General features: G+C 42.7%; 3 protein-coding genes, 1 long non-coding RNA gene and 1 pseudogene across 5 annotated transcripts; 1 reads left to right on the top strand and 4 right to left on the bottom strand.

Annotated features, from left to right (window-relative positions):
• Positions 1-7,863: 7,863 nt before the first annotated feature.
• LOC127343719 (exocyst complex component EXO70E2) lies at positions 7,864-11,155 on the bottom strand. Its single transcript, XM_051369908.2, has 2 exons — positions 11,019-11,155; positions 7,864-9,974 (listed from the first exon to the last, which is right to left on the bottom strand). The coding sequence occupies exon 2, from the start codon at positions 9,919-9,921 to the stop codon at positions 8,095-8,097; it is 1,827 nt and encodes a 608-aa protein (XP_051225868.1). The 5' UTR covers positions 9,922-9,974; positions 11,019-11,155; the 3' UTR covers positions 7,864-8,094.
• A 6,593-nt stretch (positions 11,156-17,748) lies between these two features.
• On the bottom strand, positions 17,749-29,133 carry LOC127343721 (glycerophosphodiester phosphodiesterase GDPD6-like; annotated as a pseudogene).
• Positions 29,134-29,921: 788 nt separating this feature from the next.
• Positions 29,922-36,394, bottom strand: LOC127343720 (glycerophosphodiester phosphodiesterase GDPD6). The gene is made up of 8 exons (XM_051369909.2): positions 36,260-36,394; positions 34,146-34,324; positions 33,748-33,931; positions 33,231-33,305; positions 31,885-31,994; positions 31,559-31,777; positions 31,153-31,308; positions 29,922-30,593 (listed from the first exon to the last, which is right to left on the bottom strand). Exons 1-8 carry the CDS (start codon positions 36,273-36,275, stop codon positions 30,357-30,359), a joined length of 1,176 nt encoding a protein of 391 aa, XP_051225869.1. The 5' UTR covers positions 36,276-36,394; the 3' UTR covers positions 29,922-30,356.
• A 10,920-nt stretch (positions 36,395-47,314) lies between these two features.
• LOC127339873 (uncharacterized) lies at positions 47,315-60,754 on the bottom strand. 2 transcript variants are annotated; one of them, XR_011754208.1, is made up of 4 exons: positions 60,411-60,754; positions 59,769-59,828; positions 59,198-59,310; positions 47,315-48,034 (listed from the first exon to the last, which is right to left on the bottom strand). It is a non-coding gene; the product is annotated as an uncharacterized lncRNA (long non-coding RNA). The 2 variants fall into 2 exon arrangements; XR_011754207.1 differs by having other exon boundaries at positions 59,769-59,807; positions 60,411-60,753.
• A 4,609-nt stretch (positions 60,755-65,363) lies between these two features.
• On the top strand, positions 65,364-65,861 carry LOC127338589 (uncharacterized). Its single transcript, XM_071827469.1, has one exon. It carries the CDS (start codon positions 65,364-65,366, stop codon positions 65,859-65,861), a length of 498 nt encoding a protein of 165 aa, XP_071683570.1.
• The last annotated feature ends 6,228 nt before the right edge of the window (positions 65,862-72,089 follow it).

Consider the following 72,089-nt stretch of genomic DNA (forward strand, 5'->3'; position numbering starts at 1 on the left):
AACACTTTGCTCCTTCTTTGGCAGTCTTTTTTTAAGAACACAAATCATATATAACAGTTAAAACCTGAGAAGATAAATCCATTGTTGGAACCTACAAAGCAACAAATTATGAAAAAAATGTGACAATGTCAGGTCACTTAATCAAGACATTCCTATAAGTGTGCATACGGAAATCCTTTGCAGAGTTTTGATTTGGGTATACATGAACGATGCATTAATCTCCATGCATTGTCTATGTCTGTATTTTCTTTGCACTAAACCGAAGGATAATTTCTTTGTAATGTCCAGGTCTCCATTTCCAGTGCACTAACCCGAAGGAATTATAACATGAGTAAACAAATTGGTGAAAGGCCTTTGGAAGTCAGTATTAATAACTGAGCCTGCAAAAAAATTATAATAGTAAGCAACTGTCAAAAACACAAATTGCAGGACAGTGATGTCCAAAGTTAAAAACTAAAGCAAAAAAAAAGATAGAAGCGGTAATGCATAATTACATAGTTTTATCAACCGAGCATGCAATTCATTTTCTTATCTGCAACTACACAGTACGCACTTTTTCTCTTGCACCCCGCTGAAATAGAAAGGATTGGTGAAATCAGAGGTTCAGAACACGGTCTTACAGTGGTTACAGAAAAATAAGAGAAAGATATTGCATCAAGAGAAAACTGACCAAATATTAAGCAGCAGATAGGAATTAGCCCTCCAACTGAATCCGTGAGATGATGAGTAGTAGAGTGACACTTCAATGTTTCATAAATATGTGACAATCCAGGCGAGACGACAGCTTATCTGGTGGAGAAGGCCGGTTGTGAAGCTCCGAATGGATAGCTTTGTGAATCTAGCTAAAACTGAATGGATCAAGAGATTGCAATTCAGACATATAGAGACATATAGCAGATGCATCAATTAGAGCAAACAGTGTGCTATAACGTTTATCCATAGGGCAGTATTGATGAAAATTTTGATCGCGTTCTGCAAGCTTAGACGATGAAAAATATTAAAACAAAAATTCTGTACAAAAAAAAAGTTAACCTAGAGACTGAGAGTGTGGATGAATCAAATTGCAGAAGGGTGGATGGACTCGACTTGCTACTCTCTGAGCCTTCCTGACGTCAGACGGAGCTTAATCACCACTCCCGGCCGGCCGGCCATCTTCCTCATCAGAATGTACTCCACCCAGAACCCGAGCACGACCGCCCCCTTGTGTTTCTATGCCAACCTTGTCCCCGTCGATGTGATAGAGAAGGTGTGGAAGAGAGATAGAAGATGAGATGTAGTGGTGCGGAGGTCCAACTCTGTGCAGGACGATGAGAATAGAGCCTACGAAGAACAACTGAGCAAGAGAGGAAGAGGTTCTCATAGGAACGGATCATCAAGTAGAAATCAAGACTGGAACAGGATGGGAGGAGCCGTGCATTGAGTTTTTTTGTGTTTGTATATTTGCCGGTTATTGCGCAAGAGAGGAAGAGGTTCTCATAGGAACGGATCATCAAGTAGAAATCAAGACTGGAACAGGATGGGAGGAGCCGTGCATTGATGATAATAAATTTCAAGATAAATGGGAAGGGGAGATGTGTGGCCGCGCGGCTGAATGCTATTTGTCTTTATTAGTTTTTCTTTTCTTTAGGTGGCAGATATGCTTAGGTGGCAAGCTAGAATTGATTAGGGGCTTGGTGAGGTGGATACCTTGCATGTTAAGAGAAATAGGTAGTGGGGTGCTTCTATTTAGAGATAAAAGATATATGTATATTTCCTTCAGATGAGCAGATACACATTAAAAATTACAGGGGATTGATGTTTTGGCACATGGGAGCATATGCTCCCTTTATTTTGAAATACATGTTAGACATATTTTGAAATGTTAAAAAAATTGAAACAAAAATTTCGCACGTACATCTTCATGTGCTACGCTCTTACAGAGTCGTTTCATGAAAAATTGACTTGTTGTGTGGCGTGTGTAAAAAAGACAAAACTCGGTGCTAAAACAAAGACATGTCACAAGATAAATTTTCTCTTTTTCACGTCGACTACAAAAAATATCATTTTTTCGTCAAACTTGACGAACACACATATATTATGGAGATGTACATGTAAATTTTTTTTATGAAAAGTTTTTAACACTTGGAAATATGTTTTTATGTTAGAGGGATCATACGCACCCGGGAGCCGAATTGAGTTTCTGTTACAGTCTGTTCTATTCATCGTTTGCATATTCTACTCTAATGGATTGTAATATATATTTACTTGAGTATGCATTAGTGATGATTAATGACTTTTATGTTCTTAGGATTTTGGCTTCATGAAACTCTGGTATTTATTTAACTGGTCATATAAATGTATACATACATGTATGTTTCCTTCTCTTGAGCAGATACACAGTAAAAAAAATCAGTTTGTTCTATTCATGTTTTCCATATTCTCTTCTCATGAATTGGTGTATATATAACTTGTGAGAAACATATTTACATGACTACATATCAGACATGATTATTATTGACTTGTATGTTCTCAGATTTTTGGCTTCATAAATTTCGTGTGGTTATGTAATTGGTCACATAACATATACATACATGTATTTTCCTTCTCCTGAGTAGATATGCAGTAACAAACAAATCAGTTTAGTCCGTATATTTTCTTTCATATTCTCTTTTCATGAACTATATTATACACAACTTGTAAAAACACATGTGTGTGAGTATATAACAATTCGCTGGTACCACTATTAGTTTGTCTTGATCGATTATGACTTTGTTTTAGATGATGTGTTCATTTGGCTAGGTGTACATATATCTTATAACATCTTGATCGATCCATATAATTATAGTAAAATTTGGTTGAGATCTTGTTGCAGAAATATTATCCAAAGTTCAGAATTTTATGTTGAGAATGAATGATATTGTGAGCACATTAAATCTACAACATACTGTGTAATATGGGTTTGAATCTCACAACAGAAGGATTTTAATTGAAGTAAGGAAGATAAAACTTTCATTTATTATTTCACCATAGCAAGTAGATATAGGGAACTATGATCTTAGATTTGCACCGCTAATTTTACAAGTGATAATTTCATCACCCCGGCTCCTCTGAATTGAAAAATTATTATAATGCTAGAACTAGGAGACAAGTCTCAATATGCCTTGGTAGTATTAAAACCTGTTGTCGTAAAACTTGTATTCACTATGTCATAATTGTTCTCTATTTTTATATATATCTTATTGTTGTTATCTGTTTTCTAAATGCCTTCGAAAACACCTATGTGATACTTTTGTGCAATGCAAGAGATAAGTTAGATGTTAACGTTTCAGTGCACTGATTTGGCGATTCTATACTTTTAACTTCATACATATATCCCTACATCGAGGCATATTAGTTTTACGCTCATATTATAAGATATTTTGACTGTCCGCCATCTCATATATTTTCAAGAGGATGCTCAATTACCGATTAATATATTAGAAGTTGATACAAGTTCAAATTTCATGTTTTGTGTCTATATTTACCGAATTTCTATCATCAAAATGGATGAGCGCGGCAACGCGCGCTATTATGGTCTAGTATATCATAAAAGAAAATTCAAAAGAAATATTTATATAAACAAGTGGACTATTGAACCACCCTGACATGTTGAGCTGATTCGTCACTGCCTCTCTGTGAGCAATATCCTCCTTCGTACCACATTGCACATGACAAAAGCGATATCATAGATGAAGTGCATGGAACAACCCTACCAAGGCACCAAACGTGACTTTTAAACAGGATTTAGTCGACACGCGTTTTGTGACATGACATGTCCTTTAACGGTCGTGCATGATTTTGTGATTTTGTTTTATCTTCTTCTAGTCTTTCTTATCCGTTGTGTACATCTTACATATATAGGGGCAGAGGACTGTTTGCTAGTATCATATTTGATGCAAACATGAGTTTATAATCAAATCACCAATTGTTCAAACAAATAGTTTTTTCTCTTTTTATGATAAATCATGACAGTACATATGACTGGCTACGAGGGTGGAGCCATGAGAGGTTGCTTCTGAAAAATAAAATACAAAAGAGCTAGAAACAGAAATTTTAGTACTCTCCAAGAAGAAGTACATTGTCTAACACCAATCCAAACTTCGATATTACAACTTTTGTGAGGATAGGAGAAGAACATAGAACATAATATCAGTGATACCAGTCTTTAATAATACCACTGGTACAAACTTCAAATAGTCAAGCAAATAAAAAATTAAAATAATTATATAGATAAGTATAAGAAATTATGCCACAAGTTTTGAGCCCAAACCGAGATATACCGCAAGATAAAAATAATTATGTGAACAGTGCCTTGTATAGTCATTTTAATCTCATACTCTTGTCCTTTTGGGTCTCACGGTGTAGATTGCATTTTGACGTGACATTACCGATATACTCCATGTCGATGTTATTCATCATCGCCATCGACCCTCTCCACCACCTTCTTTTCGGGTGGCTTCAGCAGAGGGCATGTTGCAGCCCATCCGTGCAAGACCGGTGCGCTTCATGATCTCCCTATCTGCTGATGATGCTGGCATCTTAGTTGGTCTGGAGCCACATGACATGAGGGTTGTCTGCAGAATCCTTCAGGACTTCGGTGATGCCACTGGGTTGCGCACAAATCTATCCAAACCAGAATCTTTTCTAATTCAGTGCACATAGGAGCAGGTGGTAGCGGGTTTGTCGATCTTACTGGCAAGGAGGGGTGTTGTTCCCTGCACCTATATTTGCCTCGCACTACACCACTCCAGGGCTCCAGGCTCAAGGAGGTGCATTTCCAGTAGTTGATCGACATGCTTGGAGCTAGGCTTGCCATATGGTGGGGAAAGCATTTCACTAGGGTCGGCCGGGTGCTTCTGCGTAGGGCGGTGCTATCTTCCATGGTGATCTACTACTTAGCGGTTTCCAAGCTCCTGAAATGCATCCTTCGTAGAGTTTACAAGATCAAGTGGAGGATGAAGCCGAGCGCTGCGCCCGGAGCTAGGCCACACTCTCTTGTCAACTGGAGTTTTGTGTGCAGGCCGAAGGAGTTGGGCGGCCTTGGAATCTTTGACATTGAGAAATTTGGAAGGGCAAGGAGACTGAGATGGTTGTGGTATGCATGGACGGACCCCTCAAGGCCTTGGTTTGGCTCAGATTTTTCTTGTGATGTTGCGGGCATGGCGCTCTTCAGGGCCTCCACGAACATCTCCATTGGCGATGGTGATACTTCTCTGTTTTGGCACGGCCATTGATTGCCTGGCGGGGCACCGTGGATGAAATTTCCTGAGCTATTCTCCATATCCACAAGGAAGTCTAGGACCATGCAAAAGGAGATGACCAACATGAATTGGATGCAAGCGCTTTTTCGTCTTTCTTCCCCAAGGTCAAGTATACCGGTTTGCCAAGCTATGCTCTAGGGGTGGTGCTGGAGCCGCGACCCATTGTGATCTCATGGAGATGGGCGACGTCTAGGAAGTACTCACGGCATCTGTATACCACTGCAAGTTTACAGGATTGTGTGCCGCTTTCAGGGCGGAGAATGGCTCATGCGGAGCAAAAATTCAGATTCTTTGCCTGGTTGGTGCTGCACGGGAGGATCGTCATTTCCGACAACCTCGCCTTGAAGCGTTGGCTGCACGACCTCATTTGCAAGTTGTGTGGGCTGCAGCGGGAAACTGTACAACATCTCCTTTTGGATTGCACTTTCACGGTGGCAGTTTGCGAGAAGATTTTCGAGTGGTAGGGCTTGCTTGGACTGGTGCCTCCTCACTTGGGTACGTGGCGGCATCAACGCTTGGTGGTACACGACGACCGCGGGTATTCCCAAGGAGAGAAGGTGCCATTATCTACGCCATGTGGAAAACTTGGAAGGAGAGGAACTGGCGCATGTTTCCAAACATTGCTCTAGCGCCGGAGGTGATGGGGCACTTGGTTTAGGAGGAGATTGCTCAGAGGGCATATGCCCACACCCAGGATCCTAGAGATGTAGCCCCTGTAGTGCAGCGGCCTCTTTCGGGGAGGCTCGGTGCTTTGTAATAAGGAACTGGAACACAGACACAACATTTTGGCTCATAGGTGTAGATACTCCTATTAGGAAAAATAAATTATAACTACATTCTAAAATGTTTAAAAAAATTCTAGTGTGCATCTGGACATCCTATGTTAGCTCACAAAAGTTTTAATTTTTTGTGTGGCCTATGTAAAAAGGAGAAATAAATGTCTTTTGAAATACCATTTTGGAGCATCACAAATTGTCTTTTTTGCACATGCCACGAAAAAAAATGTGTGACACTTTGTGTGCAGTCATAGAATATGTGGAAGTACACCCTTTTTTTGAATTTTTGGACATTCTGAAATATGTTTTTTGGTAATTGGTGTCTACACTTATGAGCCAAAATGAGTTTTCGTAGGAACAGAAACTTCTGTATATAAACCTCTATTCTATGTAATTGGCCGGCGGAATCGACTGTCTTAAACCTAAAGAAAAATCATCCAAAGGCTGGTATCACTAGTGTTCTAAAAAGTTGCAACCCAAGCATGAATAAGAAGATATCTAAGGACATGTTTGGATCAAAGACTTGGGAAACGGAATTCAGCTACTGATCCTGATACCATGAGAATTATACCATGAGAATTATAACTGTAAATCAATCTCAGTTTAGGTGTTTGGTTGACAATAGACTAGTACACCTGAATCTTTTAAAAAATAATTCCAAATTCCATCTGGTCCAATATTTTCAAGAAGAATTAGCTACTCTATCCTCTGAACAGCAAGCTTGGCATCGTCATAAAATTTGGCTATCCATAGTCCAGCTAGGAATATCCAGCGAACCAAACGCTAGACTTGAGGATGGGATTATCTAGACGATTTTACCCGTGAAACTGCAAACAGTACGTACTTACATCGAGGCGCACCATAGCCAAGTAACTGACGTCGAGGAGCAGTTCAGTTTTCTTTTTTTCCGTTTTGAGAGCGAGGAGCAGCACAAATGAATATCTTAACAATATGACCCAGGAAAATAGGCAGTCCAGACGAGTGTGGATTTTTTTAGGACGAGCTACGTCTAGCACTTTTTTTTGAAATTAAAAAAATGATATCTAAAGTATCGAAAAAAAATCTGACAAAAAATCTAGATGTAGACAATGTTGAGTCTACCAATGTGCAAAATTTGAACTCAAAATACCATATATTCGAGGCTGTGGAAAAATGACAAAATCTGACAGAGATTCTAAGGTATTTTGAGTTGAAGTTTTGCATGTTGGTAGAGCACAACATTCTCGACCTTTAGATTTATTTTCAGATTTTTTTAAATTTAAAATGATATTGCTGAATTGTAAAAAAAAACGATCTAGATGTATCTCAGGCTACACTTTTGGTTTCCAGTCCAAATGATGTAAAAGAGATGTTTCTTTGACGAGAAAGCAAAGTGCCAGAAATTAACTGTCTCTCAAACAATACTCCCTTCATTTCTGACTCTTTTTTTTTCTAAAATATGCAAACCTACGCAATAAAACGCTTTTAGATACAACCAACCAAATCTAAGCAAAGGTGTGTACTTCCGTTTTGAGAACAATTGCTTTGATCCTTCACTGTCCTGTTTCTTTTCTGAACTTCATTAAATTTGCTATTAATTAATTGTTAGTGGTAGTACTCACCACCTTGGATGGTTTAAATATTCAATTCTTGGCATTGTTTGCAAACTCAGCCTATGATGCGTAGAGAGCCCGGTATATCTGAAAAGTCATCGGTGCAGGTTGGTGCATACAGCATCGACACCTGGAAGATTACCAACTTCTAAGTTCTGAAATCCATATCCTTATAGTGTCAAAGATTTCTGAATCAATAAAAGAATAAAATTCAGAAACTATACACTATTTCTCTTATAAATGTTATTCAGAAACTATGAGGCACCTTAATCACCATGACTGCCATCAAGATATTCATGCAGTTTCGCAAAAACAAGGCATCGACACATATATTCTTTTGAGCATGGACATCAATACAGTAAATAAGCAAACAATTGAGAAAAGTTGTTACAAAACTAAAACTACAACCACCATGATATCTCTTGAAGAATAAATGTGCTTCAAGCTTCAAGCTCGGCCGGAATGCTGCAATGATTTTTGAGTTCCTTCAAACAGATCCAGCAAAAGTTCCTCCAAATCCTCAGGCCTGTACTTTATATAACGATCTCTCTGCTTCGTTCCATCAAGGAAGGAAGAGTATCTTCCCAAGAATGTTCTATAAGCCTGTATAACTTTCAGTGATATGGAAATCCTGACATCTTCCCGGAGTTGGTCATCTGGGACAGACCATGCTGTCTGCACTCGATAAACGTCTTCAAAAGACAGGTTGAAATTTTTAAACTTCTCCCTAATGATTTTACGAGAAGCAGTATCTCCAGCAGCACATAAGCCATCATCACTCAGGTAAGAAAGGACATGACTCCACGATGCCCGTTCATAGTGCGTTGCTTGATGCTGAAACATTCGATTGTGCATCCGGATCCAGTCGTCACCAAGAAAGCTTTTGAGATCCGAGTTCTTCACTTTCTGGACCATGTAGCAGATATTGTTCATCATAAATATGTTCCGCAATCGACCATCTCTGTACAATCTAGACCCAGCTTCAAGATTTGCTTCCAAAACTGCAGCAATAGACTGCAGATGCAACGCAGTAGCTGTAAAATGAGGGCATGAGTTTGGCATGGACTGAATGTCAGCAGAGAAATGATGATGCCGTTGATCTGTGTCCTTGAGAAGCGAATCAAGAGTTTTGCTGTAAACTGTGACAGCCTTTATAAAATTCATAACATACTTTGTAAGAGGATGCACCGCACCAGTAGGAACTGCACTGGATGACGTGTATGATTGGATGGCATACTTGAATTCTGCAAATGTTTTCCTTGCTGATTCTCCCAGTTGGAGTAGGACTTCATTATACTCAGTTAAAACCATATCACTGCCTCCTGCCTGAAACAAGAACTCTGCTTCGGGGAGAAGATCATCTAGGACTTCATACATGTCAAGAATACGGAAAAGCTTTTCTGGTTTAGGCTCTCCAATTGCCACCGCTTCATAAAAGCTCAGGAGCTGCATGACCGAGCTGAATGAGATCTCATAGAAGCACAAGTCTACAGCTGATTCTGAAAGCTCGCCAAAGATTAGACTGCTAAGGCGCCTCTCACTTGCAAGGTAGACTCGGACAAAATACTTTATTGCACGGTTCCACCTCTTTATTGATGAGCTCAGCTTGTTCCATCTAGTGCTCAAAAGTTCTTCTATACTGTGCTTGTCGATATGAAGAGACCCAACGAACTCATCTATTGCACCTTGTCGTGCATTTATATATGCCTGGCAACACTCGTTACTGTAGTCACTCAGGAACATGAAGTTAGCAATGGACTTGACAGCAGACAGTGCACCAGGTTGAATCAAATCAGCCACAAAATATTCAGATCCTCCGCTACTACCAGTTTGTGTTGATTTCCCTTCACTTTGTTCCTCACTGAATGAGCTGCATGAAAATTCATCGGTGCTGCCATCCTCTGTAGAACGGAAGGAGAGAAGTTCCTGTTCTAATGGTTGCTTGTAGTATGTAAGAAGGTAAACAAACTCCTCTTCAAGCCTCGCCATTGCCATTTCAAAAAGGTCATCAGCATATATGGTGATTTCCTTGTGCTCTTTGGCTTCTCCGCCAGGGTCCAAATTACCTAACCTTTCAGACAGTTGCCGTAATTTGTAGAGCACTTCTAAGTACTCAAAAGAGTTCTGTGGATCATGAACATGTAAGGAGTTCTGAAAATCCAAACTAAGGATCTTCTTTCGCAGTACCTTGAGTGCAAGTCTAAAATCACATAACTCTATTTCTTCTCCCAGGCTGATGTTCGTATACTGCTCAACTAATTCAGGAGACATCATCTTGTAGATTCTTTATTCAGCGTCTTCAGAGGTGTGGGGGGCTTTTCCTTTACCTGTTTCACATGTTAATAACAAAGATCAGGTCCAACTCCAAATTTTAAAAAGCTTCAGATAAAAAACACTTCAGGTAAATATTTTCTATAAAACACCTAAGGTAGTGAGATTTGTATCATAAATAGTATCGGGAGGCATGAACAATGCTGAAGTACAGACTTGAGCTAAGTTAACAAAACAGACTCGTTAGAGTACCTCGATAGCCTGACATACAGTAATAAAACTGTAAAAGGATAAACATCATTAATACTAAAGTAGCAAAAGAATAGGGCAACCTCTAGGTTAAAGGTGATAAAGAACAGAATTGACAAAATCAATTTTCTTGTTTCTCCTATCTTGTTGTTAACCACACAATTCGGTTCATTTCGTCCTAAAATAAGTTGAAAACTTGAATGCATACTTTTTTGGGTTGGATTTGGTCAGATAATATTTGACACAAAGGCAAATAGTAGGAGCACACCTTGTGACTAGTTGCTCCCGAAACAGAAACAGCTCATCAACTTTGAGCTTTATATGATTCCTTTAGCTAATTTCTCAACCCCAAAACAGATGATTCCTCCATATTTTCAGAACACCTTATTTTTAGCATGCCCACTAGAGGCGAAGGATACTGCCAATTCGGTCATAGGTTTTTTTCCACTTTTTGCCAACAAATGATGAGGTACAAAAGGATTCGTTTTCTATAAATAGATTATAGCAGCATCTAAAATGTTCAAACATCTTCTTAGTAATTACAGAAGTTCTTCTATATTTACCACTTATCAGGCCAAAGTAGTTCTACTAGTTACCACTTGACATATATAGGATAGATTTTCCCCACCCGGAAAAGAAAATCTAACACCAACCACACAGGATACACTGAAATGACCAACTCAGATGTGTGCCGCTATCGTCCCAAAAGCAGTACAGGTTTCTAAATTGGAAGAAATTATAACGAACTAAAGCAAAAAAAAAAAAAAAAAAAAAAAAAAAAAAGCATATTAAGAAACCATGGCTGCACCAGCCCCTTACAGAGCAACAGAAGGATAAATAGGAGGACTCACCGCCGGCACTCGCGAGCCCCTGCGGTTGCTTTCCCCGGCCGCCGTGCTCCAGTCCGCCGCCGGCGCACCAAAGATTACTGAATCTGTCAGAGAGAGAGAGAGAGAGAGAGAGAGAGAGAGAGAGAGAGAGAGAGGGAGAGGGAAGACGGAGTGGCCCGGGGAGGGAGGATGCGAAGCGAGGGTGTGGTTGAAGGGAAGTCAAGTCAACCCGATGGGGAGGGGGACGGCGACGTGGAGGGCGATGGGGGCGAGACGAGACAGACTGCGGAAGAATGGTCTCCGTGGAATGGAACTGGAAACAGTATGCCGTGGCGCCGGGGTCTCTCTGTCCCTCTCGCTCGCCGGAAGGGCCAGCAATCCATGCCGCTCCGTTCTGACGCCAAAAAGGCTCCGGCTTTCTTTTTCTTTAACCCTGTGGAAACTAAACGAAAGGCGAGGAAGAAGGGGAGCTTTCGCACTGGAGTAGGACGGCTGGACTGGACTGCATTCCGCTGACCCTGACCGCCGGCTCTCTCCTATTCCGGTGCCGCTGGCATCGACAGCAATGTTTCTCGATGGCGCTGCATTTTCTACAATTTGTTTCTCCATGGCCGTCGGCTCCGTGACTGAATTTTTTGCACGCCACCCGACACCCGTGGCAAACGATTATTTAGGACTTGTTTCATGGTTCAAACAGAGCGCGGTTTCAACGAAAATTCGCGTCGCATTCCAATATTCATGGGGCACTGTCTCATGCCCTGCCTAAGGGGATTGGCAGATCGAGAAACAATCATAGGTCAATTGGGGAAAAGAAAGAAGGAAATGAGAATATTCATGGGGACTTATGTTTTGCTTGCGAGTCAAAGCCCAACACGAGTAACTATGTGCAATTTCTATTACTTTGAGAGCTATTTGTACTATTGTTGATGATTATTAATAGATCGGTGAAATTTTCGTTAAAAAAATACCTAACAACCTGGCGTAAAGCATCCACCCTCCCGAAAAGTTCGTGTCCCGTGCTCGAGATGGTTTGAACAGCTCGGAGGCAATCTAACTCTAGGGTCGATGGCCAGCCATCAATCAGGTCTTATAGTCCCGCCAAACATGCTAGCATTTCTGCCTCCTCCGCACTAGCACATGCTAGCACAAACTTCCATTCGGAGAGGACAACTTCTTCGAGTTGGTATCGGATGATAATACTTAGTCATGCTTTCTTTGATAGATCATCTCATCCAGCATCCACATTAGCATTTAGACACACTTACATCGGTGTTGTCCACCAGGGGAGCCCAAGTGAACCCTCATAATCAATATGGCCATGGGACTTTGGGTGTCTAGCTGTAAGGATCGAGTTATGCTAACTGAAGAGGAAGGTTGCAAATGCAACGATTGAAGCTTTACCATCAGCATGCACAACATTGTTTCTGTGGTGCCAAGCTCACAATAACATGAAGAGGAGTTTCGATCAAGTCTCCTTGGACGAACTGTGGAGTAGGTGTAGCAACCACTCCTTCCCCGCATATTGGAAGGCATCTTCAGGCGGGAGCTGCCATAACTTCGTAGCTTCATCACGTAGTGCACGAGCGAGGGTATAGTCGACCAGTGAATGATGACCATCTTCGATTGTACGTCCACAGATTGTGCAGATGAGATCGACTGATGGTATACAATGGTGGAGACCCGAGCGCACTGCAAGGGTGTCAGTTGCAGCCTTCCAAGAAAATACTCTCAGCTTGTGCGGCACGTCGGCTTTTCACACAAGGTTCCACATGGAGAAATCACCAGAGGGCTCCGAGCTAGACTTACCTTGGCATAAGTTGTCGAGCGTTGTTTGTACAACAAGACGGTAGGCTGATCCGATATTGAAGATATCATTGCTCTCATCACTCGTGGCTACAAAATCATCACAAAGCTCTGGCTGGCAGATTAATAGAGAGAATAGCATCCGCGTCCCTAGGGACACACCAGTCACGGGCTGTAGCTTCATCCTAGGTCCTAGTTAGGGGTAATGATTTCAGAGACCTATCTGCGCCGCCTGCCTTCCACTTGCATCGCATTCGGCTGGAGTAGCAAGTTATCACGAAAGATCTTCACTTTCATACCCCAGCCGATTCTTTAGACAACGTCTCTCTTAAAAAGGTCTAGCCCATGCATTACTCCCTGCCAGGTTTGAGATTGGTTCTAGATGAAGTCAGTGCCAAGTAAATCACTCCTGGATAGCCTAGCTTTTAGAAGCCTTGCACATAAATTGTTAGGGAATTATACGATGCACTAGGCCTGTCTAGCTAGCAGGGCTTGGTTGTAGACTCTAAGATCTTTGAAGTCAACACCACTGTGTGAATTTGGTCGTGTCATTTTATCCTTAGACATCCAATGCATCGTCCGCCAATCCTCTTCATCTTTCCACCAAAAAATGCAGATTAAATGCAGACATATCATCAATGAGACCAACTGGGAATTTGAAAACTCTCATTGTGTAGGTAGATATAAATTGTAGAATTGATTTAATAAGGATCTCTTTCGCCCCTAGGGGCATATACTTCTCAGACCAGTCACGAGCATGCTTCATGAACTTTTCCTTAGTAGGTTTAAATTTTCCCTTCTTCAGCTTACCTTCGAGCACCGAAAGCCCTAGGTATTTTTCCTCAAAACAGGTGGTTTCATATTTGAGGATGTCCTTCAGCTCAGCTTGCACTTCACGTGGGCATTGGTCAGCATGCAATATGGAGCATTTGCCTAAGCTCACCAACTGCCATGTGCTTTGCTCATATGTACCAAAGATTGATTTGAAAATTTGAGCTTGGGCGATTGATCCATCAAAAATAAGAGGTTCTCATCTACGAACAAAGGATGGGATATCCCCAATGCTCACCGGCAAATGTGGAGCTCATGTAAGGCAGTGTTCTCGATTTCTTTTCTGATAAGACAAGACAAACCATCAACAACAAATAGAAACAGGTACAGTGAAAGAGGATCAACTTGGCGGATACCATGAGATTGAGCGAAAGGGTCCAACATATGTTTGTTAAAGCGAATCGAATAACGCAAGGTGGTGACGCACGCCATCACCCACAGAATCCGTTGATTGTGAAAGCCTAGCTTCGCTAAAACCCCCTCTAGAAATCTCCAATCGGCACGATCATACGCTTTAGCCATATCCAGTTTGTACGCACATAAATTCCTACGGGCAACTGAATTTTGTATAGAGTGGATGCACTGAAGGTCATTGGTGCATTGTCAATAATGAGGCGTCGAGGAATAAATGTGCTCTATGTTGGTGGGATGATGTCTTTCGGAATGGGGTAGAGGCAGTTCACCAAGAACTTTAACACCACTTTGAAAATTACATTGCATAAGCTTATTGTCCGAAAATCCTTTAATTCTTCTTTGGAATCATAACAATGACGATGTCATTCACTTCCTCCGGCATGATCCCATCCGAGAAGAATCGTTGCACTGCTTTGATAACTTCATCACGTAGAAGTCCCCTATTCTGTTGAAAAAATCGGGCCAGGAAACCATTCGGCTCTAGAGCGTTTAGCGAGCCAATTTGAAAGAGGGAATCGCTTATCTATTTTTCAGAGAATGGAGCACACTGATAATATTAGGATTGACATTTTCGTCCTTCATGTGAAGATTCTGGGAAAACTCCCTCGCCATATTTTCCTTCTGCATCGTGTCCAATGTCCAAGTTCCATGTGGCCTTTTAGCTTTCGGATGTTGTTTTTCTTTTTCCTCCATGATGCCTTCTAGTGAAAATATTTGGTATTGCCCCCCTAGCCATGCAATATGAGAACTTCGCATCCAAATTATCTCCTCTCTATGGAGCAGTTCACCGATATCCTTTTCTAAGCCAATTTTCTCGATAGAGCGCTCATCGTTTGTTAGCTGGCTCAGGCTATTGAGTTGCTCTCTTTTCTCATCAATATTCTTTGGAATATATTTGAATGTGTGATTTCTAGCTTTAGAGGATGTACATCACCGATCTTAAGGACGAGGAGATATCTCCGAGGTCTTGGCAAGCAACATGCCGTGACGAGGCTTCCTCAACATCGGCTGGGATGGAAGGCTCCCTCTCCCAAACGACTTCGCAATGTCTAATCGAGCAGTCTAATCTATAGTTAGATGCACACTCTACCATTATAAGGATGGGGCATTGGTCTGACCGCGATGATGAAATGTGTCTCAGCCGGTGATCAAGGGAAATATACGACCATGCAAGAGAGGCAACAATGCGGTCGACCCTTACTTTCACATTAAGATATCTGTTTTGCTTGTTATCGAACGTCCATGGGGTGCCAACAAAGCCAATGTCATGGAGATCACAATGAGATAGTACCTCTCTAAAGTCTAGGATCAGCCTCTCCGATAGTGCAATGCGTGAGAAGTGTTCTTCTTGCCACATAGCTTCGTTAAAACCACCCATCGCGAGCTAGAGTTTATCCAAACTAGGTTGGATATGCCGCAGCTTTTCCCGCATCCGACGCCAATCCACTAGTTCCAGCTCGCCATATACAAAGGTGGCTCTCCACATGTGCTCATACGGACTACCACTGACATGAACATCAATGTGGCGCTTAGTGAAGGATAGAACGTGTATTGTGCATCATCGCTCCAGCACAAAACCAAGTCACCTCCTTTACCATCCCCTGACACTTGGTAGCAGTTTCTCATACCAATCTTGTATACTAAATTCTTCACTCTTTCTAAACTATGTCTTGTCTCGCAAATAAACACGAGACTCGGGTTGTAGGCCTGCACTAGACAAACAAGTTCTTGAACAGTCAGCGATTGCTCCACAGCGCGATTGTTCCACCCTAACACTGCCGATTTTTCCAAGTCATTTTCAGTGGTGATAGTTTTCCTTTGCTTCGAGCGGTCTTGATGATTTACATAGCCTAGCGGTGGAGGAGGCATCTCCGGTTCCTTATCTTCTTCAGAGCCTGAGATGTTGTTGTCCCCACTAACATCAACCGTTCCACTCAATTCAAGTTTCTTCTTTGCACCTGAATGATCATCATCCTCCTCGTCTTCCTCCATAGGAGCAGACTTCACAGGGCTTATAGCAGTCTTCAAAATCCACTACCAGAACCACCTCGGCTCGGGCCATGCAGAAAGAAGAGGCGTGGTTCCAAAGCTGGGGCATTGCTTCGACGAAGTGCCAGCATCTGGTCTCCATACTGGAGGTCATTTGCCTCCCACACTCCATCGCCACACTCTTCGTGGTCATGCCCAAGTAAGCCACAATGTTTACGTATGAAACGAATTTTTTCATACTCCACACCCAAAATTTTCCTATCCTTGCCCTGAATCGAGAGAGACATGAAACACATCAGTGACTTCCCAACATCAATTATCACCCACATGTGCACGTAATTTCCTTCAAAGAACAACTTCGGAGCCATCTGAACTTCTTTGGTTTTCTCTACTTTCCGAGCGAGGTCATCTATCACCACCTCTTTCCGATAAAGTTTCGAGATGTCGTGGATCTGAGCCCAGTCATATAGACACTAAAGGTGAACTTCTACGAATCATCCCTACCATCATAGTCCTTAATGAGCATATCCCAACCGCGGAAAGTCCACGGACCTTGGTGCACGACCTTCTTCCAATCCCCTAAGCAATGGATCTGGAAGATGAACAAGTTCTCTCCCGCTTCATGGCAGACCGGGTCCCTCAATATGTTCTAGATCGCTTTCATCTTCCCAAATAGCGCATCTGCACTAAATGATCTTGATGTATGAACTTTCCCGATCGCCATCCACCTCGCCCCTTCTGGTAATCCTCGACCTCCTCCACAACGACTACCACATCGTCCAGTTCATCATCGCGGATATCAAGATGAGTCAACATGTCATCAATCACCTGTTCCTTCTAGGTCACCAAACGCGACGAGCCAGCCGTCGTCTTTTCTACCATCATGAGTTGCCAAACCCTAGATCGCAGCGGCAATAAACAAACAAGGGCATGAAGGATTACGTGGATCACCAGAACCAAGCCAGGAGTAGATATAGCGGACATGAATTTGAGAAAGACTCGGGATCAACCCGATCTCACTGGGCGATTTGGAATCGCCACCGGGGCACTAAACCCTAGCGAGAGGGTTATTACTAATTCCATAGCACCCATATTTGTCTAAAGATACCGAACTTGGAAAACTGCTTTGGTGCTAGGTTGGCTTGTTCCATGTCAATTGCTCGCCAATAAGTTTGTGTCACAGATATAGGCCGTAGTGGCCGCAACTGGAATCTTTTTGCTTGGAGTCGGCCATTAGCATGGAAACAGACAATTGGGACAAACCATGCTTAGTAGTGAGACTGGTATTTTCACTTGCAAGTCAGCTATCAGATCCTCGAATTGATCTGTATATTCAGCTACTTGAATGATTAGGTCAGCTGTCTTGTACCCAAATGAAGCCGCCCGCGTCAAGGAAAAAAAGGAAGGAAACGAGAATGGAAAGTGTAGTCTAGGGTTTCCAGCCCGGTCTATGTTCATATTTAAAGAGATTTGCTAGCTCTCAGCTAGCCGAGAACGAAGTTCATGCTCGGTCAAGTTTTACACCGTTTGATTTGTATCGTGATTCATGTATATGAGTTATAAGTTGGGTTGTAACTGAGTTTTTTCAGTTGCAAGTGGAATTACAACTGAGATTTTTTCAGTTGCAAATAAAGTTACAACTAAGAAAAATTAATCGGATCGTCAAATTTACTTCATAATTCATGCTAATCTGAGATTTGATGATATCATCAACTGAGAAATAGTCAATGAAATATATGTATGTTATAATGTCACAGACACATTAGTTCATCAATACTACTCATAAGCTGAGCTACTAGCTCGGCTTAAATGGCAAGCGACAACACGAAGGAAAACGCGGGGAGGGTGTGAGCCGTAGATCTCCTGGTGATCATCCTAGCCGTCCATTATCTGAAGAGGTAGCTTGACGGCAAACACTGGGAGCTGAAGAAGTGATACTAGCTGACAGGCACCAAACTACAAAAGGATGATGATATATTTTGGCCAAAACTTTCGTTCTCTGGAACTAGGTAAACGTGCTGTATGGTATACGCGACGGTGCATACCCACACGCTAGCTATTCGAGCTGGACCTGGTACCACTGCACGGAGCCGACCTCGCCGTCGATCTCCAGCTCGCACACCGACCGGACGAGGTAGGCGACGGCGTCGTCGAGGTTGTCGAACCTGGCGAGGTCCGGGGGAAGCTCGCCGCCCGGCCACCTCTCCAACCACCCCACCAGCCTCTCCTCCAGCTCCTCCTTGGACACGAACTCCTCCTCCATCCCGGGCTCCAGCAGCACGTACGTGTCCGACTGGATGTCCGCCCGCCTCCGCCGTGCCGCACTCTGCCGATACAGAATTCACACACGAGAAAATAATGTCATCAGGTACTACTGTACAACGTAGAAACTTTGGGCCAGGACTGATTGATGAATTGACTGATGACTGATGACTGAATAATATACAATGCCGACGACATAGTACTCCACGATGGATGGGACTCTGACCTTTGTTCCGGGCCGTCGCTGAATCCTCGTCGTGGGCGGCGCGGTGGCGAAGGTCGCAGCTCCGGCGGGCGCCGGAGAGGCTGCGAATGCCGCTGTTGCCGAGCGCGATAGCCTCTGGCGTGACGGCCATCTTTTGCCTGCGAGGAAATTCAGCACAGCACTCTCTGACTATCGGTGGAAAATCGGGGATCATTTGACTTGACATGAAAGAGTTGCTGCCACGCATGATTGATTGTGTGATACAAGAAAGTTGCTCTCGTTCTTTCCTGTTGGAAACGCCGGCTGTCAAAGTGTCAAATTCTCTCCGTACAAAAGCAGGAAGCTTTCTCCGAGATGAGATATTATTCCCTCCTGAATGAAGACTATGTGCGCTTCCGTGATATTTCTCAGCAGAGTTGGGAGCTGCTAGTCATTGCTCAACTGAACGAAGCTAAAGTAAAGAACGGCACTGGACTTCTATAACCAAGTTGCAGGTCCTGGTCAAAAGGGTTGCGGGCGAGATTAAGACAGTACTAGTCAAACTCCACAGATACCAACCGATGAGATCGTATTGGGTATGGACTATAGTAAGAATACAGTACCCGTCCAACTCGTCCAAGCGGCGCAATTTTGTTGCTAGCGTGGATAAATTTTCTACAGATATGACCGAGGCATGCGTACCATGCCTGTTGGAGCAGCACCGGTTGGGTTAGAAGTTTGACTAAATGACTTACGCCAGATGCATATAAAAATCTCAAGTTCTTATCAGCTAACCTTGAGTCAAAGATGCAACCCACTGCTTACGCAGTCTGCTACAAAACTATAGAAATATCGTAGTTTTAACCTTGATCCATGGGTGGCCGAGTAGTACGATTTACCGTCCTATCTATCCTGGACAATTACCTGTTGAACTTTGAAACCTCAACGGCAAGGAAGACTGTGGTTTTTGCACTGTAAATTGGGATGCTACCCCAAGCTAAGGCTACAATTTTCCTACTCTTTAGCAAATGACTAGAGTGAGCACTGAAAAGAGATGGCGTTACCGGTGAGCAGTCCGCTGGCGGAGGCATACTCCGGCAACCGAGCCAGAGCCGCCGCCTCCATCCTTTCCTCTGCTTAAGCTGTGTGGCCTGAAATCTTTATCCTTCAAAGGCTGGCCTGGAACGTTTCATTGGGTTTTCTCCAGCTTATCCTCCCCTTGCTTTAAGATTGGTGAGGTAGCATCTGTCCAAAACAGAGAAGAAGACCGGTTCCTTCCCAATGTGAAGTTTATGCTGTTAGAGTTGTATAGTTCCTTTTCCGTTATTCCCCAGTGTATGAGGGCTTACCTGCACATTGTCACACATGTACATGTACTGGCCTATGGCCCTGTGTGAATACTAGTTGCTATTCTAACATGGTATCAGAGCGTGGAAGCAGCAAGCACGCATGGAGCGGTCGATGAAGTGATGGAAGAAGGAACATGAAGCCAGTCAAGCTCCCAAAGTCCCTGGGAGTCACGGCACCGAGGGCCAGCCCCAACCAGGGCCCGAGTGTGAGTGTCCTGAACAGAACAAGAATCAACATCAAGAATGACCCGACAACCAGAATCACTGAGTTGAGCAGCGGAAAACAAATTCATGGTAAGACGGAGAACATGAGAAACATCAGGAACGGAAAAGGAGGAAGTAGAAAGAGTGCCACGACTAGCAACAGGGAGAGAAGTACCATTGGCAGTAAGAACACTAACAGGAAGAGGAAGAGGTCGAAGAGAAGAAAGAGAGGAAGAATCAGGAGACATGTGAAAAGAAGCTCCAGAATCCAGAACCCACAAAGATGTACCTGACTATGGAGAGGAAACAGCGGCGGAGGCAGCAGTACCCGTCGAAGCAGAGCCGGAGGAGGCAAGGAGACACTGAAGTCTCACTATATCCTGCTCAGTTAAGCCAGTGGTGACATGCGCTGAGGGTGGAGCACGAGGAGCTACACCCCGCTGTTTCTGGTAGCAGTCAGACTCAAGGTGACCAGACCTCCGACAGTGAGTGCAGAACCGAGGAGGGCGATAGAGACCCCCACCGCGAGAAGAGCGGGCTCCTCCAGAAGCAGCAGGCACTGGTGTAGGAAGAAGTGGCGGTGCAGGAGCAGTGGGAACTCGAGCAGCAAGAACAGAGGGTGGCCCAAGCAGTCCAGCACCACGCAGATGAGTCTCCTCAGCACGAAGCTCAGTCAGCACCTCTGAGATAGGAACACGGCCTCGAGCAAACAACTGAGCACGACGAGGCTCAAACTCTGGACGAAATCGAGATAGGAACTCGTGGATCCTCTGGAAGTCCATATCTGAACGCATTGTCCGGCAACACTGGCAAGTACCACAGACAGCTACGAAGGGAGTCAAGCTGGCGCCAGATCGCCGCACTCTGGGTGTAGAACTCATCAACAGTAGAGTCACCCTGCTGAAGATCATGCTCCTGACGCAACACAGACAAGTACAGAGAATCCCCAGAAGGCTGATAGCGCTGGCGAAGGTGAGACCACATCTCGGCGACAGTGGCGAGGCCCATAAACTCAGAAGCAAACTGTGGCTGAACACTCTGGGAAAGAACAGCAGCAGCCCTAGCATCCTCATCACACCACTGGGTAAAGGTAGCCAAACTGTCACGGTAAGAGCCAAGGGCCTCCGAATAAGCAAGTACCTGCTCCTCATATACCTCATCAGCACTAGCCTCGGCAGACTTGGCTGCATCCCGATCAGCCTGAGTGGCATCCTCAGCAAGGGCCGGCGGCACGGACGGCGGAGTAGGAGGCACAAGAGCAGTGGGGTGCGGCGGACAAGAGACCTCGCCAGTAAGAACACCCCACAGCCAAAGACCACGCATATGAATACACATAAAGGCTGCAAATTCTCCATAGTTGGTACCATCAAAAATCACCGGGCACCGAGGAATACTGACATACCCAGCCGGAGACGACGCCATTTTTTTCTCGAGATCTAGATCTCAGCCAACAGAAACTGCCGTGGCAGACCCGGCCAGCCGCAGGGCCGACCGAGGAGGGCCGGCCAGGGGTTGTGGCGGCCGGGGCGTCGCCGGCCGGGGGCGGTGATGGCCGGGCGAGGCCGGCCGAACTCGGACGGGAGCGCCGGTGGCGGGGCCAGCCGGGGTAGGAACGGCCAGCGGCGGAGGCAGCCGGGGTGAGAGCGGCTCGCAGCGGGAGCGGCCGGGCGGAAGCGGCCGGCGGCGGGGGCGGTTGGGGCGGAGCTGGCCGGCAGGAGACGCGGCCGGCGACGAGAGATGGCCGGCCGGCGGGCGGAGGTGGCCAAAAATCCCGCAGTTTTAGCTCGATTTGGAGCTCTAAAATCGACGAGAAAGACTAAATTTCTGGGAAGAAAGCTCAATCTCGACGAGAATGGGAGAGAAAAGAGAGAGTGGAGTAGCACCGGCCGGAAGGATCATCGGCGGCGGCACGGATCGAGCACGGAGTTGCAGCGTGCAAGGAGCTAAACCTAGCTCACATGACCACTGAGGATTCTTACTCTTCTTGATGTTGCTTCTGTTCGCCATTGGTCTGTCTCCCAGCTTGATGTACATAATGCTTTTCTTAACGGTGAGTTAAGTGAAGAGGTATACATGCAGCCACCTCCTGGCTACTCTGTTCCCGATGGCATGGTCTGTCGTCTCCGGCGCTCTCTCTATGGCCTTAAGCATGCCCCTCGCGCCTGGTTTCAGCGTTTTGCCTCTGTGGTCATCACTGCTGGTTTCGTCCCTAGCGCCCATGACCCAGCGCTTGAGCTAAACCTGGCTCACATGACCACTGTTCGTACTCTTCTTGATGTTGCTTCTGTTCGCCACTGGTCTGTCTCCCAGCTTGATGTACATAATGGTTTTCTTAACGGTGAGTTAAGTGAGGAGGTATACATGCAGCCACCTCCTAGCTACTCTGTTCCCGATGGCATGGTTTGTCGTCTCCGTCGCTCTCTCTATGGCCTTAAGCAAGCCCCTCGCGCCTGGTTTCAGCATTTTGCCTCTGTGGACATCGCTGCTGGTTTCGTCCCTAGCGCCCATGACCCTGCGCTTTTTGTCCACACATCCTCTCGTGGTCGGACTCTGCTTCTTCTTTATGTTGATGACATGATCATCACAGGCGACGACCCTGAGTACATTGCCTTTGTCAAGGCCCGTCTTCGCGATCAGTTTCTCATGACTGATCTTGGTCCTCTCCGCTACTTTCTTGGGCTTGAGGTTTCCTCTACCTCCGATGGCTTCTATATCTCCCAGGAGAAGTATATTCAGGACCTTCTCACTCGTGCCGCTATTGGTGATGAGCGCATTGTCGAGACTCCTATGGAGCTCAATGTCTGCCTCCGTTCCACTGATGGTGATCCTCTTCCGGACCCGACTCGCTATCGTCACTTGGTTGGGAGTCTTGTCTACCTTGTTGTCACACGTCCTGACATCTCCTACCCTGTCCACATTCTGAGTCAGTTCATGGCTGCTCCCACTAGTCTCCACTATAGTCATCTTCTTCGTGTTCTTCGCTATCTTCGTGGCACTATCTCTCGCCGGCTTTTCTTTCCTCGCTCCAGCTCCTTACAGCTCCAACCTACTCAGACGCTACCTGGGCTAGCGATACAGAGGATCGCAAGTCTCTTTCTGCCTACTGTGTCTTTCTTGGTGGCTCTCTCATTGCTTGGAAGACCAAGAAGCAGGTTGCAGTCTCTCATTCGAGTGTTGAGGTTGAGTTGCGAGCGATGGCTCTATTGACGGCTGAGGTGACTTGGTTACGCTGGTTACTTGCGGACTTTGGTGTTTCTGCTGATGCTCCGACTCCGCTCTTATCGGACAGTACTGGTGCCATTAGCATTGCGCGTGATCCGGTGAAGCACGAGCTCACCAAACACATCGGTGTTGATGCCTTCTATGTGCGTCATGCTGTGCAGCATCAGGTTATGGCTCTTCATTATGTGTCTTCAGAGCTTCAGCTTGCTGACTTCTTCACGAAGACCCAGACTAGAGCACAACATGGTTTCTTTCTCTCCAAACTCAGTGTTGTTGATCCACCATGAGTTTGAGCGGGGTGTTAGAATTGTATTGTTCCTTTTCCGTTATTTCCCAGTGTATGAGGGGCTTACCTGCACATTGTCACACATGTACATGTACTGGCCTATGGCCCTCTGTGAATACTAGTTGCTATTCTAACATATGCATTCACCATGCAGCCACCAAGCAGCCCGCAACCCTTTTGAACTGGAATCTTTATCTTTCATCTTATGCATTCACCATGCAGCCACCAAGAAACACATGCTGCAGCTGCCGCCTGCCCGATCAAGTGATCACTGACCAGTGACCACCTGGCGTCCGGGCACAAGTACCAGAATCGATAGAGAGTGATCTTTTGGCTCTTGGGGCTCTTGGGTTCTTGGGTGCATATGCTTCCTTCATTTTAAATACATCTTTAATATATTTTAAAATCTTAAAAAGCTTCAAACGAAAAATTTACGTGTACATCTTCACATGCTACATGTGCAAAAAATCTTTCCATGAAAAATCAACTTGTCGTTTGGGCTATGTAAAAAAGACAAAACATGTCTTACAAAAAGCTATATCGGTTTTCCGTGAAACTGCACGAACGCATGCAGATTATCCAGATGTATGTGCGGATTTTTTTTGTTAGAATTATTTAATAATTAGATATATGTTTTTTTGCGTAGATGGAGCATATGGCACCCGGGAGCCGAATTGAATTTCCGCACATGCCCGTTTAGTCGAACGTCAGGTCAACTGAGCACACTGTTTTTTAATAAGTTCCCATAAATCATCCAGAAAAAATGATAATTGCGATACATAGAAAAATTCCATTGAGATAGTATATTTAAACTCGTGTTAACTTCAAAACCATCAGAAACAACGTATATTTGCCATCTTATGTCCACATGGACCACGAAATGTTGACTCATTTTGATCTTGAGCATCAAATGCTGGAAATTTTGAGTGATTATCAGCAACCCATACTTATTCAGAGACCTTCATATGCTGCGATCATCTGACCAATATGTACTAGGAGGTTTTCCGCAGTTGCGTCCTTTGGGTGTGGAGATGTCATTTGTTGGTACCGGTGTACGCTTCCAGGAAAATCTGTGAATAATCCATCAACCCCGACCGTGTTTATCCAGAAATCATACTCAGCATAGGGATCCTGATGAAAGTTGAAGTGCAGGAACTGATTCTCATTCATGAATGCATAAGGGTGTACCTGCAGAAACAACAGATGCAGTTTAACATATGTCTAGGACTCTAGGTACAAACTATCTAGCATGGAAAATGTAGGTAACAATTTGGTCCTTCAGGAATCAAGAGTATTTTTAGCAGAGTTGTTTCCCAACGATAGTTAAAATTGAGCATCTGAGACTCCATCACAACAATTAGTTCCTGATGGAGAGTCGTTAAATAGGTCATGTGTTTTTTTTTCTTGAACACACCCCTAAACGTGTGTCATTATATATTAGAAGAAAACCGTCAGAGGACAGGAGCATTACAAGATTGTAGTAGAGCTACAAGAAAGTTCAGAAAAAGAAAATAACTGTGTACAAGGCTAACTTTGTTAAGCCTGCAGGTGCTAGGTCATGTGTTTTGTTCCGTCGAACTCATTTACTGATTAGTCAAGGCTCATGAGGTAAAATAAATTAACAATACAACCATGAGGTTTAGTTGGGTTCTTCTGGTGATTTAAACTTTCAGACTGACCAAAGACATTTAAACAAAACAAGTGTGGAGGTGGTCTTAAATTATATTGGGCTCACAATAATAATAGTGAATGCATAAAAAATTAGCACAGCTTGTACGTATTACTTTATAAGTATTGATGAAAGTAGTAACTCCAGATAAATGTAAGGAATACAAACAAATATCGCAAGTTTCTATAAAAAAAAACCTGAAGATCATGAGCATGTGCTCTTGCAACAAGATCAGATGGTGCCATCAAATAGTTATTTGCAGCTGAAACAATAGTATCTTTCCATGGACCAAGGCCGACAACATAGTTACTAATATATGCAAGGTAGTCATCTGAAGTGATTTCCCAGAATGACTGCAAGTAACAAAAAAATATATAACATCACTAATACTTATACAGTGAGATGGAACTGCTGAAGCACCAAAATCCCAGATGTAGTCCATCCAGACATAAAAATTACTTTCCTGTGATACAATTTAAATTCATGTATGATACAGCTCACTACACAACATATGTACCTGATTTGTGTCTTGTGTTCTGATTGTGAAATCATCAATCAAAAAGATCTTAGGAGAGTCTGTCAATTTTGATACATGTACAAGGGAAGTGGGAGCAAAGGATTGTATAAACAAAGGCTGATTTAGCCAATTCTCAGACATATATTGACCTCTATATCCATACTTTAGTAAGGTATCCACAAACTTGTCCTCAAACGCCTTTCCATCTGCCCACTTTACCTGTCAACAGTAGATTACAAGCTCATTTCTTACATCACTGTAGAAATTGGAAAACTTGCGTAAGATTCCTGAAGAAATTTAAAGTTCTTTGAATGTTCGGATCATCAAAGTCAAGGGGAAGTACTTATAAGGTAAAACATATCAAATGCTGTATTGTTGTCTATCTATACCTATGTATCAAAAGAACCTTCCAAAAACTAAATCGTACCCTACAATACTCAATTTGTATAGAATTTTGTTGTACCTTCTAAGACTATTTCTTGCCAGAAAGAATTTCATTAGAAAACGGTGAGAATCCTTAGTGTACCTAGTGCTTCTTGAGAACAGTAGGACTTACATGTTTGTTGATAAAAACTGGATCTTTGATCTCTGGGTATATTCCAACTGTTCTCCTTGCATCTAAGGCAATTGAAATAAATTCTTCAAATGTGATTATTGAATATTTACCTGCATATCAGGAAAATAAAAATGAATGATGATTATTAACTCGAAAATATGCCATCAGATTGCATCTTTCAGATTAGTTAATGTATTTTGTTAGCTTAGATAAGAAAAAATTCTCTACTAACTCTAAGTAAGATGAAGCTACTTGTGAAAAACAAAATAGTTTTGGTGAAGACTAAAATGCATGTGAATCAAGGAATAAAGTATTCGATGTATTAGTTGGTGGCAAGTGGCAACTGGAAGGAAGGTAAATGAACAGAGAATGGAAGAATTACACATGATACACATCTCCTTTTACAAATTGATCTCTTTTTATGAGACACTAAATTGATGCATTTACAAGGCCATAAATTGATCTTTGAAAGTACAATATCCTCTGTGGTGATCACGGGAATAAAAACAAAAGAAAATTCTCAAGTACACATCCACATACCATTGTATTGTTGATCTCTGAATGGGTGTCGCTGTTTCACTTTCAGTGTTTTAAGTTCCTCAAGTGTGAAGTCCACTGTATACATATCAACAATTAGTTTATTATTTTGCAAATATGATTGAAAAAATGTTTGAAAGAAAATAACCAATAGTTTCATAGGTTTGCCATTCACGCTTAGTTTCACCATAGCACTATGCGGATAGGTCTACCAACCACAGAGATTTATGTTTTATATGCTGGTGGGCATGGTTAGTATTGCAACTGGGTACTCATTATAGGGTGTGTCTATGTCTCAGTTGACTGAGACATAGCAAATCCGCTCATTATAACTCATGGTATTCCATAAAAAACCATAATAGCGATTACTAATGCTAGCAGAATGTACTGGATGATGGTTCTAGGAAATTGTGCGCAAACTAGTTTCAGTTTTAAAATCTTCCAATTTTTTAGTCAAGGAGATACTTTGTTGCATCCTATTGCTTACTTTTCATGCTGCAAATATATACATATCTACAACAACTCTACAAGGATTTACAAGAATGGATGAGGAAATCAGGGTTGATTATAATAAGCCTACCTACAAACCAGCCTGTAACATTTAGCCATTCCACCTCGTAGGTTCTCCTTCGATTGGCGAACTCCTTACGGCTGGAAACATCAGTTATTTCGTCAAGTGTTACATCATGAAAGCAGATCAATGCCCCATCTTTGCTAGCAAGGATGTCAGTCTCTATAAAATCTGCACCTTCTTCAATAGCCCTCTGCAATAGGATTTTTTTAGAGTTCGTTATCCTAGTTTCCTATGGTGAAAGGTAACGTGATTAAAAGCTATCAGGACCGAGTTTAGTAGCATTTACAATGGTCAATGTAATAAATGTAACCATGAAATAGTGTATCCTCTTAACAAAGGTATCACAATCCATATGCTAAAAAGAAATATAGTACTGTATTTTATGTTAGAGCAATTCTCTGACCAGTACCAGGTAAGCAGCAGTTGTTTCCTCGGGGATTTCCCCGTTTGACCCACGGTGAGCAATGTTATATGGTCGAAATGTTTGTAGCGGCTTCTTCTCTTCATTACTCTTACTTGGCAAAGGAAAGAGTGGTCTAGCAATGATCACATGTAACAGTAGGGGAAGAAGAAAACAAATATGACCTGCCATGGATGACAGCATCAATAAAATACACGACAGGCCTATGTTCAAACTGCAAATACAATTACAAATTTACAATAAGTTTCAGGAAGCTAAAGTAGTAAGCTATTTAAAACTTAATATCACATTGTGACCTTTGTAGGTCAGCACTATAACCTAAACTTGAGACAAACACTTCCACAAATTCTACTTCAAGACAAAGCTGACTTTTTTTTTGGCGGGGAAGACAAAGCTGACATTGATTGGTCTTGCTCATGACTATGCTTTATGATTGGAAATGAGTTAGATTAGACATGCGGATTTAGTTTGGATCGAGTTGCATGAATAGAATATGTAGAAGGGAAGATGTATATTTTTCCGAGAAGGGGAAATGCCTCGGCGCGTCTGCATCAATCGATGCACGCAGACTTTTTATCGCACAGCCTTAGGAATACATGCAGAACAGGTGAGTAACCATGATATGGGACGGGAGAAGAAACTAATCTAGCCGCTTTAATTATTTTTTTTATCTACTTCTGCACATGTTGATGAAGAATATGCACGTTTGGGCTATGGATACAAACAATGAAAGATTCCTTGTGGAGTTGTGGACTATTGTGCAAAATCACGCAGGGCTAGTGAGCATCGATCCGAAAACCCGCAGCAGCCCCACAATTGTACTTTTTTGAAACTTCAAAGCATCGATTCCGAATTTTTCAAAAAGTGACACACTGGTGCCCTGGTGCTTCAAATCCTCGTTCGTCTAGGCCCCAATTCTTGTACAACCATTGCCTAAACTGCATAAAGTAGCATCTCCTCAGTTCATCCCTGAGCCTCGCCACTCCACAGCTATGGGTGGTCGTCAACCGAGGGTAGTGGACCATGAAATACCAGAATCGTCCATGAGGAGAATAGGAGATAGAGGAGTCGAACAAAACAGCAACTTCAGTCTACAGAAACAACTCCATCGGTGTATTGTGGGCAGGATCAGGAACCAGCAAAAAAAATCGAAGATGAAGGGGAGACTTACAGACAGCAGGGCTCATAGCGTTGCTTCTTCCTCTGCCGCTCCCGAGGAACGGCCCGCCCTCTCTCTGCTTTTTCTTTCCGTCACACCATTTACGAATCATCTGTTTTTTTCTTTCTTAATAGTCTGCAACGGGGACGGCAGTAATATCCTCCCACGGTACAAGGATAGTCCATCATAGTGGCTAGTGGCCCTTTGGGACAGGAGGTGACATCGCTGATTATGATCAGTGAGTGCTCCTGAGGCCGATCCTGCGAATATCTTCGTATATGCCATGTCACAAAGAACTCCACTGCGAGGACCTTCTGCGTGTACTGTGGGAAGGTCTCCCACGTGCCTGCCAGATAGTTGTACTTACTTGGCTCAAGAAGAGGAAGCCGGTGTTCTTTCGTTCATTTTGGTGCAGCTGGTCAAGGAGCTGGTGTCATGCCCTGACTAGATTAAGGGAGAACTGTAGAAAATCTGAAGAATAGTGACAGCAACAGCAAGGAATAGCTTATCTGGGGCTCCTTCTATTCCGCATATGATTATAGATGAATGTATCTTCAGACAATTCAGAGAATATTCGGTAACCTTACAATGATACTAGTCAGGCTTGTATAGCCAGTGACAGCTGAATGGTACAACGACAAATAACTGTGAACCGTAACGGCAATAGAAAGTAAACGGTAAGTAGCGTCAAAGCTCCATTAACTGAATCGATAACTTTGCGATGACACTTCTAGCTGAAGTCGTCTGGAGCTAACTGCTGGTTACCGACAGCCGGTTCCTCTAAAACAAACACAGGCTGTGGCTGCCGCCGCCTACCAGATCAAGTGATCACTGATCAAGCAACCATCGGGCACAAGTTTGCACACGCTGTTTTTTACATAAACGCATTCCAATACCAATTCCACTTGTGCATGTAGACATGCCAACTTGGCAGATTGTCCAACGGCTAATCCCATCGGATAAGAAATGAACTACCTGTTACAACTTGCAACTTCTAATATACATAGGTAAATGATTATTGCGACAGTAGAAATTTTCCCTCTAGATTCAGGGATTTCATGGCGAGGTACATAAAAACTCGTGCTAACTCCAAAACCACTAGAAAACATTGTCTGTTGGTGACCTTCTAAGGTTCCCTTTTTACCTTTTAGCTTTGTATAGTTTGTTTTCTTACCTTTTATTTTCTCTTCTTTGTTTTCTCTTTCTTGTAGCTTTGCTATGTGGTTGTAACCCACTGATATACCAAGACACATGCTCTGGCGTGTGTTCGAGAAAAAAAAAAACCTTCTAAGATTCCCACGGAACGTGAAATGTATAACTCATTTTGGTCTTGCGCATCAATCCCCATAAAATGCGAGTGAGTATTAGTAACCCACACTTATTCAGAGGCCTTCATATGCTGCGATCATCTGAGCAATTTTTACTAGGAGGTTGTTCGCAGTTGCATCCTTGGGGTGCGGAGATATCATTTCTTGGTACTGGTGTACGCTTCCAGCGAAATCTGTGAATAATCCATCAACTCCCACCGTGTTTATCCAGAAATTGTACTCAGCATATGGATCCTGATGAAAGTTGAAGTGCAGGAACTGATTCTCATTTCTGTATGTATAAGGGTGTACCTGCAGAGACAACAGGATGCTGTTTAATACCTGTCCCACTACAAACTACCTGGCATGGAAAATGTAGGTGACAACGTAGTAAGGCAACAATTTGTTTCTTCAGGAATCAAGAGCATTTATAGCAGATTTAATGCCCTAATGATAGTTAAAATTGAGCTTCTGTGCCTCGATTGCAACGACTGGTCCAATCCTAATTCAGTACATGACAAGATGAGGATCAGGACAAAGGAGAGTCCCTGATGGAGATGTCATATGTTTTGTTCCAATGCATACAATTACTGATTAGTAATGCTCATGAGATGAAAAAAAATGAAGAAAACAATGAGGTTTCATTAGGTTCTTCAGGTGATTCGGACTTTCAGACTGACCAAAGACATTTAAACAAAATAAGTGCTGAAGGTGGTCTGAGTTTATGTTGGCCTCAAAGAATAATAATGACTGCATAAAAAATTAGCACAGCTCGTACATGTTACTTTATAAGTATTCATGCAAGTAGTAACTCCAGACAAATGTAAGGAATACAAACAAATATCGCAACTTTCTATAAAAAAAATCACACCTGTAGATTATGAGCATGTGCTCTTGCAACAAGATCAGATGGTGCCATCAAATAGTTATTTACAGCTGGAACAATAGTATCTTTCCATGGACCAAGGCCGACAACATAGTTACTAATATATGCAAGGTAGTCATCTGAAGTGATTTCCCAGAATGACTGCAAGAAAAAGAGATAGCATCAGTAATATCCATATAGTAAGACGGTTCTGCTGAAGCACCAAAAGCTCAGATGTAGCCATATCAAGGCATAAAATTCATTTCCTTTGATACACTTGAAATTGAAGTATAGGATACCTCCAGATATCCATGAGGCCATAACCAATGATTGTAACTCTACTTTGGTTTAATAAAATCCTCTTTTCCCCGCAAAAAGAAGAAGTATACACTTCACTGCACATGATTTGTACCTGATTTGTGTCTTGTGTTCTGACTGAGAAATCATCAATCAGAAAGATCTTCGGAGAGTCTGTCAATTTTGATACATGTACAAGGGAAGTGGGAGCGAAGGATTGTATAAACAATGGCTGTTTTAGCCAATTCTCAGACATATATTGACCTTTATATCCATACTTTAGTAAGGTATCCACAAATTTGTCCTCAAACGTCTTTCCATCTGCCCACTTTACCTGTCAATAGTAGATTACAAACTCATTCTTTACAGCACTTCAGAAATTGGAAAATTCACGGAAGATTCTTAGTGTACCTAGTGCTTCTTGAGTACAGTGGTACTTACATGCTTGTTGATATGAACTGGATCTTTAATTTCTGGGTATATTCCGACGGTTATGCTTGCATCTAAGGCAATTGAAATAAATTCTTCGAATGTGATGATTGAATATTTACCTGCATATCAAGAAAATAAATATGATGATTAGCTGAATGCCCTTAAGTTGTCACGGCCCTTAATTTCATTTTTTCATTATTAATACATGGTTAAACATAAACTGCACATAAATAGTTGCGTGTATAGAAAAAATAGCCACACAGTATTAAATAACGAGATAACTGGAAATTTCTAGTACATGTGAAGGTGTTGGAGCGATATTGACGTTAAGCTTAGTGCTAATAGAATGCTAACTTCAAGGGGGTCCGTGGATTTTCATCACATTGGCCAGATATTTTTGTCGGGGGAACATTGGGTCCTCTGATCTCAGTCAGTTGCTTGTTTTCCGCGTGATAGGCCGTAGGAGTTACAATTAGATTCAGATCGCTGACGTGCAAGTTCTATTTATTTATTTTTTGAGGGGAGAGTTTCATGTTAATCTGATTTAATTCCGAGTCGCAGTGCGTGGTACATGTGCAGCAACGGAAAGAAAATGAAGACAAAAAACGGAAGGAGAAAAGGAAGGAGGAGTCAGATAGGATTGACTTATATTTTGGTTAACCTGAGTACATGATAGCACGCTATATTTTGGATGCGTCAAGCATCCAAGGTCATCTTAATCCATACACTAATTCGTTTCCATGCTCAAACAGAGGCATGCACGTTCATCGTAGCATGCGGAGTATGCTCGATGCTGGAGAAACTGGCCGCGTTAGCTTGGGGACTTTGGGCCCAAAAATAAATGGGCTAACAAGGAGCCCATGTGTGACACCAGGCACTCACCTATTCAAATTTAGCACTCACCTATACAAATTTAATAGTAAAGTTTCTTAACTCGCAAATATGCCACCAGACTGCATCTTCCGAATTACCTCATGTATTTTGTTAGCATAGAAGAGAAAATTTCTCTACTAACTCTAAATAAGATCATGCTACTTGTGCAAAAAAAAAAACATTGTTTTGAGAAGACTAAAATGCACAAGTGAGGCAAGGAATAGAATATTCTGATGTATTAGTTGCTGGCAACTGGAAAGCAGGTTAGTGAACAGAGAATTAATGAATGAATCAATTAATTACACCTGATAAACAGCTCTATTTATGAATTGATCTCTTTTTATGAGGAACTAAAGTGATCCATTTTACAAGGCCATATATTGATCTTTGGAAGTACAGCATGATCCGTACAGAGGATAATAAATATTCTCTGAGCACGGGAAGAAAAACGAAAGAAAATACTCTAGGACACGTGCACATACCATTGTATTGTTGATCTCTGAATGAGTATCGCTGCTTCAGTTTCAGTGTTTTAAGTTCCTCAAGTGTGAAGTCCACTGCATACATATAAATAACTAGTCATTAGTTTGAAAAAAACAAGAACCAATGGTTTCACAGGTTTACATTCACGTTTAGCTCCATCATATACATATATGCAGATAGATCATAGGTCAGTTCTGTAGCAGGCATAGATCAATAAATATGATCTTGCCATGCTTTAACAACCACAGAGATTTATGATTTCTATGCTGGTGGGCCATGGTCAGTATTGCTGCTGGAAGCTCATTAGCTCATGACGTTCCATAAATAAAATACCATAATAGCAATTACAAATGCTGGCAGAATGCATTAGATGATGGTTCTAGGAAACCATGCACAAACTAGTTTCAGTTGCAAAAGCTTCCAATTTTTGAGGCACGGGAGATCTTTGTTCATCCTACTGCTACAAGGATTTACAAGAATAGATGAGCACATCAGGGTTGATTATAATAAGCATACCTACAAACCAGCCTGTGACATTTAGCCATTCTACCTCGTAGGTTCTCCTTCGATTGGCGAATTCCTTGCGGCTAGAAACATCAGTCATTTCATCAAGTGTTACATCATGAAAGCAGATCAATGCCCCATCTTTGCTAGCAAGGATGTCAGACTCTATAAAATCTGCACCTTCTTTAATAGCCCTCTGCAACAGGATTTTTTTACAGAATTTGTTAACGCAGTTCCCAATGGTGAAAGCTCACATGATCGAAAGCTATCAGTATTGAGTTCCGTAGCATTTGCAATTGTCAACGCAATACATCTAACCAGAAAAGGGTGTATCATGTTGACAAAGGTATCACAATCCATATGCAAAAAGACAAATTATTTTTAAGTTATAGCAATTCTCTCGGCTGTACCAGGTAAGCGGCAGTTGTTTCCTCAGGGATTTCCCCATTTGACCCACGGTGAGCAATGTTATATGGTCGAAATGTCTGTATGGGCTTCTTCTCTTCATTGCCAGCCTTACTTGGTAGTGGAAACAATGGTCTAGCAATGACCACATGCAACAGTAGCAGCAGAAGAAAAGGAATATGACCTGCCAAGGATGACAACAGCACAATGTAAGATAACTTAACATGTGACAAAAGTTAATATTTATTGTGGCCTTATGTAGACAGTTTAGGAATACGTAATCAACATTTCTTTGAATCGCTAATGTACAAATGTTACATATTTAACACTGTTACCAGGTTCCTCCAATCCTATCATATCCAAATTGAAGAGTTTGAAACAATCCAAACAGTGACAAATATAACTACCACCCATACCACACAGAGCCCTCTCAGTAATTAAAAAAGAATAGCCATGTGATTATGTGACTAATCTGTTTGGAAATTGGTTAAATGGTGTAACTAAGAAAAACAAAGGCCACATTAGAGTTGGTGTGTGCGCTTTACTTTGGGCAATTTGGAATGTCCGCAACGATTTTATATTTAACAAAAAAAGTTTCCCATCATTTCTGCAGGTTATTCCACTAGTTACCCATTGGATCCATATGTGGTCTTATCTCCAGCCGGAGGATGCGCGCCTGGACATGGATATTGGGTGCAACCGCTTGGCGACGGTAGCACGGGATATATACAGCCGGTGCGGTTGGCGTACTGAAAGGCGGCTCACATGAAGATCTTGTGGCGGCTTGTTCTACTCTTTTTTTTTAGATGGCTGATCCATGTGGAAACTTTATGTGATCCATGAATTGGTTTAAGATTGTAACTCGGACCTTTTAAATAAGTTTAATAAAGAGGCCGTATGCATCAATTGATGCAGAGGCTGGGGTCTCTCCCCTTATCGAAAAAAAGTAATTAAAAAAGAATAGCCATGTGATTATGTAATGCTAAAAACATTACATAGGATTTGAATCAGTAGTGTCAGAACTACCACAGCAGACAAGTTTAAGACAAATACTTCCACAATATAACTTTTAAGACAAAGGTAAGTACAAAAGTATCTCCGTTTAAATTGGTTGCTCATGAAGATTCTTTATGACTGGAAACGAGTTAGCCTAGTTTGGATTATATGGACAGAATAAGTAAAGGCCGGATGCTATACACAGAAGACGTGAGTAACCATGATACATGAGACCCGAGAAAAAAACTATCCTAGCTGCTCTCCCCCTTTTGGTTTCTACTTCTGCCCCTGTCGGTGAAAGGATATGCATGTTTGTGCTACGAATACAGCTAACGAAAGATTTCTTGTGGAACTGTACACCGTAATTCACTAAAGACCGCAATTCACAGGTTCGAGTCTGCGAGTTTCATCAGCGGATTTTGGATCTTACCTGGGATTTGTACATACCAGAACATGTCAGATGAAGAAAAAGGCAGAGACCAAAAACTTTTCTTTCTAGTTATCTTCACCTCCGGTGCAGAAATTAAGTACCAGCTCGGCAACAAAAAAATACGAAAAGGGGTTGCTAACCCAGTGGATGCACACAGCCATATACAGTTGTTCCTTTACAAATACTATATAGTAGGATCGTGGAAAAACAGAAAACGGCCATATAATAACTACTACCTAAAAACAGCCACGCGCTAGCAAAGGACTAGTGCCAACAATTCCCCCGACCACAAAAACAGAAGTACCCCTATCAAGGGAGAGAGATTGTGCAGAATCGCGCAGACGAGCCACGGAGAAGCAACCCCAGAGCAATTTCATTGGCTGGTGGCCATCAGCCCCAATTCCAGTACAAGAACCACTGCCTAGACTGCTGCGCAAAACAGCAGTCATTCGCTAACTGATGTACTATTCACGAATTGCCTCGATTCTCGATTCATCCCTGAACATAGCCACTCCGCACCTATCGGTGGTCAACCGACGGTAGCGAACCAGAAAAGAAAAGAAAAAAGGGTATTCCAGCGAAATACCAACTGCAGTCGGCAGAGATAGCTCGATGGGTTCGACAGATCGATGCGGCGGGGAAGCATTGAGGTGGGGCACGAATCGAAGAGGAGAGAGTGAGGAGGAGACTTACAGACGGAAGGGCTCATAGTGCTGCTTCTCCCTCCGCCGCAATCCCCGGGAAGCGAGGAGCTTGGCTGTGGTGAGGGGGGAGATGACGGCGCGGCTCCTCTCTGTCTGCCCGTCTATCTGTCTCTGTCTCTCGCTCCCGCTTTATATTTTTTTTCTTTGGAGTTCCTGACTGGCACGTTTGCCCCCACCAATAATATCCTCCCACGAGACGAGGGTAGCCCTTGCCTTTCACTGCCATGTGGGCGACCACATCGTCTTACAGGTTACAGGCCCACGTGTCTGTGACGTTGGGTAACTATTCGTGGGGTGCTACAGTTTCCAGACCAGTTGACGGAATATTCCGAGAATAGCTCTTCTTGGGGCGAACAGCTCTGCCGTTGGATTGCGGTATGAGCTGTGCCGGCTTTTCTCGGGAATATGCTGCTCGTTACAAAGATGTTTTCAATAAGATTTTAATACTAATATTAGTTGTACAGTACAAATGCCCGTGCCGTTGCTACGGGTATTCAAATTTTATTTCTCTGCATTTATATAATTTACAATTTATTCTAAAATTTTAAAACAAATAAAAGATATCATAATTACTGCATCATGATAATACTGAACGCAATACCAAGACAGCATTGTGGTTACTCTTCTTTTGCCGCCACATATTTAATATAATAGAACATTTAGACGATACATGTCATGTCCTCGATTCCTTTTACGACACACATTTAATATAATATAATATTCAAATAAAGACACATGTTATTTAACGGGGCTGCACATTTGCCACACTTTCCTTTTGCACTTTGCATATTTGCCATATCACGTGTCACTTATACGAATTGCAAAATTTTCTTAGCCTAGATATTCTCACAATTGCAAAAACATTCACGCATGTATTCCCTCCTGTCTTTCTTAATTGCTAAATTCGAGTCAATTAAAAGATATCAAAGAGGTAGCTGTAAACATGAAATAGTAGGCTACAAAGTGTTTTTCTATAGTTCTAATAGTAGGAAGTAAAGAGATCAAGCATTAGGATGTAAATTGTCACCAAAATTCTTTTCGGTATGACATTAAGGGTCATTTTTTAGCTTCTAGGACAGCTTCGAGGTGGTGTACCGATGAAGCCCAAAAGAAATCTCGAGCTTCTATCTAGCTTATTTCCACCTAGAAGCCCAATTCTTGTGTATATGTAAAAACTAGTCGCAAGCTGATTCTGGGAGTTTCCCGAGCTTCTCCCCTCTGAATCGAATCGGTACACTAAGATGCCCCTTTGGTTGATTCTATTTACAGCAAAATGCCACCCCGAAGGATAACATTTGGATAGACTCGTAAAAAGGAAAGAAAAAAAAACGAGCCGGCGGTTCGTATCATCCCATCGATGTGTGCGTGCACCCGAGCGAGGATTCCCCGCCAGACCCGCTACCACTCCCCGCCACACCCGCCGCCGCCGCTCCCTGCTGGATGCTGGCCCCGCCACCTGCTTCGCCGCCCCAGCAGCCACCCATAGCCTCCTTCTCTGCCGCATCTCCTGCTCATTCTCGCACCCAGCAGCGACTGTCGCCAGCCTCTCCACCCGTAGATCGGTGCCGAGGACGAGCTAGCCAGTCCGTCCATCGTCGGTTGGTCGTCGTCGTCAACCTCTCGAAGCGCTGCCGCTACGGCACCTTGAGGTCGCGACCTGCCTCTCCGCCCGCATCATGGTCCATCACCGAGACACCAACAATGGCGCCGCTGCTGATGGCATATGCTCTGCCTCGGTGGCTCGTTGTTCAGCAGTGGGTTGGCACACTTCCCGATCCTCAGTCCTCACACGTTTCTAGGACGCCAACACGAATTTGCCGTTGGTCTCTGACCTTCTTTTCCGCTGAAGACACGTTGTTCATCACTTCACGGACAAAGATGAGTATTGAGAACGTGTAGATCAAATTTAGGGGCATTATTGACATAACACTACAGTCAAATTCGGGAAACCTAAAAGAAGGGGTAGAACAGTTTATAGGAGCTTCTCCCCACCGGAGTTTCTCCCTACCGAAATTCATAAGCTGACTTCTCCATAAGCTTAAACCCAAAAGAAGTGGCTAAGGATTGGCGCTTCTATGTGTTGTTGGTTTTGGTGGCATTGGCCATACAGTTTTTTAGGGAACGTTGGTACAACATTCTTCTAGTGAAAAGAAAAAAGGCCTAACAATGATAGCTATAGACAACAAAAAAATGTCACGCGGTCTAGAATGAACAACTACCGAATACTGAAGAATACATTAAAATTAAGTAATTCTTACCGATCTCGAAATTTTAGTTTCCGGTAACAAAACCACTAATCTCAACCAGAAGTTTTTATGTAACATTGCACAAAACCATTGTGCATTAGCTGCTGGAAATAATTCATTGGTTCGGTTGAACCATTGCATTACTATTCCATCAAAATTATGAGACGTATTAGAACAAACAAATTAAATAGTAGTTTCAAGTGATATATTTGATGGATTATCTATCTATCCATGTGTAGATCCCATTCCAGATGCTTCAACTTCACCTCCAATAAATATTTACCTCTCTGCTTAGCAGAGGAAAACCAAACCAGTGGCCCAACCATGTCTTGGCTCATCTGCTTGTAATAACCAAATCAAGTATATGAGAACCACATGTGCTAACATTAGGAACAAACTGGTAGAAAAAATCGTGTGCAATTACTTCGTATGTAATACATTGTTGATGTATGGTTTGAAAATATCTACAAACTTCTCTACAACATAAAAATGCTGAAATGAATCATGACAAATGTTCTTCCATCCCCAATACAACAAAAACGGGAAGAAAAAACCACACCAATCCCATCATGAAATGTGCATGCCACCAGGTTACGAAAGGCCTACTGATACGTCTCCGACGTATCGATAATTTCTTATGTTCCATGCCACATTATTGATGTTATCTACATGTTTTATGCACACTTTATGTCACATTCGTGCATTTTCTGGAACTAACCTATTAACAAGATGCCGAAGTGCCGGTTCTGTTTCTGCTTGTTTTTGGTTTCGTAAATCCTAGTAACGAAATATTCTCGGAATCGGACGAAATCAACGCCCAAGTTCCTATTTTCACCGGAAGCATCCAGTAACACCCGGGAAGGACCGGAGGGGGCACTGGCCCCTGCACCATAGGCCGGCGCGGCCCAGGCCCTGGCCGTGCCGCCCTATGGTGTCGTCGCCCCTTCGACCCTCCTGCGCCGCCTCTTCGCCTATATAAAGCCCCTGGATCGAAAACCCTGAGGCGTGCGACGAAAACCACAGAAACCTTCCAGAGCCGCCGCCATCGCGAGGCCAAGATCTGGGGGACAGGAGTCTCTGTTCCGGCACGCTGCCGGAACGGGGAAGTGCCCCCGGAAGGCTTCTCCATCGACACCGCTGCCATCTCCATCGCCATCTTCATCACCGCTGCTGCTCCCATGAGGAGGGAGTAGTTCTCCATCGAGGCTCGGGGCTGTACCGGTAGCTATGTGGTTCATCTCTCCCATGTACCTCAATACAATAATCTCATGAGCTGCTTTACATGATTGAGATTCATATGAGTTTGTATCACAATTTATCTATGTGCTACTCTAGCAAAGTTATTAAAGTAGTTTTATTCCTCCTGCACGTGTGTAAAGGTGACAGTGTGTGCACCGTGTTAGTACTTGGTTTATGCTATGATCATGATCTCTTGTAGATTGCGAAGTTAACTATTGCTATGATAATATTGATGTGATCTATGCCTCCTACATATGCATGAAGGTGACAGTGTGCATGCTATGTTAGTACTTGGTTTAGTCTTTTGATCTATCTTACACTATAAGGTTACTTAAATATGAACAAATTGTGGAGCTTGTTAACTCCGGCATTGAGGGTTCGTGTAATCCTACGCAATGCGTTCATCATCCAACAAGAGTGTAGAGTATGCATTTATCTCTGCTCGTTATGTGATCAATGTTGAGAGTGTCCACTAGTGAAAGTGTAATCCCTAGGCCTTGTTCCTAAATATCGCTATCGCCGCTTGTTTACTCGTTTTATCACAAGCGTTACTCGTCTGCAATACTACCACCATCAACTACACGCCAAAGAAGCTATTTTCTCGGCACCGTTGCTATCGCTCATATATATTCATACCACCTGTATTTCACTATCTCTTCGCCGAACTAGTGCACCTATTAGGTGTGTTGGGGACACAAGAGACTTCTTGCTTTGTGGTTGCAGGGTTGCATGAGAGGGATATCTTTGACCTCTTCCTCCCTGAGTTCGATAAACCTTGGGTGATCCACTTAAGGGAAAACTTGCTGCTGTTCTACAAACCTCTGCTCTTGGAGGCCCAACACTGTCTACAGGAAAAGGAGGGGGAAGTAGACATCAAGCTATTTTCTGGCGCCGTTGCCGGGGAGGAAAGGTAAAAGGTACTCACACTCCGGACCTCGGCTACCAAGCTATTTTCCGGCGCCGTAAGTACTCAAAGCTATTTCCTTTAGATCCTGCAATTGCAACTTTTTGTTTCTTGTTTACACTAGTAAGGCATAATGGACAACAATGAGCTTTTTACTCTATTTCCTGATTTAAGACATGGATGGTTTGATCCGAAAATTAAAAAACCCATGGAACATATTAGTATGAACACTTTGAACACCATTGTTGCTAATGATATGGAAAATTCTAAGCTTGGGGAAGCTGGTTTTGATGAGCATGATCTTTTTAGTCCCCCAAGCATTGAGGAGAAAATTTTCTTTGATGATACTTTACCTCCTATTTATGATGATTATAATGATAGTGGTCTTTTGGTTCCACCTACTATGGAGAGTGAATTTGATTATGATTACAATATGCCTCCTATATTTGATGATAGCTACTTTGTTGAATTTGCTCCCACTACAACTACTAATAAAATTGATTATGCTTATGTGGAGAGTAATAATTTTATGCATGAGACTCATGATAAGAATGCTTTATGTGATAGTTATATTGTTGAGTTTGCTCATGTTGCTACTGAAAGTTATTATGAGAGAGGAAAATATGGTTGTAGAAATTTTCATGTTACTAAAATACCTCTCTATGTGCTGAAATTTTTTGAAGCTATGCTTGTTTTATCTTCCTATGCTTGTTACTTTGCTCTTCATGAACTTGTTTATTTACAAGATTCCTATGCATAGGAAGCATGTTAGACTTAAATGTGTTTTGAATTTGCCTCTTGATGCTCTCTTTTGCTTCAAATATTATTTCTTGCGAGTGCATCATTAAAACTGCTGAGCCCATCTTAATGGCTATAAAGAAAGAACTTCTTGGGAGATAACCCATGTGTTTATTTTGCTACAGTACTTTTTTTATATTTGTGTCTTGGAAGTTGTTTACTACTGTAGCAACCTCTCCTTATCTTAGTTTTGTGTTTTGTTGTGCCAAGTGAAGCCTCTAATCGAAGGTTGATACTAGATTTGGATTTCTGCGCAGAAACAGATTTCTATCTGTCACGAATCTGGGCTGTTTTCTCTGTAGAAAAATCAGACAAATATGCCAATTTACGTGCGTGTTCCTCAGATATGTACGCAACTTTCATTAGTTTTGAGTTTTCTGATCTGAGCAACGGAAGTATTTTTTAAAAATTCATCTTTACGGACTGTTCTGTTTTGACAGATTCTGCCTTTTATTTCGCATTGCTTCTTTCGCTGTGTTGGGTGGATATCTTTGTTCCATTACCTTCTAGTAGCTTTGAGCAATGTCCAGAAGTGTTAAGAATGATTGTGTCACCTCTGAACATGTGAGTTTTTGATTATGTACTAACCCCTCTAATGAAGTTTATGAGAAGTTTGGTGTGAAGGAAGTTTTCAAGGGTCAAGAGAGGAGGATGATATACTATGATCAAGAAGAGTGAAAGCTCTAAGCTTGGGGATGCCCCGGTGGTTCATCCCTGCATATACTAAGAAGACTCAAGCGTCTAAGCTTGGGGATGCCCAAGGCATCCCCTTCTTCATCGACAAATTTATCAGGTTCCTCCCTTGAAACTATATTTTTATTCGGTCACATTTTATGTACTTTACTTGGAGCGTCTGTGTGCTTTTGTTTTTGTTTTTGTTTGAATAAATTGGATTACATCATGCTTGTGTGGGAGAGAGACACGCTCCGCTGGTTCGTATGAACACATGTGTTCTTAGCTCATAGTATTCATGGCGAAGTTTCTTCTTCGTTAAATTGTTATATGGTTGGAATTGGAAAATGATACATGTAGTAATTGCTATTAATGTCTTGGGTAATGTGATACTTGGCAATTGTTGTGCTCATGTTTAAGCTCTTGCATCATATACTTTGCACCCATTAATGAAGAAATACATAGAGCTTGCTAAAATTTGGTTTGCATATTTGGTTTCTCTAAGGTCTAGATAATTTCTAGTGTTGAGTTTGAACAACAAGGAAGACGGTGTAGAGTCTTATAATGTTTACAATATGTCTTTTATGTGAGTTTTGCTGCACCGGTTCATCCTTGTGTTTGTTTCAAATAACCTTGCTAGCCTAAACCTTGTATCGAGAGGGAATACTTCTCATGCATCCAAATCCTTGAGCCAAACAACACTATGCCATTTGTGTCCATCATACCTACCTACTACATGGTATTTCTCCGCCATTCCAAAGTAAATTGCTTGAGTGCTACCTTTAAACAATTCAAAATTTATCACCTCTGATTTGTGTCAATGTTTTATAGCTCATGAGGAAGTATGTGGTGTTTATCTTTCAATCTTGTTGGGCAACTTTCACCAATGGACTAGTGGCTTCATCCGCTTATCCAATAATTTTGCAAAAAGAGCTGGCAATGGGATTCCCAGTCCCAAATTAATTAACAAAAATAGACACTCCTCCATGGTATGTGATTGTTGGACGGCACCCGAAGGATTCGGTTAGCCATGGCTTGTGTAAGCAAAGGTTGGGAGGAGTGTCATCATAATAAAACTAAAATAAAAAGGCACTCCTTCATGGTATGAGATTGTTGGCAGGCACCCGAGGATTCGGTTAGCCATGGTTTGTGAAAGAAAGGTTGGAAGGAGTGCCACCCAAAATAAAATAAAATGGGAGCCGCTCTTTGAAGGTTTGTCTGGCAAGGGGGTTAGAGTACCCGCTACCATTCGTTGACAACAACATACACCTCTCAAAACTTTATTTTTATGCTCTCTTTATGTTTTCAAAATCAAAGCTCTAGCACAAATATAGCAATCGATGCTTTCCTCTTTGAAGGACCATTCTTTTACTTTCATTGTTGAGTCAGTTCACCTATTTCTCTCCACCTCAAGAAGCAAACACTTGTGTGAACTGTGCATTGATTCCTACATACTTGCTTATTGCACTTATTATATTACTCTATGTTGACAATATCCATGAGATATACATGTTACAAGTTGAAAGCAACCGCTGAAACTTAATCTTCCATTGTGTTGCTTCAATACCTTTACTTTGAATTATTGCTTTATGAGTTAACTCTTATGCAAGACTTATTGATGCTTGTCTTGAAGCGCTATTCATGAAAAGTCTTTGCTTTATGATTCAGTTGTTTACTCATGTCATATACATTGTTTTGATCGCTGCATTCACTACATATGCTTTACAAATAGTATGATCAAGGTTATGATGGCATGTCACTCCAGAAATTATCTGTGTTATCGTTTTACCTGCTCGGGACGAGCAGAACTAAGCTTGGGGATGCTGATACGTCTCCGACGTATCGATAATTTCTTATGTTCCATGCCACATTATTGATGTTATCTACATGTTTTATGCACACTTTATGTCACATTCGTGCATTTTCTGGAACTAACCTATTAACAAGATGCCGAAGTGCCAGTTCCTGTTTTCTGTTGTTTTTGGTTTCAGAAATCCTAGTAACGAAATATTCTCGGAATCGGACGAAATCAACGCCCAAGTTCCTATTTTCACCGGAAGCATCCAGAACACCCGGGAAGGACCAGAGGGGGGGCACTGGGCCCCCAGACCATAGGCCGGCGCGGCCCAGGCCCTGGCCGCGCCGCCCTATGGTGTCGTCGCCCCTTCGACCCTCCTGCGCCGCCTCTTCACCTATATAAAGCCCCTGGATCGAAAACCCTGAGGCGTGCGACGAAAACCACAGAAACCTTCCAGAGCCGCCGCCATCGCGAGGCCAAGATCTGGGGGACATGAGTCTCTGTTCCGGCATGCTGCCGGAACGGGGAAGTGCCCCCGGAAGGCTTCTCCATCGACACCGCTGCCATCTCCATCGCCATCTTCATCACCGCTGCTGCTCCCATGAGGAGGGAGTAGTTCTCCATCGAGGCTCGGGGCTGTACCGGTAGCTATGTGGTTCATCTCTCCCATGTACCTCAATACAATAATCTCATGAGCTGCTTTACATGATTGAGATTCATATGAGTTTGTATCACAATTTATCTATGTGCTACTCTAGCAAAGTTATTAAAGTAGTTTTATTCCTCCTGCACGTGTGTAAAGGTGACAGTGTGTGCACCGTGTTAGTACTTGGTTTATGCTATGATCATGATCTCTTGTAGATTGCGAAGTTAACTATTGCTATGATAATATTGATGTGATCTATGCCTCCTACATATGCATGAAGGTGACAGTGTGCATGCTATGTTAGTACTTGGTTTAGTCTTTTGATCTATCTTACACTATAAGGTTACTTAAATATGAACAAATTGTGGAGCTTGTTAACTCCGGCATTGAGGGTTCGTGTAATCCTACGCAATGCGTTCATCATCCAACAAGAGTGTAGAGTATGCATTTATCTCTGCTCGTTATGTGATCAATGTTGAGAGTGTCCACTAGTGAAAGTGTAATCCCTAGGCCTTGTTCCTAAATATCGCTATCGCTGCTTATTTACTCGTTTTACTTTGCGTTACTCGTCGCAATACTACCACCATCAACTACACGCCAGCAAGCTATTTTCTGGCACCGTTGCTACTGCTCATATATATTCATACCACCTGTATTTCACTATCTCTTCGCCGAACTAGTGCACCTATTAGGTGTGTTGGGGACACAAGAGACTTCTTGCTTTGTGGTTGCAGGGTTGCATGAGAGGGATATCTTTGACCTCTTCCTCCCTGAGTTCGATAAACCTTGGGTGATCCACTTAAGGGAAAACTTGCTGCTGTTCTACAAACCTCTGCTCTTGGAGGCCCAACACTGTCTACAGGAAAAGGAGGGGGAAGTAGACATCACCTACCCCTTGCTCTCGAGGCTTCCAGCATCAACGGTGATGCAACGGAGGGAACCATGGTGAGGCCATAGAGGGAACCACGATACAAAAAAAAGTCATTGGTTCAGTTTTCGGATGGCATGCTGTCCATGCTTGACAACAGCCAACTCCCCCATGACTTCCACCGTCGTGCCAAGTACTTGGTTAACGCTGCCCGCTTCTAATAGCTGCCTGTCCAGCCCCTCGACATTGCTGACTACCACCACAACAAGCTCCACAGGACAAGAGGTAGCTACATTAGTCATGTCCACGAGATAAGACAAGGGCAACAACCATCATAGTTGATACTTGATATGTGAGTTCACACAGAGTTCATGTACACTCTGCATGTATGAACTGTTTGATATGTGGTGGAAGGAGAGATGCGCCTTCACTGGAATGGGCGACACCTCGACCAGAGCAAACGGGCTGAGGAGCAATCACGCGAGTCTGACGCGGGAGCCATGCTTCTAGGTGAGAGTGAAGGAGGCACATGATCTGACGGAGAGGGCCAAGGTCGAGCACGGCACAAAGTCAGTGGAGATGAAGCTGGGGAGCCTAAGAGATTTCAGAGTGCTACTCTGGTGAGGTGGTGGAGAGCAAAGAGGTGTCCATCAACGTCCTTGTGCCACACTCAAGCTATACCTTATGGGTGGAGGAGTGGGAGGAGCTTCAATTATGGACGTACAGGTGATTGTAAATATGCATAGGCTGCATTATGAGCTTACTTTAGTTGGTTTTTCTTCTATTTGGTAAAAAGCTTACTTTAATCTCCATAATTTAGCATGAGGTGGTCCCAGCTGTATATAGCTTCCCTGTATAATCAGTGTTGGTGCAAGTATGTTGTCTGTTCTACGACCAACCAAATTGTGTGAGTTGATAAACAAAAAAAAAGCAACATTTGTCATGATTCATGATGCCCCCAAAATTCCATATCATTGAATGTTCAATACTTTAAACATAAATAAAACGCTGAAATGCAGTGCCTCTACAAACTTCACATGAAAGGGGCATTAGAGAGAGAATAAAGATGGGCCTTATTTTACATATTATTACTGACTAAGTCTTGGAAAACCATGAGGTACAAATAGCAAGCCTAATTAACATTTGTATCATAAATCTCATTCGAAGAGAGCCTGGTGATTAAGGTAGAAATCCAGGAAAATGGTTGAGGATGCAGTATTGGTTACCTTTTTATTGGAATGAAATAGGACAAGAATCCTGATCCACGGAGCTTCCTTTGTTCAGTGACTGAAAGAAAATTACAATTGAGTTAGCAAATTCACATCGGAAGTACTAATTATGGATTAAAAAACTAAACCGGGAATTCCAAATGTTTGAACTTTGCATTACAAAATTTGCAAATATCTTGTTATCTGGAAGCATTTACTTATCCAGATACCCCTAGTACGTATGACACAATAATATGATTTGATAACTCTGTTATCTTGAAAAGACTCGAAAGAGTCTGCACGCTCTACCAATATGCAAAAAAATCTATGACAAAACTGCAAGCAGCCAACAAACATAAAACCATTGTGATGAAACCAGAAAAAACAAAATATATGGAGAGGTATCATATCAATTTGCACCAGTTAGAACTTTAACTCTCATTGATTGTGCTTTGAACTGGTCTATTAGAGGCTTAATGAGATTACAATGTAGCTGCAAGCCATAGAAAATGAGTAATTGTTGATATACAACAGAAATGGCACCACACCAGCTGGATACTGATCAACATGATGGTTGCCTATTAGTGGCCTAACTTCCACCATTTGAAGTGACAATTTACTCACATGTATAGATATAAGTAAATATAATATATAAAACACACACGGACAATCCCCTTATCGTAATAAGTACTGAAAATAGAAGAAGAATGTGCCACGCATGCTAACCGGAAAAAAACACTCACATAATCACCACAACGCTTTTAGCTCGACATCAAAGACCCTTCTAATATCAGTTAGTGCAGTTGAAGATTAAAATCACTTTGGAATATAATATAAATTAACAGGTTCGAGACGTTGTGATATTTCAACTTAATTATCCTTGTTCACATCAAACTGTCAATCATCGAAGGCAATATCTTTTGGCTCCCACCCAGATCAAATTACTTTACAACCGCGGTCGAATGTTCTTAGAAAATTAACCGCAAAGCAAAAGGATCATTTTTTAGAATGGTATATTCCTAGTGGCACCATCTATTTTACAAATGTTAGTACAACCACTAATTTTTTGTAAATAAAGATTGAGCCCATTTTCTAATCGAAGTAACATATTATCAGTACTCACCATGGAGACCACATCATGTCATCGTGGTGAGACAGGCAGCTCGTGAATGTCCTTGTTGATCTAAGTATATGTATAATTCTATCGAGACTCAAGAGCACATACACTCTGCCAAAACTAACTCAATTCAGGATTTAAGTGTGCCTAGGTATTAGTTTGTCCTAACCTGGTGAAAGAAGTTAGTCCCATGCATGTTTGATGCCATCATATGCAACTTCATGAATATATACCACTGCTATTGGGCGTTTCATCGAACATGTGACACCTGCTGACGAGAAGAAATAGTTACTTGGGCATAGAGTGGTGTCCACTGCTCACATATATGTCATCTTATCAGTATAAGAGAAACATAAACATGCTATTAAAGTATTAAGTAAATGTAGTTCGGTATTTCTATACACCATGCTTTCGTAAAACTGCAAAATCCCATGGAAATGATTTTAGTCTATTGGTTACTTCTCAAGCATTGCACACATCTGGTCATGGACAATCCTAGCCTCAATTAAGTTGATTTTGTAAAAGGAGAACAAGCAAACCTACCATGTATACACCTAAATAACTTAAGCTGATACTGCTCCTGTGTAGTGATAAAATTGAGCTTTCCTAAACTGAACTGAACTACATTATTGAGCACACCAAGATGGTGTGAGTACCTGAAACCCTGTTTTAGCTAGTTGATGCATGACAAAACTGAACTGCAGTAATCCAGTGCATCCAAACAAGATTCAGCTTCGCTACTAATTGATCTTCATAGATCAGCTGTGGTACAAATGTATCAGTGGCTGATGACCCACAAGTATAGGGGGTGTATCGTAGTATTTTCAATAAGTAAGAATGTCGATCCCAACGAGAAGCAGAAGGTGTTGACAAGCAGTTTCGATGAAGGATTCCCTGTAAATGCTCACAGATAAGTATTCAGGGGGTTTTGATGTAACAGTTGAATAAAGTACGAGTAAGTAAAGTGCGAGAGTAACAATTGCAGCGAGTGGCCCAATCCTTTTTAGCACAAAGGACAAGCCGGGTTGTTTACTTATAATTACCAAACGTTCTCGAGGACACACGGGATTTTAGTCTTGTGCTTTCGCTACATACGGCTAAATAATCTTCATTGTTATGATAAGTGTTGTGTGGGTGAACCTATGCTAATGTACCGCCCTTCCTAGGACTAATACATACTTGTGATTATACCCCTTGCAAGCATCCGCAACTACAAGAAAGTAATTAAGAATAAATCTAACCACAGCCTTAAACTCTGAGATCCTGCTATCCCTCCTGCATCGATATACCAATGGGGGTTTAGGTTTCTGTCACTCCGGCAACCCCGCAATCGGCAAACGAGTACAAGATGCATTCCCCTAGGCCCATAAAGGTGAAGTGTCATGTAGTCGACGTTCACATGACACCACTAGAAGAATAACACCACAACTTAAATATCATAGCATTGAATATTACTCAACCATAGTTCACTACTAACAGTTAGACTTCACCCATATCCTCAAGAACTAAACGAACTACTCACGAGACATCATATGGAACATGATCAGCGGTGATATGATGATGAATAACAATCTGAACATAAACCTTGGTTCAATGGTTTCACTCAATAGCATCAACAACAAGTAGAAATCGATACCGGGAGAGTTTCCCCTATCAAACAATCAAGATCAAACCCAAATTGCTACGGCGGTAATGGTGTCCAGCGGTGGAGACGGCGGTGATGATGGTGGAGATGATGATGATGATGGTGATGGAGATGATGTCCAGCTCGATGACGGTGACGATGGCGTCGATTTCCCCCTCCGGGAGGGAATTTCCCCGGTGGATTCCTGCCCGCCGGAGAGCTCTTTTCTCTCTGGTGTTCTCCGCCCCGCAGAGGCGGCTGTAACTCTTCGTGAGGTACCCTCTGTGGCTTAGGTCTTCGGGACGAAGGGTTTCGCGAAGAAAAGGAGGCGAAAGGGGCTGTGGGGCCACCACACCACAAGGTGGCGCGGCCAGGCCATGGGCCGCGCCGGCCTGTGGTCTGGCCCCACCTTGGGCCTTCTCAGCTCCCCCTTCTGGCTTCCTTCGTCATCTGGAAAAATAGGATTTTTGGTATAATTTCCTTCCACAGTTGATCTTCCGAAATATTGCGTTCTGACGGTGCTTTTTCCAGCAGAATCCTGGCTCCGGTGCTTGATCCTCCAATAATGATGAAACATGCAAAATAGATGAAATAACATAAGTATTGTATCCAAATATGAAATATATCAATGAATAACAGCAAATTATGATACAAAATAGTGATGCAAATTGGACGTATCAACTCCCCCCAAGCTTAGACTTCGCTTGTCCCCAAGCGAAATCGAACTCAAGAACAGGACCACATGTTTATGGAGTGAAGAGTCGATAAATAAAATACGGACAAGAAGCATCATATTCATTCACACAAGGCATTCTAGTAAACAACTTCCTCATATAACTCAACTTGAAACCAGTATAAGGTAATCACAAATAAAGGTGCATAAGAAATCATAGTTTGTGATGGCAAACTTCGTTCTTGGTCAGAGAACAATTAACAGGTTATATTTATCTATTGAGCAGCGCTCTCATGTTAAAGTTTATATGGCACAACTTGCATACTCAATCATAATAGTCTCCTCATAATCATTGATAACTTGTAAAGTTATATTCATTCAGATAAAACTTGTACTAAACAAAGAAGAATAAAAGACATGATGAAGCAAATCACAATATAATGGTTTGATCACAACTACTCAAATGCTTGCTTGAGATGGAGGGAAATAGGTTTACTGACTCAACATAAAGTAAAAGATAGGCCCTTCGCAGAGGGAAGCAGGGATTAAATCATGTGCTAGAGCTTTTTCAGTTTTGAAATCATATAGAGATAATAAAAGTAACATTTTGAGAGGTGTTTGTTGTTGTCAACGACTGGTAGTGGGTACTCTAACCCCCTTGCCAGACAACCTCCAAAGAGCGGCTCCCATATTATTTTTATTTTATGTGGCACTCCTTCCAACCTTTCTTTCACAAACCATGGCTAACCGAATCCTCGGGTGCCTGCCAACAATCTCATACCATGAAGGAGTGCCTTTTTATTTTAGTTTTATTATGATGACACTCCCCCCAACCTTTGCTTACACAAGCCATGGAGGAGTGTCTAATTAGGTTAATTAATTTGGGACTGGGAATCCCATTGCCAGCTCTTTTTGCAAATTTATTGGATAAGAGGATGAAGCCACTAGTCCATTGGTGAAAGTTGCCCAACAAGATTGAAAGATAAAACACCACATACTTCCTCATGAGCTATAAAACATTGACACAAATAAGAGATAATAAGTTTTGAATTGTTTAAAGGTAGCACACGAAGTATTTACTTGGAATGGCAGAAAATACCATGTAGTAGGTAGGTATGGTGGACACAAATGACATAGGTTTGGGTTAAGGTTTGGATGCACGAGAAGTATTCCCTCTCAGTACAGGTTTTTGGCTAGCAAGGTTAATTAGCAAGCATAAGAGTTGAAGGAAACAAACAAATATACATGTGATAGAAACAATCATGCATCTTCCTTATAAGCACAAACAATTTTAACTTCAGAATAATAAGCTATGAGCTAACAAGAAAGAAAGACAATGAAACAACTACATGTATTTCTCTTTTCTACTTAAACCTCAAAGTGTTGTTGCTATTGACCAATGCTAAGTTTGCCAAAACCAAATAGATTTATTCAATGCTCCCAAAGTGATACCAATACTAACAACAAGGTAAATCATATAATAGAGATTGCAAACTAAAACAAGACGTGCAATATGTAAATGATAAGACTTCTCATTAATATTCCATAACGATAACTCACACCAAGGGATACATAGACAGCCAACTAAAGGAGAGATACTTCCAAACTGCAACCCATCTTATATGATAACTTCCCTACTCATGATATGACACTACTTGACAGTAAAAAGTAAAAGATAGTGATAATGTGATACCGCGGCACTCCCCCAAGCTTGGAACAAACCAAGGGGATGCCAATACCGATGATGAATTACTCCTGCGGCAATGGTGGTGATGAACTCCTCCCGCGCTTCTTACAGATCTCCTTCAGCTTCAGTTTCTCAGCTTGGAAATTCTGCACTAAGACTCGAAGAGATTCATTGTTATCTGAAGTTGGCGATGATGACCTTGTGATGTGAATCGAGTGGTATTCCAGCATTCTTCGGAGACGGCAATTCTCCTCCTGGAGTATCTCCACTTCTCTTCTCAGAGCCCGATATTAATCACAAAACTCATCGGTAGTCCGTAGAGCTTCTTCCAACACAGGGAAGGAGTCGAGGCTAAGAGCGGGTGGTAAAGGTCCCTGCAAGTTATGAGAAAAAGAACGTCGAGTGTCAACAGATCCCACCAAGATTTGCTTGCTCCCAACGGCTTGCTGCTCTTGTCTTGATGGCACCCTCTTCACTTCTTCCTCCGAAAGCCCCTTGCCCTTGTTGTTGGAGGCCATGGTGCTTCTAGACCGAAAACAGATCCTTGCAGAAACAGCTCGAAACAAAACATGTCGAGAAAATGATATACGGACCTCCAGGGGTCCGGGGGATTATATAGCAAAAAATTTCACGACAAAAGGAAAGTACCAGATCAAACCAGAGTCGGAAAGGGGCGACGAGGCGGCCAGACCATAGGGTGGCGCGGGCCCAAGCCAGGCCGCGCCGGCCTATGGTGGCACGCCCTCGTGCGTCTTTTCCACTCCGTTTCGATCTCGTAATTTTTCATATTTTCCATAAACAGCAAAAATATTGTTCGGAAAGTAAATTGCGTACTTTTCATTACCAAGATCAAGTTACCTATTCAAAGTCGAAGTTGGCGTGACTGTCAATTTGCCCTTTGATGAAAGCCTCCGGTGTTTCCACTTGAATAATATCAACATCAACATTATAGGAATCACCCGAGATATAATCCTTGAGTCTTTGTCCATTCACCACTTGCGTAGTTTTGCCTTGGAGAGAGCTAATTTTGATTGCTCCTGAACGATACACCTCCTCGACAACATATGGCCCTTCCCATTTCGAGAGTAATTTCCCTGCAAAGAATCTGAGACGAGACCGATACAATAGGACTTTATCCCCAATATTAAATTCTCTTTTTATAATCCTTCTATCATGCCATTTTTTAACTTTCTCTTTAAAGAGTTTAGCATTTTCATAAGCTTCACTTCTCCATTCATCTAGAGAACTCAATTGCAACAACCTCTTATTACCGGCAAGTTTAGGATCTTTATTTAATTCTCTAACAGCCCAATAAGCTTTGTGCTCTAGTTCTAAAGGTAAATGACAAGCTTTCCCATAAACCATTTTATAAGGTGACATTCCCATGGGATTTTTATAAGCAGTTCTATAAGCCCATAGTGCATCCTTCAATTTACTAGCCCAATTCTTTCTAGTTTTATTAACAGTCTTTTGCAAGATAGATTTAATCTCTCTATTTGATAATTCTACTTGCCCACTAGTTTGAGGATGATAAGCGGAAGCAATTCTATGATTAATACCATACCTAGCAAGAGTTTTTCTAAAACCTCCATGAATAAAATGAGAACCTCCATCAGTCATAATATATCTAGGCACTCCAAATCTAGGAAAAATAATGTCTAAAAGCATTCTTAAAGAGGTCTCACCATCAGCACTTTTTGTAGGTATGGCTTCCACCCATTTAGTAACATAATCAACAGCAACAAGTATATGAGTGTTACCTTCTGAAGACGGAAAAGGTCCCATGAAGTCAAATCCCCAACAATCAAACGGTTCAATAACAAGAGTATAATTCATAGACATTTCATTACGTCTGGAGATATTACCAACCCTTTGACATTCATCACAAGATAAAATAAACTTTCTCGCATCCTTGAAGAGAGTTGGCCAATAAAAACCTGATTGTAGAACCTTTTGCGCGGTTCTTTCTCCGGCGTGATGTCCTCCATAAGCACTACCATGGCATTTACTCAATATCTCCTGTTGTTCATATTCGGGAACACATCTTCGCAAAATACCATCCACTCCTTCTTTATATAAGTGTGGGTCATCCCAGAAATAATGCCTCAAGTCATAAAAGAATTTCCTCCTTTGCTGAGCTGAAAAGGTTGGAGGCAAGTACTTGGAAACAATAAAGTTAGCATAATCAAGATACCAAGGACTGTCTCGCGAGCTCACCTTTATTACAGCCAATTGTTCATTTGGAAAACTATCATTAACAGAACAGGATCATAAGCAATATTTTCCAATCTAGACAAATTATCAATGACAGGATTATCAGCACCTTTCCTATCTACAATATGTAAATCAAATTCTTGCAAAAGAAGTACCCATCTAATAAGCCTCGGCTTAGCATCTTTCTTAGTCATAAGGTATCTAATTGCAGCATGATCAGTATGAATCGTAACTTTTGAATCAACAATATAAGATCTAAATTTATCACAAGCAAAGACTACAGCTAATAATTCTTTTTCAGTTGTAGCATAATTTCTTTGAGCAGCATCAAGAGTTTTACTAGCATAATGAATAACATTCGCTTTTTTATTTACCCGCTGTCCAAGAACAAATACCTACAAGAAAATCACTAGCATCACACATAATTTCAAATGGTAAGTTCCAATCGGGAGGTTCAACTACAGGAGCAGTTGTTAAGGCTTTCTTTAGGGTTTCAAAAGCTTCCTACAATCATCATCAAAAACAAAAGGTACGTCTTTTTGAAGAAGATTAGTAAGAGGCTTTGAAATCTTGGAGAAATCTTTAATAAATCTCCTATAAAACCCAAAGATGACTAAGAACACTACGAATACCTTTAACATCCCTCGGATAGGGCATCTTCTCAATTGCTTCAACTTTAGCTCTATCAACTTCAATACCTTTCTCAGAAATTTTATGTCCCAATACAATTCCTTCATTAACCATAAAGTGGCATTTCTCCCAATTAAGAACAAGGTTAGTTTCTTCACATCTCTGCAAAACTTTATCAAGGTTTCGCAAGCAACTATCAAAAGAATTCCCATAGACGGAAAAATCATCCATGAATACTTCCACAATACTCTCGCAAAAGCCATGAAAAATAGCAGACATGCATCTTTGAAAAGTAGCAGGAGCATTACATAAACCAAAAGGCATACGCCTATAAGCATAAGTTCCATAGGGACAAGTAAAAGTGGTTTTCTCTTGATCTTTAGTTTTAACAAAGAATTTGTGAAAACCCGAATAACCATCAAGAAAGCAAAAATGAGTATTTTTAGACAATCTTTCTAGCATTTGATCAATAAATGGTAAAGGGTAATGATCTTTCTTAGTAACTTTATTAACTTTTCGAAAATCAATGCACATTCTATACCCTACAACTACTCTTTGAGGGATGAGCTCATCATTATCATTAGGCACAACAGTCATTCCTCCTTTCTTGGGAACACAATGCACATGACTAACCCATCTACTATCAGCAATAGGATATATAATACCAGCTTCAAGAAGTTTTAATACCTCATTCCTTACCACCTCCTTCATCTGTGAATTAGACGACGCTGATGTTCAACAACAGGCTTTGCATCATCTTCCATATTAATAGCATGTTGGCAAATAGAAGGAGAAATCCCCTTCAAATCATCAAGAGTGTAGCCAATAGCGCCTCGGTGTTTCTTCAATATTTCCAATAGCCTTTCTTCTTCAAACTCTGTAAGCTTAGAACTAATAATAACAGGATATATTTTCTTATCATCAATATGAGCATATTTAAGATTATCAGGCAGAGGCTTTAAATCAAAAATAGGATCTTCCTTTGGCGGCGGTGTTGTACCCAAATCTTCCACCGGTAAATCATGCTTGAGAATAGGTTGGCGAAGAAAAATTTCCTCAAGCTCATCTCTTTCTTTCCTAAAAACTTCACTCTCGCTATTCTCCAAATGTTGCTGCAAAGGATTATTAGGAACAAGAACAATAGATGCACATTGTTCCATTTTAAAATCATCACTAGGCAAATCAGCTTTATAAGGAGTTTTGGTAAATTTAGAGAAGTTAAACTCATAAGATTCACCAGCAAATTTAGTCAAAATTTTCTCTTTCTTGCAATCTATAATAGCTCCACAGGTATTTAGAAAAGGTCTACCAAAAATAATAGGACAATAATCACTAGTAGCAGAACCAAGTACCAAAAAGTCAGCAGGATATTTAATCTTACCACATAGAACTTCCACATCTCGAACAATACCAATTGGAGAAATAGTTTCTCTATTAGCCAGCTGAATAACCACATCAATATCTTCAAGTTCACAAGAACCAATTTCGTGCAAAATCTCCGTATAGAGTTCATAAGGAATAGCACTAACACTTGCACCAATATCACATAAACCATAATAGCAATGATCACCAATTCTAACAGATAGCATAGGAACACTAACTTGTTTGGGTTTATTAGGATGTGAAACAATATTAGAAGCATCTTCATAGAAAATAATATGACCATCCTCCACATTTTCAGTCACAAGATCTTTAACTATTGCAACAGCAGGTTCAACTTTTATTTGTTCTTCAGGTTCTACAGGTTTCTTTTAACTTTTATGAACCGCACTATTTATAACAGAGTACTCCTTCATTTTAGCAGGGAAAGGAGTTTTTTCAATATAAGCTTCAGGAATAACATGATCAGCAGTTTCAACTACAACGTATTTATTAATAGATGAATCAATTTTATCTTTATACGGTTCATGATACTTATCAAAATTCTTCTTAGGAAATTCATAATGAGAGGCAAAAGCTTTATAAAGATTTGCAACAACTTGAGAATCAAGACCATATGTAGCACTCATATTACGAAATTTATCAGTATCCATAAAAGCTTCAATGCATTTATAATCATAAATTATACCTGATTCTCTATCCTTGTCGTTCTCCCAACCTTCAGTGTTTTCTTGGATCCGATCAAGAAGGTCCCTTTTAAACTCTTCTTTGTTGCGTGTAAATGATCCAGAACAAGAAGTATCCAGCAAGGTCTTGTCTTGAAAAGAAAGTCTTGCGTAGAAATTATCAATAATAACATTACCAGGAAGCTCATGAATGGGGCATTTGAGCATTAAAGACTTCAATCTCCCCCAAGCTTGGGCAATACTCTCTCCATCATGAGGCCAAAAATTATATATGCGATTCTGATCCTTGTGAATTTCACTTGGAGGATAGAACTTAGAATAAAACCGGGGCACAATATCATTCCATTCAAGAGAATCCCCATTATCCAGTAATTTATACCAATGCGCCGCCTTACCAGACAGCGATATAGAGAATAGTTTCTTCCTCACTTCATCCATGGCAATACCTGCACATTTGAATAACCCGCATAATTCATGCAAGAATAATAAATGATCTCCAGGGTGGACAGTTCCATCCCCTTCATAGCGGTTATCCATAACACGTTCAATAATTTTCATAGGTATTTTATATGGTATCACTTCCTCACCTGGCGCCTCATCCACTACCGTTGCAGTAGTAGTAGATTTCCCAAATAGAAATTGAAGAGAAGATCTCTCCATAATGACTTATAGCAAGAAAGTAAATAAAATCAGCACAAACAGTAAAGGTTTTCCTTACCAATTCCACTTACCAATAGCGCTTCACTCCCCGGCAACGGCGCTAGAAAATATTCTTGATGACCCACAAGTATAGGGGGTGTATCGTAGTATTTTCGATAAGTAAGAATGTCGATCCCAACGAGGAGCAGAAGGTGTTGACAAGCAGTTTCGATGAAGGATTCCCTGTAAATGCTCACAGACAAGTATTCAGGGGGTTTTGATGTAACAGTTGAATAAAGTACGAGTAAGTAAAGTGCGAGAGTAACAACTGCAGCGAGTGGCCCAATCCTTTTTAGCACAAAGGACAAGCCGGGTTGTTTACTTATAATTACCAAACGTTCTCGAGGACACACGGGATTTTAGTCTAGTGCTTTCGCTACATACGGCTAAATAATCTTCATTGTTATGATAAGTGTTGTGTGGGTGAACCTATGCTAATGTACCGCCCTTCCTAGGACTAATGCATACTTGTGATTATACCCCTTGCAAGCATCCGCAACTACAAGAAAGTAATTAAGAATAAATCTAACCACAGCCTTAAACTCTGAGATCCTGCTATCCCTCCTGCATCGATATACCAACGGGGGTTTAGGTTTCTGTCACTCCGGCAACCCCGCAATCGGCAAACGAGTACAAGATGCATTCCCCTAGGCCCATAAAGGTGAAGTGTCATGTAGTCGACGTTCACATGACACCACTAGAAGAATAACACCACAACTTAAATATCATAGCATTGAATATTACTCAACCATAGTTCACTACTAACAGTTAGACTTCACCCATGTCCTCAAGAACTAAACGAACTACTCACGAGACATCATATGAAACATGATCAGAGGTGATATGATGATGAATAACAATCTGAACATAAACCTTGGTTCAATGGTTTCACTCAATAGCATCAACAACAAGTAGAAATCGATACCGGGAGAGTTTCCCCTATCAAACAATCAAGATCAAACCCAAATTGCTACGGCGGTAACGGTGTCCAGCGGTGGAGACGGCGGTGATGATGGTGGATATGATGATGATGGTGATGGAGATGATGTCCAGCTCGATGACGGTGACGATGGCGTCGATTTCCCCCTCCGGGAGGGAATTTCCCCGGCGGATTCCTGCCCGCCGGAGAGCTCTTTTCTCTCTGGTGTTCTCCGCCCCGCAGAGGCGGCTGTAACTCTTTGTGAGGTACCCTCTGTGGCTTAGGTCTTCGGGACGAAGGGTTTCGCGAAGAAAAGGAGGCGAAAGGGGCTGTGGGGCCACCACACCACAAGGTGGCGCGGCCAGGCCATGGGCCGCGCCGGCCTGTGGTCTGGCCCCACCTTGGGCCTTCTCAGCTCCCCCTTCTGGCTTCCTTCGTCATCTGGAAAAATAGGATTTTTGGTATAATTTCCTTCCACAGTTGATCTTCCGAAATATTGCGTTCTGACGGTGCTTTTTCCAGCAGAATCCTGGCTCCGGTGCTTGATCCTCCAATAATGATGAAACATGCAAAATAGATGAAATAACATAAGTATTGTATCCAAATATGAAATATATCAATAAATAACAGCAAATTATGATACAAAATAGTGATGCAAATTGGACGTACCAGTGGCACATAGAAATAACTTCTATAGTGGGAAGGAATATCCTTTTCAAATTACTTATACTAAAAAAATGGCAGGAACATCCATGAAGATTTTTTTATGAGAAGCATATCTATGATTATGAAACTATTCATAGTATAAGCAGACAGGTGGCCATAGATGATGAATAAAGTGGGAATAAGGTGGCAGCTTTCCACATACTGTAAAAATTCAAGTAAATGAACACAACTACAATCTTGTTTGCTGGCCTACCTTTAACAGAGAATGCACTATCGAGCATGACGGCGATCAACTGAGCACATAGTTGCGCTTCGAGAGGGTCATTTTTCATAAACCGTATCAAGTCATCTGAAGAATATAGGTACCTGCAGTTTAGGGTTGTTAGTTAAGCAAGAATAGCAGGAATTGAAAGGAAAAAACAGCTAGCTGACACTGAAATAATAGAGCAACTTGTTTCTGCTTGAAACGGAATAGAACAGTAATTAGCTAAACGGTGTAAGTGTAGACATCTGCTACAAAATAAACGTAGAACATCCATACTGCCGTAAGGCACATAAGTACTAATAGCATTTTTTATAATTAATGGCATAATTGGGATGTGAAATTACAATAAAAATAGATATATTGTGACAATTCTTTTACAAGAAATATATTTTCTTAAAATGTCTACTCCAGCCTGACTCAACTACATTTGGTTTAGTTGTTTTATCGACAACAAAGTCTTCTACTTCACCAACTACACAAATCACCAATTAATATAGGACAAACATTTGACAACCATATAAATTTAAGAAGATGATTAATCAAGGATCAAGCCACTCACCTTGCAGGTAGAGTCCACCGGTATCATCTCTCCAAGTTCCTGCACATGAAGAATTAATCACTGCACCAAGTCAGAACTATTCCATACCTTATACATGAACAAGATTCAAAAAAGCGCGGAGCGCTAAGCGAGCGGTGAGGCTCAGCCTAGAGGAACTACAGCTTAGGCGAGTTTAAGCGCCGCTTAAGCGTTAGGGTAAAATTGTAAAAACAGGAGCTGGGAAGCGTACAAATAGAGAACAAACTATATAATATGTTATAATTTTGCTACAATTGCAAGAATACCAGCTGGATCAATGTCCGTTTCTTGACAATACCTACAAATTGCAAGCAAATCTTAGGTTTAGCAAATCAACCAAGCTAACTTCATTAATTAATCAGTAGCAGCAGCAACCTAGCAACAGATATCATGTACTGTTCATTAGCCTAGCACGTCAGTAGTTACTACAACCTTAGCACCAGCAACCTAGTAGCACATACACGAGCGGGGCTAGCAAGCAGCAGCCCAAATCCTAATAGATTGATTCATCTACAACAGTCTGCAGGTAGCACCACACCAACGCACAGTCGCACATACACACAGGACACATCAGCACGCCAGTAGCACATACACGTGAAGGAGAATAAAACGGTTAGGGAATACTTGAGGGCTGAGGCGTGGCGAACGGACATCGGAGACGAGGTCGACCTCGATCTGGGGCTCGGGCGCCTGGGCGGAGAGGCGATAAGCGGGACGGGCAGCCTGCTTGGAGGAGGGGAGTAGACATCCCGCCGGCCTAGAGGAGGAGGTGGAGGGCGCTAGAGGCGTAGCGTCACCGGTGGAGCAGCAGGCTCGCGGGTGGAGGGCGCGAGATGGGATGTGAGGGAGGCGGACGAGGGCGGAGGGCGCTTTGGCTATAGTGGAGTCGACTTGGTCCAGTTTACTGCTACGGCTCGGCTGGCTGGCATGGCAGCGACGGTGGATGGGCGGCAACGGCGGCAGAGCCTAACCCTACGAAGCAGCGGTGGCGCTGGTTCCGTGGTTTGTGAGAGGAAAGAAGATGGAGGATTTGTTGGGCTTGGCCCATTCGGCCGCGACAACACGCGAGGAAATGCGACAAAAGAGAACGACTAAGGGACGAAGGAGTTTGACCGTATTGGCACAATAAGGAATATGTTTAGTCTTTTTAAGTAGTAGAGATACAGTACTATATAATCAAGATACGGAGTATTATTTTTTCAATATTATTCACTTAAAGTCTACCTTTAAATGCGCACACGTTTTATTCATACTCCATCCGTTCCTTTATATAGTGCCTATAGATTTTCGGCATTTGTTTCATAATATAAGGTTGTAGCTTAGCTTTTTTTCAATTACCCCTCCCCATTCAGCTCCCAAATCGTTCAGCTCCCAAAAACTGTTACGGTAAGTTAGAAAGATATGTATTTACCAAATTTTACATTGATCTTAAATCGTTCAGCAAGGGGTCTTGTGTAAAAAATACTCTTGCGCTAATTTCTGTGCCAAAAAATAATAGGCACTATAGAATGGAACAGATGGAGTATAAGAATAGAGGTAGTATCTCGTTTCCAAAACTAAATGAGCTTTCCAAAACAAGCTACATTTCTTTTTTTTGATATATATAAGATAGACGCTTATATATATATATATATATATATATATATATATATATATATATATATATATATATATATATATATATATATATTTATATATATATATATTTATATATATATATATCGACGCGGATTTGCTACCATGGTGGCTAGCTATGCACCCACCATTGGCCATTGGATATAGTGTGCAAAAAAATCAAGTGATGCAGATTCCTATGTCTATCAGTGGAATGAGCTAACGGAAATATGAGTGGGCATCTACAGCCGTTAGCTTGCTGGCTGGAATAGTAGTTGTATTCTAATCTGTAACTTGAACTGTAGTACAAAAGAATATACGTTTGACAATACACCTGATTCTACATTTGTAATTGCAAAATGCATTGTAGTACAGATGAAATTCTGTTCAAAATTACAACAGTACAACACTTCTTAAAGACGTTAGATGCTAGCTGTATCAAGGACAGTGTAATTGCAACATGCATTGTAGTACGGATGGAATTCTTCAAAATTACAGATTGTGCAGCGTTGGTATTGGTATATGCATATGGTTTGTAATTTAATCTGCATAACTCATGCTACAGATGGAAACACATGCCATTGCTCCTCAAACAAGATTCAAAGCACCATACGAAGTGTAGCAACCTTGATAGCAAACAAGATTCAAACAACCATATGCAGACCATACCAAGTGTTGTTCTCGTCTCCAATTTTGATATGCTAAAATTACTGTATTTTAGGTAAAAATGTTTAGTTATTTGCAGTGCCCTATCTGTTGAATGGACAATGTACATGTTGACAATCAATTTCGACAACGACCCGCTCCCGTCGCTCCCCCCCGTGGGGCGACCGGGGCGCCCCCGCCTCCTCCACCTCTAGCGCCGCTCCTTCCCCTTCCCCCTCCGCCGCCGCCGGCGGGAGCCCGGGCGGTGCTGGCGGCGGCGGCTTTCCCCTCCCACCGCGCGCCTGCAAGGCCCGACGGGGCGGTCCGTGCCCTGGCCGTGGTGAGGCTCGCCGGAAGCGGCTCTGGCCGGCGCAGCTCCGGCCGTGGGGGGCCGCGAGGCTGACGGCCGCGGCGTGGAAGGGTCCTCGTGCGCGCCGCTGCTTCGTCCGCCGGCGGCGTGGACGCCTAGGGTTTGCTCGTGGCAGTGGGATCTGGGCTTGTGGGCTCAGATCTGGGCCTGTTAGGGCCTGGCCGGCTCCTCTCGCTGCGGGTGGCCTTGCCCGCTGGTGGTTGCCAGCGCCTCAGCCATGGCTGGCCCTATTGTAGTTCCGTCAGGCCCGGGTCCGGCGACCTTAATGTCCATTGACGTCGGAGTCCCAGGTTCTCGGGGGCTCTCCGGCGGTTTTGGTGTAGCTTGGGGGCTATGTCCTGGTTGGCTTTGTGGGATGGGTCCCTGGGCCGCCGCTTGCTCGCTGGCTTGGCAGCTTGCCCAGTACTGCAGCTGCCCCCGGCGGCTAAAGTCTGGTTTTTTCCCCTCCGATCAGTATGGTCGTGCCTGTGCAGGTGTTGACGCCCTGGGGATGGTGGGGTCGTCGGGTTGCCGCCGACCTAGCGTCGTTGATGTCTAGATCTGGGCCTGGCCGGGCATTGCCAGCCAGTTGGCGTACACCTTGCGGTTGAGTCTAGTTGGGGCTAGTTCAGGTTTCGACTTTGGTTGGGGGCGCGGCAGTGATTTCTGCTCTGTCTGCTCTACGTCCTTGCGATGGCGTCCGGAACATTGATCGGGTTTTGGACCTCGGCGAAAGCTGCACATGGCTGTGGCCTGTGCCAGTGACGGCGACACCTGCGGGTGTCGTTCCCTTGTTGAAGGCGTCCTGATGATGTCTCTCCTGATCGTAGTGATGGGCTCCATCCCTCCGTCTCAGCCTACTATTCTTGGGGGCCTCGCTTTGGGCATGCCTCTCTGGAAGTGTCTTGTGGATCACCCTGTGATCTCCCGCTGGTGTCGCAGCCATCTCGCAGCGTCGGCCTGGCTACTTTTACACGGTTTGTTGCGGTAGCTGATGTCCTCCCTAGCGCCTTGGGGGGCTTTGCTAGGTCGGCGTCTGGTCGTGGTCTTGCCGGTGTGCTTATCCCAACGCCAGGGGAAGATGTTGTGTTCTTGGTCTGGACCTAGCCCGAGCTCCAGGGGTGGTGGCTCTCGGGTCTGGGTGAAAACTTTGCAGGACCTTTGTCTCTGCCGGCGACGATGACGCATACTTGCGCCATTCACCTTCTTGGAGGCGGCGCCGCAAGACCCCTCCCTCCTTTGGATCCTCAAGCTCTGCCAGGTGGCCGGCCCGTTGTTGAAGTTCCCCGTGGATTGCAGTCTTGGTGCGGTGGAGGTTTATTGGTGTGGACATGGCCGCGATTGCTCCGGTGCTGCAGAAGACAAGGCTCCCTCTTCATGGATCAAGTTGACGCTTCAGCGGGCTTGATGTTATATGTGTTGTCTTTTGTTTGGGTTTCGGTTTGCGCTTGGCGCGTGTGTGTTGTAACTTCTGGTGTACTTCCTAGCCGGTTGATGGCTTCGTTAATTCAAAGCCGGGCTCATTTCGAGCCTTCCGTCTAAAAAAAACAATCAATTTCCAACTTTGTGTTGTTCAAATGGTTGTAGTTAGAAATGGATGTTGAATCAGTGTGCTAAACTCGTGGTAGGACTGTTTATTTTGCTAGTTGCATCAACAAAAATGCCTCCAGGTCGCTCTTGGACATGAACATGCGGATGATCTGGCGAATCAGTTCTCCCGAATGACAGCCTAATACCTTAATTCGGCTGAATCATTTCTCCCGACCAACATAAAACCTGCAGCAATTACCATGGTTGTTTCTTCACACAGAGAACTGCACACAAACACCAACATCAGATAATAGTGTTTAACTCAGCAGAACAACAGCAGAAATACTAGAAAATGGATTGAAGAGTGAATAAGAGGAAGAAAACAAAAAAGATACACATGGAGCATGATGCTCCACATTATTTACAGATCTGACTATTCCTAAGTTGAGTAGAGATTTGCGCTCCTAGATTCAGATACATGAACAAATTCATGACTGGAGCCAAAAAAAAATTACGAAGCCTCTGCTACATCATGAACAGATATATCCAAAAATTCACACAAGCAAGCATTATCAGAAAAGAGGTCGTGGACCATCCAGGCACTCAACTACTGGAATCCAGGAGCAGGAGAGAGATATCCAAGAAATACTGAACGTGGAGACCGGCAGCACGGACCCAATCTCGCCCAAAAATACAGAACAGAAGTACTCCTCCCTCCTATCCGTGCGCCACATCCGGCGAGTCGCTCATAAACTCCATCATTTCAACTCGCATCACGATGCGACTGGAGTAGGGCACTTCCCTCCTCGTCACCATGGGAGAAGCAGACAACGTACACCATGGGGGAGGAGGATGGAGGGGTGCCTGGCGGTGTCGGGAGAATGCGGTGAGGGCAGTGCTCTGTCCCGGAGGAGGAACGGCGCTGGCCGTTGGAGCTCGACACCACACAGCAAGGTCAACCACGGAACCATCCCACCACACTATTCAGTTTGGCCAGATGTGGCGAGAAGAGGGAAATCGACTGCGAAGTCCACGACCAAACAATTTCAGCAGCATCTTTACAACAGAGAAAAAACACATACTCAGAAAAAAGTCGCGTGGGAGATCAGCAGGGGAGAGAAGAAATCCAAGAGAGATATTCAAGAAAATCGAGATTTAGACTAACAAATCCTGGGAGATCAGCAAGAGGTCGGTGGGCGCGGGGTCTGCATGAGATGAAGGGCGGCCATTGATGGATGGGCACGCGGTGCCCCACTAGATCCGGCTCCTGCCGGTCCTGCCCGCCCGGCTGTGGAGGAGTCGCGGCATCTCCCTCAGTTGGGGAGAACGGGGGTGACGAGAGGAGGAGTAGGGCACTTCCCTATGGTGGAGGAGAAGCCAAGCCTGGGAGGCGACGGTGGAGTACTGCCGGTACGGGCGCCGAGGACACCATGGACACCATGGACACCAGCGACGGTGCCGCCGCCGCGGCGGGGCTGGACGAGGCCGACGCGGCCTTCTTCTCCCGCAGCCGCCACCGCTGCTGCTGCTTCTCCGCGCCCTGTCAGTCCTCCTCCTCCTCCTCGTACGCCCGCCACGCGGACGGGGAGTGGTGGCACCAGGTCGGGGACGGCGGGGCGAGGGCGGGGAGGCGGCGGTGGTGGCGGCGCGGCGTGGACGCGCTCATGAAGGTGCGGGAGTGGTCGGAGCTCGTCGCCGGCCCGCGCTGGAAGACCTTCATCCGCCGCTTCCGCCGCGGCCACCACCGCCACGCCGGGCGGAAGCTCAACTACGACGCGCTCAACTACGCCCTCAACTTCGACGAGGGCGCCTGCAGCCCGGAGGATGGCGGCGCCGAGTACCCCGACTTCTCCGCCCGCTTCGCCGCGCCGCCGGGCTCTGTCAGGACATCCATGGCCCTCGGCGCACGCGACCATGCCGGCGTGTGGAGAGGATAAGGGTGGGTGGAGTTTTGCTGCGTGTGCTGTGAAGAAATAGAAAGGGACTCTATAGGTTAAAAATAAATTCTAGCATATGGTGTGGTAGCGTGCTCCCGATATAACGGCATATGCTACCGACGTCAAAAGTTTCACTTGCTCTCTGTATCATATAGCGGGTAGATCGACGGTTCGCACCACGTGCATAGCTAGCAACCATGGTAGCCCACTATTTTGGATATATATATATATATATATATATATATATATATATATATATATATATATATATATATATGTATAAACTCACCTGGAGTCGCCCCTCTCGAGTCGCTCCTCTCCCGAGCGACTCCGGGGAACCCTCGGTGGAGGCTGCGGCCCGATCTGGTAATCGTGGGGTTAGGCCAGTGCTCTGCACTGGATCCCCTTGTTCCTCTTCTACCTTCTCAGGTTTGGAGACGACCAGCGGTGTGGGACCTGCTAGTCTTGCGAACAATGGCGGCGGTCCTTAGATTTCTTCTCGCGCCAAGATGCAGATCTACCGGTGCATGTTCTCATCGATCTAGCGGATGTATCGTGTTCCGGAAGGCTCCGTCGACGCTTCATTGGGCGAATCAAGCCTGGAGGTTGCCAGATCGGGTGGAATTCGGTCGAGCGCACCCATAATTTTACTCTGGTCGTTTGGTTACGGTGGGAGCGTTCCGAAGCTCTACTGGCGGTTATTATCATGGAGCACGTTTTCGTTCCGTGCTGCTGGCGGAGAATGATATGGAAGCCGAGATCAGTGGTCTTGCAATGGTGACTCAAGTCTGGGTGGCGAGGAGGAATTGGCTTCATGATCGGTGTCTTTGGAGCAGTGATGACCCACAAGTATAGGGGATCGCAACAGTCTTCGAGGGAAGTAAAACCCAAATTTATTGATTCGACACAAGGGGAGGTAAAGAATACTTATAAGCCTTAACAACTGAGTTGTCAATTCAGCTGCACCTGGAAAAGCACTAGTAACAGGGGTGATGTGAAAGCAGCAGTAATATGAGAGCAATAGTAACAGTAACACAGCAGCAGTAGCAATAACACAGAGGCGATGGCACCAGAAAATAGTTGATACTACTTCCAATGACATATAGAACGAGTATATGATGATGAGAGATGGACCGGGGTTCCCAGCTATCTACACTAGTGGTAACTCTCCAATAACAAGTGACAAGTGTTGGGTGAACAAATTACAGTTGGGCAATTGATAGGATTGAAATAGCATTAAGACAGAACATCAAGATTATTAATCATGTAGGCATGTTTTCCATATATAGTCGCACGTGCTCGCAATGAGAAACTTGAACAACATCTTTTGTCCTACCAGCCGGTGGCAGCCGGGCCTCTAGGGAATCTACTGGAAATTAAGGTACTCCTTTTAATAGAGCACCGGAGCAAAGCATTAACACTCCGTGAAAACATGTGATCCTCATATCACAGCCTTCCCCTCCGGTTGTCCCAATTTCTGTCACTTTGGGGCCTCGGGTTCCGGACAGCAATATGTGCAAACAACTTGTAGATACAATCTAAGCAATAATTATAGAGCTTAAATCTAAGATCATGCCACTTGGGCCCTAGTGACAAGCATTAAGCATAACAAGATTGCAGCAACAATAACTTCACAAACTTTATAGATAGACTAATCATAATGTATCATCCATTGGATCCCAACAAACACAACACTGATTACATCAGATGGATCTCAATCATGTAAGGCAGCTCATGAGATCATTGTATTGAAGTACATGGGAGAGAGAGTACCAACTAGCTACTGCTAGAACCCGTAGTCCATGGGGGAACTACTCACGGAGCATGATGGAGGCGGTGGCGTCGATGGAGATGGCTTCTGGGGGCACTTCCCCGTTCCGGCAGGGTGCCGGAACAGAGATTCTGTCCCCCGAATTGGAGTTTCGCGATGGCGGCGACGCCCCTAGAGTCTTTCTGGAGTTTCGTCAATTGGTATCGCGTTTTTAGGTCGAAAGGGGTCTTATAGGCGAAGAGGCGGCACAGGAAGGTGCCTGGGTCCTTGATACGTCTCCGACGTATCGATAATTTCTTGTGTTCCATGCCACATTATTGATGTTATCTACATGTTTTATGCACACTTTATGTCATATTCGTGCATTTTCTGGAACTAACCTATTAACAAGATGCCGAAGTGCCGATTCTTGTTTTCTGCTATTTTTGGTTTCAGAAATCCTAGTAACGAAATATTCTCGGAATTGGACGAAATCAACGCCCAGGGTCCTATTTTGCCACGAAGCTTCCAGAAGACCGAAGAGGAGACGAAGTGGGGCCACGAGGCGGCCAGACTACAGGGCGGTGCGGCCTAGGTCTTGGCCGCGCGGCCCTGTCATCTGGGCCCCTCGTGTGGCCCCCTGACCTGCCCTTCCGCCTACTTAAAGCCTCCGTCGCGAAACCCCCAATACCGAGAGCCACGATACGGAAAACCTTCCAGAGACGCCGCCGCCGCCAATCCCATCTCGGGGGATTCAGGAGATCGCCTCCGGCACCCTGCCGGAGAGGGGAATCATCTCCCGGAGGACTCTACGCCGCCATGGTCGCCTCCGGAGTGATGTGTGAGTAGTCTACCCCTGGACTATGGGTCCATAGCAGTAGCTAGATGGTTGTCTTCTCCCCATTGTGCTTAATTGTCGGATCTTGTGAGCTGCCTAACATGATCAAGATCATCTATCTGTAATTCTATATGTTGCGTTTGTTGGGATCCGATGAATAGAGAATACTTGTTATGTTGATTATCAAAGTTATGTCTATGTGTTGTTTATGATCTTGCATGCTCTCCGTTACTAGTAGATGCTCTGGCCAAGTAGATGCTTGTAACTCCAAGAGGGAGTATTTATGCTCGATAGTGGGTTCATGTCTCCGTGAATCTGGGGAAGTGACAGAAATCTCTAAGATTATGGATGTGCTGTTGCCACTAGGGATAAAACATTGGTGCTATGTTCAAGGATGTAGTCACTGATTACATTACGCGCAATACTTAATGCAATTGTATGTTGTTAGCAACTTAATACTGGAGGGGGTTCGGATGATAACCTGAAGGTGGACTTTTTAGGCATAGATGCATGCTGGATAGCGGTCTATGTACTTTGTCGTAATGCCCAATTAAATCTCACTATACTCATCATAATATGTATGTGCATGGTCATGCCCTCTTTATTTGTCAATTGCCCAACTGTAATTTGTTCACCCAACATGCTGTTTATCTTATGGGAGAGACACCTCTAGTGAACTGTGGACCCCGGTCCAATTCTCTATACTGAAATACAATCTACTGCAATACTTGTTCTACTGTTTTCTGCAAACAATCATCTTCCACACAATACGGTTAATCCTTTGTTACAGCAAGCCGGTGAGATTGACAACCTCACTGTTTCGTTGGGGCAAAGTACTTTGGTTGTGTTGTGCAGGTTCCACGTTGGCGCGGAATCTACGGTGTTGCGCCGCACTACATCCCGCCGCCATCAACCTTCAACGTGCTTCTTGACTCCTACTGGTTCGATTAAACCTTGGTTTCTTACTGAGGGAAACTTGCCGCTGTGCGCATCACACCTTCCTCTTGGGGTTCCCAACGGACGTGTCAACCACACGCATCAAGCAAATTTCTGGCGCCGTTGCCGGGGAGATCAAGACACGCTGCAAGGGGAGTCTCCACTTCCCAATCTCTTTACTTTGTTTTTGTCTTGCTTTATTTTATTTACTACCTTGTTTGCTGCATTATATCAAAACACAAAAAAATTAGTTGCTAGTTTTACTTTATTTGCTATCTTGTTTGCTATATCAAAAACACAAAAAAATTAGTTACTCGCATTTACTTTATCTAGTTTGCTTTATTTACTACTGCTAAAATGGCCACCCTTGAAAATACTAAGTTGTGTGACTTCACAACCACAAATAATAATGATTTCTTATGCACACCTATTGCTCCACCTGCTACTATAGCAGAATTCTTTGAAATTAAACCTGCTTTACTGAATCTTGTTATGCGAGAGCAATTTTCTGGTGTTAGTTCTGATGATGCTGCTGCCCATCTCAATAATTTTGTTGAATTGTGTGAAATGCAAAAATATAAAGATGTAGATGGTGACATTATAAAATTAAAATTGTTCCCTTTCTCATTAAGAGGAAGAGCTAAAGATTGGTTGCTATCTCTGCCTAAGAATAGTATTGATTCATGGACTAAATGCAAGGATGCTTTTATTGGTAGATATTATCCCCCTGCTAAAATTATATCTTTGAGGAGTAGCATAATGAATTTTAAACAATTAGATACTGAGCATGTTGCACAAGCATGGGAAATAATGAAATCTTTGGTTAAAAATTGCCCAACCCATGGACTGACTACTTGGATGATCATCCAAACCTTCTATGCAGGACTAAATTTTTCTTCGCGGAATTTATTGGATTCAGCTGCTGGAGGTACCTTTATGTCCATCACTTTGGGGGCGGCTACAAAGCTTCTTGATGATATGATGATTAATTACTCTGAATGGCACACGGAAAGAGCTCCACAAGGTAAGAAGGTAAATTCTATCGAAGAAACCTCTTCCTTGAGTGATAAGATTGATGCTATTATGTCTATGCTTGTGAATGGTAGGACTAATGTTGATCCTAATAATGTTCCGTTAGCTTCGTTGGCTGCTCAAAAAGATTATGTTGATGTGAATTTCATTAAGAATAACAATTACAATAACTCTATGCCATATCCTGCTAATGGTAACTCTTATGGTAGATACACTTCACCTAATGAGGAAAAGATGTTAGAAATTGAAAGATCCACCAAGAACTTTATGCAATCGCAATATGAGCAAAATAAATTGTTTACTAAAACTATGAATGAGCAATCTACCTTGTTGAAGAATATAGGAAATCAACTTGAAAATCTGAATATGGAAATCTCTGGGTTGCAAACTAAACAGGCGAATCTCGAAAACCGAATCTCATATATGTCTGCGTCACAATCTTCTTTAATTAATAAAATGGCTGCTAAACCTGAGGATATAGAAAATAAAATTGTTACTACAGCAAATGCCATCCAAGTTAGAATTAATGAGAATATAAGATTGATGGCTGAATTGCGTGCTAGGTGGGATAGAGAAGAAAATGAAAAACTAGCTAAAGAGAAAAATGTAGCTAAAGTTTAGACTATTACCACCACAAGCAATGTTGATTCTTCACATGTTGCTGCACCTCCTACTATTAATGGTAAAATAATTGGTGGTGGCAATGTTTCTACTCCTAGTGCAAAGCGTACAAAACTGCCTGAAATTGCTAAAGCTACTTTGGCTTTGTGATAAAGCTGCTGAAATTTTTTCCAACATTGGGGATGATGATCCCATTGATTTAGATTATAATGGTTTGAATTTTGATGATTGCCACATCTCTGAAGTTATAAAGTTCTTGCAAAAACTTGCTAAAAGTCCTAATGCTAGTGCTATAAATTTGGCTTTCACGCAACATATTACAAATGCTCTCATAAAAGCTAGAGAAGAGAAACTAGAACGCGAAGCCTCTATTCCTAGAAAGCTAGAGGATGGTTGGGAGCCCATCATTAAGATGAAGGTTAAAGATTTTGATTGTAATGCTTTATGTGATCTTGGTGCAAGTATTTCTGTTATGCCTAAGAAGATCTATAATATGCTTGACTTACCACCGCTGAAAAATTGTTATTTGGATGTTAATCTTGCTGATCATTCTACAAAGAAACCTTTGGGAAAAGTTGATAATGTTCGCATTACCGTTAACAATAACCTTATCCCCGTTGATTTTGTTGTCTTGGATATTGAATGCAATGCATCTTGTCCCATTATATTGGGAAGACCTTTTCTTCGAACTGTTGGTGCTATCATTGATATGAAGGAAGGTAATATAAAATATCAATTTCCTCTCAAGAAAGGTATGGAACACTTCCCTAGAAAGAGAATGAAGTTACCTTTTGATTCTATTATTATAACAAATTATGATGTTGACACTCCGTCTCTTGATAATACTTGATACACACTTTCTGCGCCTAGCTGAAAGGCGTTAAAGAAAAGCGCTTATGGGAGACCACCCATGATTTTACTACAGTACTTTGTTTTTATTTTGTGTCTTGGAAGTTGTTTACTACTGTAGCAACCTCTCCTTATCTTATTTTAGTGTTTTGTTGTGCCAAGTAAAGTCGTTGATAGTAAAGTTCATACTAGATTTGGATTA

The sequence above is a fragment of the Lolium perenne genome, chromosome 3, assembly GCF_019359855.2.
Source record: "Lolium perenne isolate Kyuss_39 chromosome 3, Kyuss_2.0, whole genome shotgun sequence".
Classification (NCBI taxonomy): Eukaryota; Viridiplantae; Streptophyta; class Magnoliopsida; order Poales; family Poaceae; genus Lolium; species Lolium perenne.

Coding starts and splice junctions, on each gene's coding strand:
- LOC127343719 (XM_051369908.2), bottom strand. CDS start 9,921: ATGATGTCTCCTGAATTAGTTGAGCAGTATACGAACATCAGCCTGGGA.
- LOC127343720 (XM_051369909.2), bottom strand. Junction 33,932..34,145: donor AAACAACTGCCGCTTACCTG/GTACAGCCGAGA, acceptor ATCCTGTTGCAG/AGGGCTATTAAAGAAGGTGC. Junction 31,995..33,230: donor CAGAGATCAACAATACAATG/GTATGTGCACGT, acceptor CTTGATATGCAG/GTAAATATTCAATCATCACA.
- LOC127338589 (XM_071827469.1), top strand. CDS start 65,364: ATGGACACCAGCGACGGTGCCGCCGCCGCGGCGGGGCTGGACGAGGCC.